General features: G+C 28.5%; 1 long non-coding RNA gene across 2 annotated transcripts; it reads left to right on the forward strand.

Annotated features, from left to right (window-relative positions):
- The first annotated feature begins 29,067 nt into the window (after positions 1 to 29,067).
- On the forward strand, positions 29,068 to 37,257 carry LOC111316776 (uncharacterized). 2 transcript variants are annotated; one of them, XR_016333214.1, is made up of 5 exons: positions 29,068 to 29,392; positions 29,530 to 29,628; positions 32,658 to 32,950; positions 35,425 to 35,494; positions 36,779 to 37,257. It is a non-coding gene; the product is annotated as an uncharacterized LOC111316776 (long non-coding RNA). The 2 variants fall into 2 exon arrangements; XR_016333213.1 differs by lacking the exon at positions 36,779 to 37,257 and having other exon boundaries at positions 29,069 to 29,392; positions 35,425 to 35,625.
- Positions 37,258 to 72,089: the final 34,832 nt, after the last annotated feature.

A 72,089-nucleotide genomic window follows, 5' to 3' on the forward strand; every position in this document is an offset into this window, starting at 1 on the left:
TACCCCACATCGGCATCTATTTGTCCTTACGTTTCTTCTATTTGCTAAAGAAACAAACAGGAAAGAATATTTTGGATTCAGTTCCACATATTCCAAAGTTCTAATCGATAGTGTATTCCTCTATTTGTTACCTTATGGCTTGTATGGAATCCGTTGAAAGTCTTGTGAAAAGATAATTTTTAATGAATTTATTTTGGTATAAATAAATTTATTTGCATCCACTTAAAAAAGAGATACATTGATTAAAATTTAAGAACCCTTGTCATTAAAAAAATCCTATTTGATAGAGGTTTTTTATTTCTAATGAATTCATTAAGTTCATATAAATAAATTTATTTATACCGATAAAAAAAATATACTGAGTAAAATTTTCAATCCTAATTGATAGTAGCTACATCAAAAGGTGGTTTACTAAAAGAGGTAGCTAGGCCGCTGGAGAACACGAAACCATAGTTTCAAACTATCCGAAACAATCTCCATTCATAAATGACAAAATCTAACAAAACATCTTTCTTTAATTTGTAAGATGACCTTAAACCAAACTATAGCATTAATACTAAATAATTATGCTTGCAGATGCTTGAATGTTTAGGGGGCTGCTTCCAACAATGAGAGCATGTCGCATGCTCACTACAACAAAGGGAGTGTGGTGTAAGAATAAAAGAGAAGTGAATGCGCATTAAATGGCCATAATACAGACCAGTGGGACTTGCACACAGGCCTATGTATTTCATTGATATCTAGCATAGCTGTAGGCAATTCATGAACCATATTTAAGAGGGAATTGAAAAGTAGAAATTAAACTTTCGGTCCCACAATATATGTATTCATGTTATGTAATAAATTGATAGTTCGAATATATGTATTATATTTTATATAAAAATATGTTTTACCATTTGTATTGATATAAAATATACAAAATAATTTTTTTATTAAATTTTTTTATAATTTTTATTAAAATTTTAAATCATATCATATTCATTTTTTTTCATATCATATTTTAAATTATCAGTTCTAATAATAAGAAGTAGTACCAAGATCTTTAAAGTTGGTTGTCATTATTAGGGGTGAGAAAAAAATTGAAAAAATAAAAAATTGATTTAAAATCATAATGTTCTATTTGGATAAGTTTTTTTCTATTCAATTTGGATTAAATTTGGATATTAAATGTATATTAAGTTCAAACCAAAAAGTGAAAAACAAAAAAATTGAACTAAACTGAATTATATATTTTTATTAGTTTTTATATATTTTTTAAATTTTTATAAAATAAAATAATTATTTTATACCTAAATCTATTTAAATATATAAAAAATAATATTAAATAATATATATAGATCTCGTTATCATAAAATGTAGGTAGATCTTAAATTGTCATCAACATAAAGAAAACAGAAGTATACATTTGACAAGAATTCTAATAACAATCATGGCCATTCCTTCCAAGTCACATTGGAAGTGACAATTTTACAATCAAGGGATTTGTCTTAAATGAAAGTAGAAATGATGCTAAAAAAAAAAAAAACAATTGTGCAGGAAACCTTTTTTAGAATCTATTGAGTGTTAAAGTGTTGTTATTTCATATTTAGTAAATATCTCATTTTTTTTATAATCTTATATTCATGTTTAACATGATATCAAAGCTAAGATTTCCTTTTGTTGCCTTTTTCAAATCTATCACTTGATAGGTTTTTTCTATCTCTACTTACATGTGATGGGGGCCTGTTAAAAATGTGTTATCCTACATCCAATAAATATATAATTTCTTGTAATCTTCTATTGAAGTTGAATATCTTCATTTACTGTCAATTGATTTTAAATTTGATGTTTAACATTGAGAAGCACAACCAAAGGGCTACACACCTTTGTTTACTAAATAAAAAGATGATAGAAAGGGAAAACTATTATACCTATATAGGATCAGCTAGAGCTAAAGTACTAATAAGAAATCATTTACTAAATTGACAACAAGGAAAGCTAACAATTCTTTGGAAAAACAATGGGCAATTGGAAACCTAATCACCAAATGATTATAGGAAATTACTTTTTATTATGTATTCTAACCTGTTATTGCTCCTTAGTACCTATGACTCTCAGTTTACTTCCTATAAACTTTGTGTATGTAATCATGATTGTTTGCAAGAAGAAAAGACAATATCATTGCAATATTCAGTCCACTATTTCATACTCTTCCAATCAAGGAATACATGACATGAATTGTTCAACTCAATCTAATTATAGCCACATTTGCTAATCTAGACTTAACTTATGTTGGTTATGAAACGGGTTAATATTTTGAATAGCTTTTGAGTTATAGTAAAATGTTCAATCTACTCTTTAAATTTAAAAAGTTTTTAATATGATACATTAATTATGAATCTGTTGATAATATGACATTTAAAAAATTATTTGTTAATCATGTATTATCATTTGAAACTAACTACATTAGAACTAAGTATCATACTACCTTAAAATTTTTTTAAATTTAAGTATTACATTAAATATTTTACTATAATTTATGAACCACTTAAGCTAAAATTGCACTCATGGTGAGGTAAGGTGCATTTAACACCTAAAAAGCCAACTATAACATCCTAATGCTACAAATGTGAGGTACTATTAAAATAATTCAACCATGCCACACTCTTCTTTTCTCACTAGACATTTACATCCCATTTATTACTCTATATACTCCACTTCTAAATACACCATAAATTCAAAACTCAATTTCCTATTTCTACTAAATACACCCCACCCCTCACTTTTTATTTTTCATTTCTACCCTTTCTCTCTTTACTTTTCGAAAATAAATGAAATCGAGCTTTTCGAAAAGCTTTTCAAATATTCATTTTCGAGAATCTTTAGGATTCTTGGAAATCAATTTTCAAGAAGTCTTAAAGCTTATCGGATATCCATTTTCGAGAAACCTTAAAGCTTTTTTAATACCATTTTTGAAAAGCCTTAAGTTTTCTTGAAAATTCATTTCGAACAAGCCTTAAAACTTCTCAGATATTCATTTCTAAAATGCTCAATTTCACTTTTGAAAATCTATTTATGAGATTTACATTGTATTCAAAAAAAAAAAAAAAAGGATTGGTTGTATAAGTTACTGAGGGTATTTTTGTCATTTATTAAAGGTAAAATTTGGTATTTACTATATGGATATTTTTTTGAAGAAAATTTAAGGGGTGTATAGAGAAGATTTTGTAGTGCATTTAGAACACCTATGTGGAGATTTATTTTTCTCATCACACCCTTATCTTCCAACTTTGTACTCATTTTTCTTTTTTTTTTTCATTTTTACCCTTAAGGATATAATATAATGACAAAAATGTTCCTATCCATTGACATTTCTTTTTGTAATTTTTTTTCATTTTACCTTTCTATTAAAAAATTTTAAATAACTTTGCTAATGTAAAACAATAAAAAAATTTTATTATAATAAATAAATAGATATCTTCATAATTAAGTAATTAATTAAAATAAATTAAAATAAATTTAAGTAAATTTATTATATTTAAATTTTAATTTAATGTTCTTTGTGGTAATGTCTTTTCTCTATAAAATTTGTCTTACTATTACTGCTACATTTGCATTCAAACGTCACTACAAGAAAAGTCACTTTTGTTGGTATTTATGAGTGTCGGTAAAAGACCACAAATGTATCAGTGTTATTATTGCTAGCAGTTCTTTGACTGCCAGCTAGGTGGATGCTAGTAAAAACTTTTCAATGGTCAAGCCACTAGTGCCAGAATAGTGTGTGTTTTTATTAATACAACTTTTCTCGACACTTTAAACTGCCTTTACAAATAAAAAATCCTTTAATGGCATTTTAAAGTGCCAGTACAAGTTGTTATTTTATTTAAAATTTTTCATAGTTATTGACTGAATTATAGTGACATTTAAAATCATCTTTAAAAGCTTGTTTCAATTTTTTTTATAATTTTTCTTTTCCAAGTTACAATTTATTTTAAATTTAGATATTTCAAATTCCAATAAATTTACTCCTATAGAGTACAACAAATTGAATTTTTAGCTAGCCGTTCAAAAATTTTTAAGCATCATTTTTCATAAAATAAATTTATAGTTTCTAATATGATTTTATTTACGCAAATAGCAAAACTAATAAAGAGAGTAACACCAATCAAAGTTAACAAAAAGAATAATCTAACAAGAAAGTAACATATCATCTAAACATAATTCTAAAATAATAACAATGAAAAATATCCTAATTCATTTGCTCAGCTCTTAGAGCAACATCACCTTAGAACACATGCAATGCTATGTGCATATCCGCTAATAAATTAATCTGCAAAAAGAAAATATACAGCCAAATTTATTAAGTCAATGTAATGAGGAATCTAATTATTAAGAAAGAACATAGGCAAACAAATAACTTTAAGTTTGGTATAGAAGGGTCAAGCATTTGAACGTTGCTAGAATTTTCAATAAGGATAATATTTTGCAGCTGAATGCAGCTAGATGGAATCACATCACAAAAACTAAAGTGATAATTACACAAAAACTCAGGGAAATCATGCAATAGCATAAGCTAAATGTCAAGGTGATTTAAAGGAGAAACCCTATATTCTCATCTTAATCTTTAAGGAACAAAATTTTCATTTTTGCACCACAAATGTAGTAAAAGTAGGATTCAAAAGTAAAAAAAAACATATGTTTATTTTTCAATCATATGTGGTGTCCTAAAATAGGAAGGAATACTAAACAAAGGGGATATTGGTGTCATACAATTCTCACCATTAGGTTTTGCTTATAAGATTGGCCTTGTTGCTGTCACCATGGCTGAAAGAGCATCAGTGACTATGGAAGCCATAATGTGTTCATGATAATGTTTCCTTTAATGCACTTTGTATCCATTTGGCATGAAGCTTCCAACCACAAGCTAACAAAAGAAAATGGAACTATATTACTCTATGTGTATATTTTAAATTTAGTGAAAATAGATTCATTGAAATATGATGATATATGCTTAAATCTACATTTAAGGGAGAAAAGCCTTTCAACATGTTATGGCAAATAGTGCTTGACTAAACTATTATAGATTAGTCAACAAATGAATGAGATGACTATATACTCATGAATATACTAACAAAGAGCAAAGGACTTACCTGTATAGGGCTAACAACCATCAACATACCAACAAGCCCACTACCTATTACACGACCACCTAGTCATGCCAATAAAACATTCAACCCACCAATTTTACTTTTTACACCACTAATGCCCTGACTATAAAAAAACCAGTTAAGGATAATATCTTAATGCGACCTTGCAAAGCAATTTAAAAGTCAACTATTGTAAGGATAAAAGAGGTTTTAACATTATATGTAAAGACACAAATAAAGAAAAAAATTAGATTTGAAAATTAGAAACATTAAGATAGCATGTGGGTAAAATAATGTCTAAAAACCAATTAAGAAACAACATGAAATATAGCTTTAGGACCAGTCAACCCATCTAAACTTTGAATTATATAAATATATATATATATTCTCACCATACTTAAATTAATTGCTAATATATGCCAATCTTTACTAATAATATAACATCACTTCATTCAAAAAAATAGTATTTAATAGTTGACAGTTTAGGATGAAATTCAATGCAAGCAATCTTCTATAAAGATTTGTTTTTGCTTTTCAGACATGTAGTTACTAACTAACTAAGCATATGTGTTATCTTAGCTTTTAGAGCTTATGTCAAACATATGTAATGAAAGCAAGTTTAAATTATTCACCTTGTTTTTACATAGGGATGGTCATTAATATGAAGATGGTGATTATGATCCTATTGTATACTAAAAACAGGGGATAGCAAATTAAACAAAATAAGAACTAAAATTATCTTAAAATAAACAAACTTCATTTACTGAAATCCATAAAGGCATTTATACAAGCATTACGTAGACATAGTAATTAACATAGAAAAAAAACAATTGATGCCTAAAAAATAGTAAAGCCAGAAACTACACACAAGATCTACACACAAATTCAAATGTTTTCTCTATTTTGTACATTCCATTACAATATATATAGCTAGAGCTATATATAAAATAATTACTAAATGTTCTACACAAATCAAGATTTCAATGAAATTGCAAAAAGAAAATTAAAATTCATACATAAAATCAAATAAAATTAAAAGCCTATTTCATTTTCTTCGATTTTTCTTCAATGATTTAATTAAACAACTAATTGCATTTCATTAGTCATAGCTTTATTCCCATTCTTCTCTTACAACAAAACATTGGAATAACATTTAACTTGATGATTTATGAATTAATAAATGATAACAATGATGATGATTATAAAACACAAGCAAAATTTAAAAGGAAAACAAAATTAAGTGTGAATTTTCACCCTTGTTTGGTAGTAAAGAAAAGTGTGAATTTTTTACTTTTTTTGGTAATCAAGAAAACCTAAGAAAATATAATTTGAACAATCCATGAAATCAGCTTATTTACTAATCCTTTCCTCTATCTCGCATGTTAATTATGCACACTTTCTTGGCAGGTGAACAACGAGGTTGATCAGAGAAAATTAAGATTTCATCTCTGACCCATTTAGAGAGAAAAGAGAAAGGAGAAAAAAAAAAAGAAAGGATTATTTTTTTGCCGAACAGAATTAGTGTGGTTGACTAAAGAAGAGAATTCAAAGAGATTTTTCAACAAAGAATTTAGAGAGACTATGTTTGTGTCAAGTGTAATTTGTTGCTTTTAAAAGTAATCTAATCCAAATGGTTTACAAATTGACGAAAATAATTTGTTTTTAAAAAACTAGCACAGGTGATAGTATTAACCACAGAGTTATAAAATGTCATAAAAAAATAATTGTCTTGTTCTAAGTATATTTTTACCAATAATTTAATTTCATCATTGTAATAATTAATCCCATATCTATCTCTATTTTTAATCTCACCAAAATCAATTTTAACCCTATCGAAATGGATCATAAATTGTGAAAGTTTAGTAACTATTACTTGAAATGGTTTAAAGATCTGATTCACCGTTACATTGAGAAATTTCGAGTCCGGTGATAATTTTTAGACATTTTAGGTGCCAATGTAAATATTTTATTTTATCTTAGTCTACCAAAAAAATGAAAAGAAAAAAAGTTTTTGAGTTCAAATTTACATATGCTAAAAGCAATAACAAGAGGTAACAAAAAGCTAAGTTGTAAACAATTAATGGTTACCCATATAATTTCCAAAAGATATAGTTTGAAGTCAATTTTACTTGCAATCCAACTTTGATCAACACATATGATTTTAAGGTAAACATTTCAATAAGAATTTTTTTTAGCCAATTAAATATTTCAACAAGAAGTTAACAAATAAGTATGGCTACCATAAAATCATGACAGAAGCAGTTGCCTAATAAAACTTTCCCCAATGAAGCTAGTTATAAAAATTTTATTTGATTTTATAGATAAAAAAAGAAATTAATAAATGAAGGTACATTATTTCCATAAGCCTATTAACTAAAATGTTTACAAAGTACACAGAGATTAAGTAGTTGAAAAGGAAAGTGTACTTATAGCCATAACCTTTATCAGAATCTTTCAAGTCTTCTAATCTAGAGCAACCAAGCTAAATGGGCATTACACATATTTCTAATTACATAGGTTAGAGACCTGATGAATAGTTATTTATAGACTCTTGCCATTAAAGAGATAGTTACCATTTATACCACAAACACTATAAAAATAGTGATGTCCTATATCATATTTTAAAAGGATAAAGTTAATCTTTTCAAATAGATATTAGATATATTTCAAATTCAAATTAATTTAAAAGATAAATATCTAACATTTTTCCATTTGATTCGAACATTTGCACCTTGATACTTACAACATGCTATTCTAAAATTTCATGCTTAAATGAAAAGATAAATCACAGGAATCATAACGGTAGATCTTTTTTAAATGAGTATTACCTTCCATGTATTATAAATAAATCTCTTTTTTTGAATAAACCATATATGTGGTACATTATACTTTATGAATAAGTCGTAACTACTTATTCTAGACCCTTATAAAATATTCGTCATTCTCAAATAGATATATACATAAAAAAAACTTAAAAGAGAAGATAATTTAATCATTTAGAGTTTCAAAATACATCAAGTTAAATAATAATATAATGAATTAAGTCCCATTTGCATTGCATGATCCTTAAACAACTTTAGGGTATACTTTCATCAAAGGGTCTACGATCATCAATTCAGTACTAATGTTCAATAAGCACCTCGTTTGCTTTAACACACTTTTTCAAGGCTAAGTACTTTATATTAATGCGTTTACTTTGACTTTCATTCCTATTATTCTTAGCTAAGAATACAGTAGCTGAATTGTCACAATAAATCCTTAATGGATTAGTGATTGAATCTATAATTTGAAGCCTCGAGATGAAACTTTTAATCTAAATAACCTATGATGTAACATTAAAATAAGAAATAAACTCTACTTCTATAGTAGAAGTAGCAACTAAAGATTGCTTTACATTTCTCTAAAATATAGCTTTTTCAATGAGCATAAAAATGTATCCAAGTGTTGATTTATGAGAATCAACATAACCAACAAAGTTAAAATTCGAGTATCTGTTGACCTCTAAATCATCTATACGTTTGTATGTAAGCATATGATTTTTGGTTAATAAAGATACCTCATAACTCTCTTTGTATCTCTTCAATGGTCTAAACTAGGACTACTTTGATATCTTATTAACACTCAAACAACATAAGCCATGTTAGGTCTTGTGCAAATCTAAACATACACGAGGCTTTTAATAGTTGAAGCATAAGGAATGTTTTTAACCTGTTCCTTTTGAAATTGTTCTTTGAACATTGGTTTAAGCCAAACTTGTCACCTTTTACGATGGGCACTACAAATGGTGAACAATATTTCATCCAAAATCTCTAAAAATTTTATTGATATAGGCTTCTTGAGAGAAACTCAATACACATTAAGATTTATCTCTATGTATCTTATTGCCAATGACATAAGATGCCTCACTTATATTCTTCATATCAAAATGTTGATAGAGAAATTATTTCACCTCATGTAAAAAACTCATATCATTAATTGTAAGCAGAATATCATCAACATACAAAATTAGAAAGATGATATTGCTTCTACTGACCTTGTGGTATATACATTGATCCATAATATTCTTGATAAAACCAAATGAGGAGATATCATCATGAAATTTCAAGTACCATTGACTAGAAGCTTACTTTAGTCCATAAATAGATTGCTTGAGCTTACAAACCAAATGATTTCCATCACTAGAGAAAAACCCTCAAGTTGCTTTATACAAACCTCTTCCTCTAAATCATCATTGAGAAAGGTTATTTTCACATCCATCTGATGTAATTCTAAGTTAAAATGGGTAACTAATGCCATGATGATACAAAAAAAATCTTTTTAGAAAAAAAAATCTCTTTATAATTGACTCGTTCTTTTTGTGTAAATCATTTTGCAATGAGTCATACTTTATATTTTTCAATGTTGCCTAAAAAGTCCTTATTGGTTTTAAAGACTCATTTATAGTCAATGGCCTTTACCTAGTTGGGCAACTTAACTAGATTTTAAACTTGATTTTTTGCCTTAAAATCCATTTTATCTTTCATAGCATCATAACACAAGTTAGAATCACTACTATCCATAGCTTGTGAAAATGTTTCAAGGTCATTTTTCGCACGAATATCACAATCAGATTCTTGTAAGTACAAAGCATAATCATTAGATATTGTTGACTTTTTCGTTCTAGTTAATCTTTTTAATATCGTATCAACATGCTCTTATTAAGTTTGTGGCTCAATAAGATTCACCTCTTGTGAAAATTTATGCTCTATAGAAACCCCTTCTTGTAAAAGTTGTTGCTCTGTAAGAGCCACCTTTTATGAAAGTTGTTGCTCAATGGGATCAACTTGAATATCTCCAATAAGATGTGAAACTTCAACACGTGGTGTTTCAATGTCCATCCAATCTTGATGGATGTCATTTATAATAACCAATTTGTTACTTGATATGAGAGTTGTATCAAAATCATGACCATTCTCAAAATCTTATGCTTGAGATTGAACACTCCCACTAATCACATCATTCTTAAAAAATTTAGCATTTCTTGATTCAATAATTCTAATGGTATAGGTTGAACAACAAAATCTATACCTTTTAGACATTTTAGCATATCTAATAAAATATGCACTAATAATCTTAAAATTCAACTTCCTCTCTTGTGGGTTATAAACCCTAACTCCAACTAGGTAACCTCAAACACATATATGTCTACAACTTGGTTTCCAACCTTTCCATAACACAAATGGCATTGCCTTGATTGGAACTCAATTCAATATATATACTGTAGTTTTAAAGGTATCCCTCCATAATTATATAGGAAGTTTAAAGATGCTAACCATACTCCACACCATGTGCATTAGAGTTCTATTCCTTTTTTCTACAGCACCATTTTGTGATGGTGTGCTAATCAAGGTGTACAAGCCTACAATACCTTGCTTGTCTAGTTTTTGTGTACCTATTATATATTCTTCACCTTGATCTAATATCATGATTTTGATTTCTTTACCATATTGCTTCTCTACTTTTGTTTTATAGCTTTTAAAAGCATCCAAAGTTTCATCTTATTTATGAATCAAATAGAAATACATATATCGTAAATAATCATCAATTAACAAGATGAAGTATTTATGACTATTCAAGCTCATATCAAGGTAACAAATATCAATATGTATGGTCTTTAGTATGTTAAAACTCTTCCTAGCATATTTCTTGATTTTGTTGGTTTGTTTTCCTTTAATGTAGTCATCACATAAATCAAAATCTGTAAAGTCAAGAGTATTAAGTACCCTATCATTTACTAGCCCTTTAATTTTCTCAAAGGAAATATGTCCCAATCTTTGATACCACAATATGGAGGATTTTTTATCCATAACACAATGCTTAATAATAATATTATCATGTAAAGTAATAAAACTATAAAGGACATTATGATTTTTAAATGAATTTCAAATAAATCATCAATCATTGTACCATTACCAATAATAACTAAATTTTGTAATAAATCAAAAAATGTTCCAGAAAACTTAAAGGCAAAGCCCAAAGGTACAAACCTCAAAACAAAAATAAAATTTCTTGAAAAACCAGGAATGTAAAAAGTTTATTTTAAATCTAAAACAAGACCAATCTTTAATAATAATTTACAAGTTTATACGGCTTCCACATGCAAATGAATCCGATTGTCTGAATAGATGCTATGTTCACTTTCCATTGGTTTCTTTTGGTTTAGAAAATCCTACATAATATTAAAAATATGGATTTAGAATTAGAGTTAATCCACCCAGTGTTATAAGAAACATCAACCATATTAGATTCATAATACACTAAAGATGCGAAATTACTTTTCTTTTCTAGCTAAACTTGCTTTTAGGAAATTCCTTCCTCATGTGTCTCTTTTTCTTTTATAGATGAAACCTTGGGATCCTTTTTCTCAATATGGGTAGGTATTTTTCCTTTTCCCTTCAACTTATTGGCTTGTTACTTTCCTTTGTCTTGAGTCACCATATGTGCACTTTCATTCATCTCTTAGGTCAATCTACCTTCCTCTTAAACACACATAGTCAAAAGTTTATTAATTGATCAATTTTCTTTATACATGTTATAGAAAATTTTGAAAAGTCCATACTATGGAGGGAAAGAGTTCAAAATGAAATGCATTAGAAAAGTCTCAGAAATCTTAATCTTTAATGACTTTAGTTGAGTAGCTATTCTCTCATTTGCACTATATACTTGAGCACATCTTTGGTGCCAATTAGCTTTATTGATGACAATTTCCTTATCAAGGTATTGGCCAATGCCTTATTTGAAAACTCAAACTGCTCATTAATAGCGTTCACTAATTTCTTGACTTTCTTGCACTCAAATTACTTATCAATAGTCATAATGTGATATTTTAATAACACCATACTCAAGCAATTAAATCACTCCCAACGTTTTCTTATAGCAATGTCAATTAGGGTTTTAACATCTATAAGTGCTACTGGCTCATCTTTATGAATAGCATAGTCAAGGTCCATGCCCCTCAAATGAAGAAAAATTTCTCCTTCTAAGTTTATAATTGTCACCATTCTAATAGAGAATATCATGTTTTTTTTTGTTAAAAACAATCAAAGGTTGAACAATTGCAATTACAAAAAAATTAAATATGCTTACAATAATTTATTAATTGAGGCACAACACATAACAATATGTTATGTTTACCAATACAAAACATATTTAAATATATATATGAATTGGGAATCATTAAAATCTACCCATGGACAAAGTATTCAACACACTATTGATCCATAATACTATATGATGAAATTAGTAATTACTAACATTTCTTAATACTTCCCTATGGCAAATTAATACTAGTTATCCATAATGGCAAATTAATACTATTTATCCATAATGACAAATTAATCGATAATACTAACATTATCATGGGAAGTAATGGCAAATTAATCCATAATACTAACATTATCATGTGAAGTCATAATACCATTGATCCATAATACTATATTGATCCGTAATGGCAAATTAAGAAATAAATAAGTTTTATTTCATCCTAATTAATCATAGAACTCTAATAACTTCCTTTAGGAGGTAATGTTACGGCATTATTGTGATAAATTAGAATTGATGTCACTCACACTAGAATGTAATCAAAATAAATGCTTAATACATATATTATTATAATTAAGGATGCTATGGCTATTCCTCAATTATTTTAATACATATGATTACATGACATCATCATAATGGATTTAAATTTGAACAAATAAACTCTTCATAATTTGTGCTATTTATATATCTTAATTTTACTTTAAATATTATTTTATTAATAAAAAATATTTTATTTAATTTTAATTAAAAATTAAAATATTAGTATTAAAAGTTTTTAATACTTTAATATTAAATATTTCTATTCTTTTAATTAAGTCAAACTTTGGATATGATTGTTTAAGTTCAAATTTAATTTAATCTAACCTAAAATAATATTTATTAATAAAAAAGTAATTTTACTTTATTTTAATTAAAAATATCAAAATATTAAAATACTAATATTAATATTTAAGGTTTGTTATTATTTAATTTTAAATATTTGCATTTTGCATATTATTAAACATAAATATTTTTAATATTTCAATAATAAATAGTATTATATTATTATTTTAATAATCAATAATTAGTTCTTATATAGTAAATAATTTTTATTATTTTAATAACTAATATTGTTTAATATAATAACATTCTTTTAATAATATGGCTTTTTTAATTTTTAGTTTTTTTAATTGAAAATATATTATTTTTATATTTTATCAACAAATGTATTTATATTACTATTTTAATAATAAATATAAATCAATAATACATTTGTTATAATTTAATAATAAATACTTTCAACATAAAATATAACTATTTTAACAGTAAATATTTTTAAAATTTAAATAATAAATAATAATATTATAAATATTATTATACTAATAGAAATAATATTTAAAGAAAAGTAATGTTATTTTAAACATTTTAAAATATTAAGATAAATAATAATTAAATAATTAATTATTAATTATTATTACAATAATAAATTATTTTAATATTTTAATAATAAATAATTTGAAATATTTTAATAGTTATTTTAATATCATTTGAATGGAAACCACTTATTTGTGTAGCCTATTTATTATTATTGTAGGTTTATTATGTCCAAAAACAATATTAACTATTTTGTACACCAAAAACCATTTTATTTACATAAAATCGTACAATTTATATTATCATAGATTTAACTTGTAACTTTTGCAAGGCTATCTAATGAGTAAAAATAATATATAAGCTATTTATTATATTTTAAGTTTGTAGAATATTATTATAATGATTTTATTGTGTTGTATTTTTTTAATTATTAATTGTTATTTTTATATTTATGACATTTTATTTTTATTATTATTATTATTATTATTATTATTATTATTATTATTATTATTATTATTATTATTATTATTATTATAGGTTGTAAACACTTAATTTTATCCAGATTAATTTGTGTTTATTCAATTCTATGCTTGATTTAAACATTTTGGTTTGGGCTAACTTAAGTATTTTAATTGGATACATATGATGAAGCTCGATTCAGCTTTGTTTTGGGTTAATCATTTTTGGATATTTTTGCATGGACTCCAGTCTAATTTAATTTCGTTATTGAGTTAATTTTGAATTAAGATTTAAAAGCTTGATTAAAAGATTCAAAGTCTAAGTGTGAGTCCAAACTCAATTTTTAAGATCCAATCCAATTCCATTCGACTTCAAGCCCAATTAAAGTCATTTGGGCTTGAAAAACCCAATAAAAGCCCAAAGTTTAATTAAAAGCCCAATTTCATTAAAATTAATTAAACTAACATAAAAGACAAAAAAAAAAAGAAGGTTGACTACTAAGGGAGCCTTCCCTCCTCAAACACACGTTAGAATTTCCCATTTTCAACTCACCACTTTTTTCCCTTCATTTTTCACTTGTAGTAACATAACACCAATTGATATAAGACCCATTACCCTAAAATCAACAGGCAATAGTCTAAAATGTTTAATTACTTTTCATACCTAAATTAAATAGTAATAGACATGTAAAAGAGGATAATCTTGATTCTGTTAATAAAATGGAGGGAAGTTTACACAAATTCGGTAAGGGGATAGAGACACTAAAAAATCAACAAAAAAACCAAATAAACTAAAAAAAATACACACAAAGAAAAAAAAAATCATCCCTAGGAATGGGGAACACAGTATCAAAATATCAACCAAATGAAAGAAACCAAAAAATAAAAAATAAAAAGGAAAAGAGGTTTATGTTTGAACATTTGAAGATAGATCTAGGGACTTGGAGGTTCTTTTTCAAGAAAAAAAGGTTAAAGGAAAGAAAATAGGGCCAAGAATAATTTTTTGATGATTTTTGGCCAATTTTCAATCATTGGTGATAGTGGCTAGCAACCAGCAACTACAGCAGTGACATAATGGGGATAGTGGCCATCATCTTTTTTCTAACGTGTGGTTGAGACAATTTTTTGGGAACTTTTGAAGCTTTTTTTTTTTTTTTTTGAAGAAAAGAATGAAATGAACTAGAAAAAATTTGATCCTTTTATAGTTAAAAAAAAGAAGACAAAATGACATTATTTCATTAGGGAGATCTATACATGTACCATTCGCCTAACCCAATACCAATGCACCCGACCCGGTTCTCAACTCCCTTCACTAGCCTTGACTAGTTCAATTGAATCATCCTTGAGCTACCAAAAAATAAATTTGAATAGGACAAACCTTCTGAACCACTAGAAAACTACTCTAGACCACTAAAAAAAATCATTGGCTGGTCCAGCTCAATTTTTTTGCATTTATTTATTTATTTTAGTTTTTTTTATTACTTTAACTTTTTTAGGTTATTTTTTCATTTGCTTATGTATGTTTAAATTTTCAAGTTTAGTAAAAAAAATATTTATTACTTTTAAAAAAATGAAAATAAAATTTAAACTTTTTTAGGTTATTTTAAATTCCACCATTTTTTAAAAAATAAAAACATAAATAAAAAAATAAAAAATGAGAAAAATGAAAAATTTATTTGATGATAAGATTTTAAGGAAATTCGTATAGTGATTCTTATGAAATCTCTAAATTAGAAGATTTTTTTAAAAATACTACTAGCGTATTACAAAATTTATAAAAAAATTTTAATACAATAAAAACTTTTCATTTTTCTTTTTTAACAAAAAAGAATATAAAAATGTGAAAAACAAAAAAAAAATAATAAATAAATTTTTCTCAAAAAGGGGCAAATAATTTATAGAAAAAATAATAAATGAAGATAATATATAAACCTACAAATAAAATATGCATGCCAATATTTTATTATTTGCATTGCATGTAAATTATTAAATCATGAAAAAAAATAGATGTGGGCTTTCGATTATAAGATTTTAAGGTAATCTGAATAATGATGCCTAAAAATATCTAGGTAAAAAGATTTTTTTTAAATACTACTAATGTATTTAAGTATTTATAAAAAATTTTCAATACAGTAAAGAATTCCCTTTTCTTCTAGACAAATTTTTTTAAAAAAGAATAACCAAAATTTTTTTCAAAATAGGGTAAATAAAATATGTGTATTAATATTTTATTATTTGCATTGCATGTATGCCATTAATTTTTGAAAAATAAACACGAACTTTTGAGGGTGAAACTTTAAGATAATTCGAGTAGTGATGTCTAAGAAATTTTTAGGTAAGAAAATTTTTTTCGATGATACCATTGCACTAAGACGTTTTAAGAGTTCTTTATATAAAAAAGTTCTAACTTATTTTTCTCTTATAAAATAGAAAAATAAATAAAATAATAACAAAAAAGGCCAAAAATGGTAACTAATAAAAGAAGTCAAGGAAATTATTAATAAATACTAAACTTAAGACCATTTTTCTTGGGATTAAAAGATAATACATAATTAAATGGTATTATTTTTAATGAGAATTGTGGGAGTACTAATCCTTCCTTACGTATAATCGACTCTCAAACCCAAACTATTTCACATATTAGAAAATTTTTTAATAAATTTTAATAAATTTTTAGATTTTATTAAAAATGTAAGTTTTAATAGGTGACCAATCATACCTAACTAAAAAAAACTAGTGGCGACTGCTTATTTTTTAGCAAGATTCATCTAGCAATTCCCAAAACCATTACGACAGCTTATGACTCTACTAGGGATGCTTTTTTAGAGTTAGGCCAAAATTAATTATGTGTTATCATTAATTTTGATTTAATGGTCTTAACTAGTATTTAACTTTAATTTCCTTGATTTTGAATTTTGTTCTTTTTAAATACAATAATAATAATAATAATAATAATAATAATAATAATAATAAACAAATTACTTGCATTTCATTTTGTCATTCATTCATTTTTTTTATTATTTTATGTGAAATTCTTCTTAATAAATTGTAAAGCATTTAGGATAAAGGTTGGATGTTATGTACCCCATTCACACAAGCACATCAATCTTATGCATAAGCTCTATGTTAGAGCTTCGTCCCTTTTAAGAAGGAATAAAGTACCTATGCTCTCATAAGGTGACAACCTTTACAATGACAAACAAAATTTTTCTACTTAAATTAAACATTTTCCATTTGTGGCTTATAAAAGGTGAGGATCAGGGTGCCTTATTAGTCTATAATGGATAATAATGTGAGGAACAATTTGAGAACTTTTAGACATATAAATCATAAAACCAGCATATAATGAACCTTAAAGGACCAATCTTAGGTAAAGCCTTGTTGACCCTATTTGTAAAAATTACCTGAATTAGGACACTTAGGAAGCACTTTGGTATAATCTATGCTTAGAAGGAATAATAATACAAAGAAAAGAAAATTTTGAAAAAAGAAAAAAAAAATTTTGATGTTGAATGTTATTGTACCTTTCGTATTTCATTTGATCCCTTTTACATTCATTTTTATCATTTTTCATATGAGGAAATAATAAGGTTGTACATACACTTCATTTCATGTAGAAATATTTGAATGATTGTGTCAATTGCATTTATAAACCATCTATTGCATTTCACATTAACATATCTTATCATACATATGGTATGTTAATACATTTCGCGTAAATATGTTTCATTATTCATATACATACCATTATTGATGTCGTGTGTCACTATGTTTCATGCATATGCATTCATAAATAATATGATTCGAAACTTGCATTATGCACACAATGCATTTCATGTAAACACATCATCTTTCATAAAACAAGACATTGCACTTCATGCATATATATATTCACATGGATTCCAATGAATAAATCTTATATTTTATATAAATGTCTTATCACTCATATACTTGGACATTACATTTCCTTTGTATATGTTTAGAAATGGTATGATTACCATCATACTCGCATTGTAAATACACTATATTTCATGTAAATATGTCTGGTTATTTGGTGTCCATATATAGATAAATAATATGATTCTAGTCAAACTTGAATAGTACATGCATTACATTTCAAGGAAGCATGTATCATCTTATTGCACACACATTCACAAATTTATCATGGAAATGGGTGCCATTCACACATTTTGTAACTATTCTCTCATGACATCCCATCATTTGGAATAAAAGGTGCTCATTGTAGGTGAAAGCAAGAAAAAAATCTTAAAGTTCTTACGAGAAAAGATCATGATAATAGAAATCTAGATGGAACAAAAGTTGTCTTCTAGTTTACTTTATTTTCATTTAAGTTTGGCGAGGGCTTTGAAATGTTGAATATCGAAAAAGATTGAACACCTTAAAGTGTATAAGTCTAAAATCAAAATTAACACTATGGAAATGAAAGGTGTAGTTGTTGATCATAGATGATTTTTGGTCTCTTTAATTTTGTACATAATTTTGTATTGTTGTTTCTTCAAAAGGAATAGGTTTTAATTTTAGGACTTTGTAAATGATAATATATTGACTTCTTAGATTGGATTTGTAAATATTGTTTTATATGTTTTCTAACTCTTGTTTGAAAAAAATTTTAAAAAAAATGATTTGCAATTGTATGAGAATAAAGCTTCAAAGCAGTTTTAAGATCATGAAGGAAAACTAGGATAAAAAAAGAAGCAAAAATTTTTAAAAATTGGGCTTTTACAAATAAATAAATAAAACAAAACAAAAAGAGAAGAAATCCATGTTTTTATATAAAAAGTAACAAGAGTCTTAAAAGTATTGGCTATTACTATCAGAAATAAACTCATTCAATAACTTTACATGTTTTTCCAAGCACTCTCATGTTCTAAGCCACTCATAGGATTTTGCTCATCAACCATAACCTTTTAAGGAGGGCATGAACATGAGTTCTTGATCATACTATGGGCAATAATCTTTTTTTAGGTAATGAACAATAAGACAATCAATTTGAAAAAAGAATAAAAAAGTTTTCTTGGATTTTTAAAAATCCAAGCAAACATGACATTTTTTTTAGAATCCAAATGTTGGTAATTTGATGTGTTAAGACTATGCTATAATTTCAAATGTGACAAAACCAAATTACCCAAATTTCTTCAAATGACCTCAAACACATCAAGGCCCTAATTCTTACCCTACCTTGTTCCATGTTGGGGCATACTAACCCAAAAAACAAATTTAACTCATTTCCCTTAATTAATTTATGCCATAACCTTTCTTTTTTATCAATGACACGAACAATTTGAGACCCTAAGTGAGTTCATCAACATGATTATCATTATTGTATAAGCTTTCATTTGAAGTGGCATTAAAAATGGGTTATCTTTCATGCATAGTATTTTTGGTGAAGCATATTAATATATTAGTTATAGGGCATGTAAAAAAAAATAAAAAATAAATAAAACATGGTTTGACATTATACACTTGAGAAATTTGAATAAATCCAAACAAAAACTTGAAAATTTTGAAAAAATAAAGAGAGTCAAAATAAATAAAAATAAAAAGAAAAAACTATAAAACTCAAAAGCAAAAGAAAAATTGGGAAAACCAAAGAAAAAAAAGAAAATTTTTTAAAAGCTTTTCTTTTAACCCAGTTTCCTAAAAAGGATTACTCTTCAATTTATATAATTATGTTTAAGATGATAAACGGTAATCTTTCATCATCTTTTCACATACATGAAATTCATTAAAAATGGGTTATCTTTCATGCATAGTATTTTTGGTGAAGCATATTAATATATTAGTTATAGGGCATGTAAAAAAAAATAAAAAATAAATAAAACATGGTTTGACATTATACACTTGAGAAATTTGAATAAATCCAAACAAAAACTTGAAAATTTTGAAAAAATAAAGAGAGTCAAAATAAATAAAAAGAAAAAGAAAAAACTATAAAACTCAAAAGCAAAAGAAAAATTGGGAAAACCAAAGAAAAAAAAGAAAATTTTTTAAAAGCTTTTCTTTTAACCCAGTTTCCTAAAAAGGATTACTCTTCAATTTATATAATTATGTTTATGATGATAAATGGTAATCTTTCATCATCCTTTCACATACATGAAATTATCTACTTACTTCTCCTTTGAGCTTAATGAATTCTTTTTAAATGAGCCATGATTAAAGATCACCTTTTATATTGAGGAACAAAAGAAGGACATATTAAAAAATTATACACGATGAAGTCTTACTTCAAGTAAAGGAACCACATATGTCGAGGGGCAAAAGACCATTAAAATGAGTTCCTAAAATGTTTTGAACTCATTAAATCAAGAATGGATGTGTGCAAAGAAAAATAAAGAGAAGAAAAGGCAAGGAAAAGATAAAGTAAAAGAAAAAGAAAAAAATAAAAGAATGATTGAATGAAAAATGATAAAAATAAAAAGACAGATGTCCCGAAGGGAATCTTGTATATGATATGAAATTATCCTTGGTTTATTACCCTTAAACACATTTTGGGCTTATTTATCCTTTCCTTTTGAACTTTGAACTTGGCCTATGTTACATGCTCTGAAAAGTTCATTTTGATCAAATATGAATGCTTAAATTGAAAAGTATTCTTTTATGAAATCACCATATAAGCTATGAGTCTTTGTCTTTTTTCACTGTTTAACTACCTATTTGAACTATTAACCCAATTTGGATGAAACTTGGATTATTAAGTGCATGTTGAAACAATCAAGAGAAAATAAAAAATAAATGAGGGAATAATGTAGCTCTAGGGTGAAAACTCCAAAAGGGGTAGTTTAGAGCAAATTTAAAAATTATGAGGTTAATTCTAAGCATAGAAAGTAAAAAAAAAAAAAAAAAAACTAGTATGAAACAACGCATAAGTTTGAAAGATTCAAACAGGTTGATGCCTTGAAATCCATTAAAAAGATTAATTTCAAATTTTAAGCCTTCTTTTTTCGTTCCTAAATAACCATTCACAATCTTGAACTTATCAAGTTAGTCTCGATAACAAGAGTGTCAAACATATTTGGTTTTCAAAGGATTCATACTTTTTTGAAAAAATTGATGTTTCATTTGTGAGTCTAGATAGAAAAGTATAGTCTTTTTTGTTTCCTTCAAGTGGTGAAACCTTCTTGAATGAATTGAAACCTTGATATGTTGAGCCATTCAATCTATTATTGCTTCATTTTTAATAGGGAATACCAATTTTCAAGAGATTCCAAAGTCACATTTGTTTGGATATTTAATAGTCTTTGACTATGAAGTTTAATTATGTAGGGCAACTTACCAATCATCTTGAAAAATGTTGAATAACTAGTCACGCATTTTTTGTGAAAAATAGGGAAACTCTGTTATGAAAACTTTTAGATTGGTTTGGATTCAAGAAAGAAAATATTTTTCATTGAAGAATTAAGAAAAAGGAAAAAAAGATTTTTTTAAAAGAAACATAGTGGTTTGTCTTCCTGATTTAGTAATCAAATCCAAAATGCATGTTGCATATTGTATGAAAATGAAAATTAAAAGGAAAACCTGTTGAAAGATGAAAAGAAAATCAAGAAAGCTTGTTTGAAAAGCAAAGAAAGCAAAAATTGATGAGGAAACAAAATGAAAACAAGTGAAAGAATAAGAGAAGGGTAAGTTGAAATCCTTTTAGAAAAGAAGTTGAAGACTTAATTTGATAGGCAATGGGGAATAAGCATAAATAAGAAAAAAAATTTTTAGGAAAATGGTAGTTTTAGCATCCACATCTTTTAATGCACAAATGTGTCACTATTTTAAATATTGGTGTTTGCATCCATACTAGGGCATATTTATCATGAAATTTTTTGCATGGGCATTGGCATTTTTTAAATTGAATTTTGTAATTACAAGAAGCATTTGCATCATTGAAAAACAATTAAAATTGCAAATTTGCATTCCATATATGAAAATTGGTGTTTGTATTTATGAGAGGCATTTTCATCATGTAAAGAATATTTACTGGTAAAAATTTTGTAATTAGATCTTTGTTGGATACATTTGTGTCATGAAAAATGAAAGTTGCATTTGCATCATTGTAAGGGCATCTACATGAAAAAAATATTGACATCTACATCATAGGGATAAATATTGCATCCATATCTTTGTCAAGTACATTCGTATCATGAAAAGTCATTTGCATTGCAATCATTAGAAAAAAATTTCTCATCTATGATCATTTGCATTGGTGTAGAGACATTCACATTTTTACCATTTATTTTAAGATTATACACTTACATCATATTGCATTTGTCAATTTTGCAAACATTGAATAAATAAGAAATGTAGATATTCTTTTGAGTTTTGGAAAAAATAAAAAAAAAAAGAAATTATAAGAAAAAAGTCTATCAAGAAAAAAAAAAGATAAAGAAAGTCTATCAAGAGAAAAATAAAAAAAAAGTAAAAAAAAAAAAGTTTATCATAAAAAAGATAAGAAAGAAATAAGAAAAAGAGAAAATAATTTGACAAGAGACTAAAATGTCAAAAAGGTTTAAAAAGTTGAAAGAAAAAGGATTTGTAAAAAGTGGATGGGTTGTTGAAAAAATGAATGCAAAAGATGAAATACGATACAAGATAAGATTTAAGCTTAATTTAGCAAGCACTGATGAGACCCAAGCCCAAATTAGCTGGCACAAAAAATTTTTAAGCCTAAATTAGCTAGCATCCAAAATTTTAAACCCAGTTTAGCTGGTACGTTAAACCTATATTAGCTGACATTCAAATTTTAAGCTCATTTAGATGACACTTCAAGCTTAGATTAGCTGGCACCAACAAGATTTAAGCCTAATTCAGCTAGTACCTAGATTTTAAGCCCAATAAAATTAGCTCCAATTAAGAAAAATGTTATGATCAAGTTTTTTTCAAAATTACTCGATGGTGATATTTGAGTTTTCTTTGATAGCAATATCCAAATACATTTGCATATTTTTCTCGGTGGTGATATTCGAGTTCCCTTTGGTGGTGATATTCGAAGTCATTTGCATCTTTATTCGGTGGTGATATATGAGTATTCATGTTTGCATATCATTAAAGTTTAATCAGGGATGATATCCAAGTAATCATATTTGAATATTATTTGCTTATTCACTCATTGCTAATATCTGAGTTTCTTTTGGTGGTGATTTCAAAATTCAAAAAATCTTTAAAATTGATTTTTTTTAAGAAACAGATTTTCATAAAAAGATTTGTTAGTCTTCATGGTAGAATGTTTAAATTTTAAAGTTTCAAAGCTTCTTTTTAAATAAGCATTTGTATATGTCAAATTTTGTAAGATCTTTGGACATGATTCGTAAATCTTTCAAGTTGAATCTATTTTAGTGCCCAAATTAGTAAGATCTTCGGACATCGGTTTTAAGTCCTCTAAGCAGGATTCATAAGTCGTTCGAGTTGATCTATTTTAGTATCGAGATTAATAAAACTTTCAAGCGTAGTCTTTAAGTTTTTTGGGTAAAATTTGTAAGTTTTTTTAACTGAATTTATTTTAGTGTTGAGATTTATAAGATCTCTAAACGTAATCTTTTAGTCCTCCAAGCAGGATTTATTAGTCTTTCGAGCTAAATCTATTTTAGTATCCAAATTTGTAAGACCTTTGGACATAATCTCCAAGTTATTGTGTTATGTTTTTAAAAGTTGTGGAGCCTCTAATAAAAAGAGCTTTTAAATTTACTTTCGAGCATTGTCTTTAAGTTTTTTGGGTAAAATTTGTAAGTTTTTCGAGCTAAATTTATTTTAGTGTTAAGATTTATAAGTTCTCTGAGCGTAATCTTTAAGTCTTCTAGGCAGGATTCATTAGTCTTTCTAGCTAAATCTATTTTAGTATCTAGATTTATAAGACCTTCGGACATAATCTCAAAGTTATAGTGTTATATTTTTAAAAGTTATGGAGCCTATAATAAAAAAAGCTTTTAAATTTATTTTCAAAAGTTGTGAAGCTTTTAATAAGAAGAGTTTTTCAAGAATAAAAAAAAAATCAATCCAAAAAATAAAAAATAAACAAAAAACTGAAAATAAACAAAGTTTGAAAAAAAAAAATTTTTAATTATCGAATCATTGACTCCAGACAAAATAGTTGTCTATGTATTTACCCTATTCTTGATTCTTAGTGTGCAAAAAGGAACAACTGCAGACACCTAATTTTTGTATAGGTCAATTTGAGTTTGTTCAATTATATGCTAAACTTTAACATTTCAATTTGGGCTAACTTAAGCATTTTAATTGGATTTATCTAATCAAGCTCAATGCAAGATTGTTTCGAGTTGATCATTTCTAGATACTTTTGCATGGACTCGAGTCTAATTTAATTTCGTTATTGGGTCAATTTTGAATTAAGATTTGAATGTTCGATTAAAAGATTCCAAGTTTAACTATGAGTCCAAACTCAATTTTTAAGGCCCAATCCAATTCCATTATACTTAAAGCCTAATTCAAGTCATTTGGGCTTGAAAAACCCAATGAAAGCCTAAAGCATAGTTAAAAGCCCAATTTCATTAAAATTAATTAAATTAACACAAAAATGAAAAAAAACAAAAAAACAAAAAGGGTCAATTGCCATAGCAACCTTCCCTTCCTAAATGCACGTCAGAACTTCATCCCCATACCCATTTTTAGCTTACCATATTTTTTCCTTTCATTTTTTTACCTGTAGTAACTTAACACTAATTAATATCAACTCGTTACCCCAAAATCAACATATAACAGTCCAAGATTTTCAATTACTTTTCAAACCCAAATTAAATTATAACAAACATGTGAAAAAGGATAATCTTGGTTTTATAAATAAAAAAGAAAGAAATTAGCACAGAACTGAAAAGGGTGATAGAGACACAAAAGGATTTAGGCATGAAAGAAGGGGGAACCAAAAATTTTTTTCAAAGCTCCAACTTCCCTTACCATACCCCATGGTCGATCAATTTCCTACCATCCCAAATGATCATTATGATCTCCACCCTTCCTATTTTCAACCGAATCATACCCAAAAAGCCTCAAGCATTCCCATTCAGCAACCATTCATTATCAACCAAACTACCTAAAATAAATTTTGATCGATAAAAGAATAATCAAGCTTCTAACAGCCCTTGCCAACCTCATCCACTATTCGCCAACGATCACCACAACCTTGACAAAGGCCAACTACGAAATATCAAATGACCTTTCACCATAACCCACAAACCTTGACCACTAACCCAACCAAAAAGCTCCATCTCTTAACCCATTCTGCCTACAACTAAAAACCACCAAAAAACCTAAAAAAAAAAACACACATACACAGAGATACATGCACCCATTTGGCCTCCCTAAAAGCCACCATGTTAACACAAAAAAAAACTCAAAAATCAACCAAATAAACCAAAAAAATACACAAAAAAACCATCCCTTGGAATGGGAAACACTGCATTAAAACATCAACCAATAGAAAGAAATTAGAGAAAAAAAAAGAAAAGGCTTTATGGCTAAATATTTAAGGGTAGATCTAGGTACTTAAAGGTTGTTTTTCAAGAAAATAAGGTTAGAAGAGGGAAGATGGGGTCAAGAGTAATTTTTTGGTATTTTTAGCCAATTTTCGATCACTAGCGATGGTGATGGCATGACGAGGACAGTGGCAGTTGGCCTTTGTCTGGATTCTAGTTAAGAGAATTTTTTAAAGAGTTCTGTTTTTCTTTTTTTTTTTTAAGAAAAGAATGAAATGAACTAAAAAAGTTAATCTTTTTATATCTAGAAAAAAGAAGACAAAACGACATCATTTTGGTGGGGAGATCTACATGTGTACCCTTCATTTGACTCTATACCTACACACTCAACCCGATTCCTAATTCCCTTAACCATTCTTGATCGTTCAATTGAACCACCCTTAAACTGCTAAAAAATTGATTTAAACTTGACAAACCACCTGAACTGCCAGAAAATTGCTCTAAATCGCTAAAAAACTATCCAGACCAAACCAACCCGCTTCAGACCATTGACCGACCTAGTTAAGTTTTTTTTGTATTTTTGTATTTTTATTACTTTTTTATTATTTTAACTTTTTAGGTTATTTTTTCATTTATTTATATATGTTTAAAATTTTAATTTTCAAAAATAAATATTTATTACTTTTTAAAAAATGAAAATAAAATTTAAACTTTTTTAAGTAATTTTAAATTCACCATTTCTTTAAAAATAAATAAATAAATAAAAATAATAAAAAATGAGAAAAATAAAATTTTTATCCGATGATAAAGTTCTAAGAAAATTTATGTAGTGATTTCTATAAAATTTCTACGTAAAAAATTTTTTTTAAATACCACCAATTTATTGGAGTATTTATAAAAAATTTTCAATACAAAAAATTATTTTCACTTCTCTTCTATAACAAAAAAGAATACGAAAGGTGAAAAACAAATAAACAAATAATAAACAAAATTTTCTCAAAAAGAGGCAAATAATTTATAAAAAAAATAATAAATGAAGATAAAATATAAACCTACAAATAAAATATGCATGCCAATATTTTATTATTTGCATTGCATGTAAATTATTAAACCATGAAAAAATAGATGCAACCTTCAAATGATGAGATTTTAAAGTAATTTGGGTAATGATATCTAAGAATCTTTAGGTGAAAAGATTTTTTTTTTAAATACTGCTAGCATATTGGAGTATTTATAAAATAATTTTAATATAATAAAGACTTCCCTTTTCTTTTAAAAAAATTTTAAAAAGGTAATAAACAAATTTTTCTCATAAAGAGGGTAAATAAAATATGTGTATTAATATTTCATTATTTTTATTGCATGCATGCCATTATTTTTTGAAAAATAAACACAAGCCTCTACAGATTGGATTTTCAAGTAATCCAAGTAATGATGTTTAAGAAATATTTAGGTACGAAAAATTATTTCAATGTTACCAATGCTAAGGATGTTTTAAAAGTTTTTTCAATAGGAAAGTTATAATTTACTTTTCTCTAATAAAATAGAACACTAAAGAAAATAATAACAAAACAAAAAAGAAGAAAAAACCAAAAATGGCAACTAATTAAAGAAGTAGGGAAATTATTCATAAATACCAAAATTAATACATTTTTGTTGGGATTAAATGATATTACATAATTAATTTGTATCGTTTTTAAAAGGTACTATAAGGATGTTAATCATTCTTCATGCGTGATTGACTCCTTACCTAAAATGTTTCGCAAATGCTAAAATTATCTTTTTATTAAATTTTAATTAATTTTAAAAGTTTATTAAAAATGTATGTTTTAATAAGTGGTTAATTGTACCTAACCAAAAAATATTAATAGCAACTTTTTATTTTTTTACCAAGATTCATTTAACGGTCCCCAAAATTATTACGACAAATAAGTATAAAAATATTATTTTAATAATTATGTCAAGAACATTATTTTGATGAAAATATTGATTTTTCAAAAAAAAATCTAAACACTAAAATATATTTTTCACAAAATCATCCAAACAACAAAAATAAAAAAATTTTCAAAAAATAAGTTCATTTTTCAAAATATGCTTTCAAAACACTATATTTCAATAAAAAAATGAAGCCTAAATTCCTATTCCTTTCAAAATTTTCAAAAATTAATTTACTTTAGTTACTAATAAAATCAAAGGGTTAGTTGCTTGCAATTGATGCCAAAATAAAGGAATATATCAGCCGAATGGGCTTTAAATAAAAGTAGTTTGTGTATGATCTCTGTAGGGCGACAAATATTACTTTACTCAAAGCCAAGTTAAAATGGCATTTGTTTAACTTGCAATCATGTACGTTAAGAAATAAGAACATTCCAGTCGAGGGGTATAGGCTCAATTAACACATGCCTCCAATTAAATAAAACACTAAGAAATAAAAAGAATAACAACGATAATAAATAAATGAATTAATAAACATGAAAAAAAAATCAAATTAAATAATAATTAAAACTTCTAAATTAGAGTTTAGGATAATATTTTATTAATGACTAATTCAACTGTCGAAATGTCTCAAGTAGAGTTGTTAAACTATCATATTATGTAAGTCCAAAAACTTGATTGTTAAATTATCACTACTAATTTTTTTATTAGGTTTGAATGATTATCTAATTAAATTTATCATTTTTATAAAAATTATAAACTTAATTAAGGTTCTTTAAAAAAAAAAGTTTTGATATATATAATAGAATAAGATTTAAGAGTCAATCACACGTAAAAAAATATTAATACTTCACAATAATCATCCTAAAATGATATCAATTAATCTTATATTTTTTTAAAATTATCTTAATTAAAATGGTCATTTACACTTAATTTCCTTTGTTGTATTACTTCTATTTTATTTAATTGATTATTTAAAATACAAAATGGTCTCAAGTCTTTGCGGTATTTTGGTATAATTTAAAAAAAATTTCCATCTTAAAAATATTTAAAAAATCACTTATTTTCTTGAAAAGTTCAATTGTCATATTAATTTAATATTTTATTAAAAAATATTTATTTTTATTTTTGCTTGTACCAAACATTTATTTTTATTTTTTTTCTTTTAACTATCTTTGTCTTTATTTTTCAAATAAAATTTCTTCAATTATTTAATAAATATTTTGTTAAAAAGTAAATAAAAAATCTTTTTGTTGAAGTATTTCTAAAGTCTTTCCAATACTTGTGGTAGGATTTTCAAAAAATTCTTCATTTAAGAATTAAAAGAAAATCACGTGATTTTCTTTTAATTTCATCATTAAAAAATTTTCACTTACAATTTATTAAATTTACAAGAAACAAGTAATGATACAATTATACAAAAAAATTAAATTAAAAAATTTATATTTTTGAACCATATATTTTAGTTATCTTTTTTATTATCAAATAATTAAAATATTTTTCTAGTCTAAGAATTTAAATTTGCATATGCATCCATCTTTACAATAAATTTTAATCATTCCAACCTAACTGTGACCACCAACTAAGATGTCCACATGTCAGTTTGTCCTTCTCTTTTTCATTTTACTTTTATAGATTAATTTTTTAACAATATTTTTTACTCACGTTTTGGTTTTTTGTTTTTTTTTTCATTTTTATGCTCCAACCTTCTCATCTAGTATCCTTTTATCTAAAATTCTTCCCTCTCCCAAGCCTTCTCCCCCTCTCTAAAAATCTTTGTTCTATCTTTAACCTTCTTCACCTCTCTCTAAAAATTTCCCTTGTCTGTCTAAACTTCACCCCTCTCTCTAAAAACAAAAAGGGTTTTAGTTAAAGAAAGGGGGTATATGATGCTTCGGACTTCAAGAAAAAAGGAAGTGGGAGGAAGCCTAAAAAGAAAAGTTATGGGTGAAAATGAGGGGAAAATGAGAAGAAACGATGTAGCTTGTTGAATCAGGACATGGCAAAGGTTCTTTTTTTCTTTTTTTCTTTCTTACTTTTTGATCAATTTTTTTTTTTTAGATTTAACATGTTTGATAACACTTGCAATTATGCTTCCAAAAAGTTGTCTAATTTTTTAATTTTTTATTTATGATTTTGCTTTAGTCTACCCGTTAAAGGTAGTTCAGGGAGCTCAAATATCGGATACCCGACTCGCTTGAGGCTGTTATAGACGATGCTGACATTAACCTCCAATTGCTTGATGTGAGTGTTTTTACTTTTAATTGTTTTCTTAAATTTTTATATGGTATTTCGATTAGGAAAAAAAGATATGAAAACAGGCTATTTATTTATTAAAATTATGCACATATAAATATATATATCAAATTTTGTAAAAAAAAAAAAAAAAAAGGCTCATTGCGTATTCACGTGCCATCCACTTTTGTTCATTGGCTGTTCCTCTGTTTGAAAAGAAAGAGGAGTTGGTGGAGGCCATTACTTTGAAAAGAAAGGGTAGTTGGTGGGAAAAATTAATAAACATTAAAGAAGACTGAGAGAGGTAGGCAGAGAAAGAGTGATCAGGAAACTCATGTTATCACCTACATTAAGAAGGTCGATTATCTTTCTTCTTGTTTCCCTTTTTTAAATTATTAGTATTTTCCTCATTTTCATATGGATATTTTCTTATTTGAAGTTAATATTTAAGGATTTATTTAGAACCTTATTACTAAAGAAAATACAACCTCTTTCATACCTTGAACGATGCAAAGGATTCAAAATTGAAATACAAGTATGAACAAGGATTTTTGAGAAAACTATTGGGAAGATAGCTGATAAGTTAAAGCATGGATCAATTATGTATTGTTGATTGCACATAACAATTGTGATTGGCAGAAATTAGAAACTTTTTGTTAAAGTTATGTTTTGCCTTTCTATCAGATCATTTTCCTTTAGTTTAATATAAAATTTTAAAATGTCTTTTCCTTGCAAAAGTTTTAATACGTATGATACTCAAGTTGCTATTGACATATGGTTAGTATCATACAATTGGTAATATTTTCAACTTTCGTATTCTTGTCTGTATTGGTGAGTTATAAGACCTTATTCGTTTCTATACAATGATGATTCGTTTAACTTTATGCATATATGCTTATTTTGTTAGATGTGTTTTCTAGGAGCTATGTTTAGTAAAGCAGTTCATTTAGTATATGATAAGAACTAGCATTGCATCAATGAGAAACTTTCTGTAACATATATAATCATTCAAACGCAATGCAAAAAAATTGATGAAACATTTTTGACAAAGCTTCCATTGGCCTCAAACGTAGGCAAGGAGATGTAATAGCTAAGCTTGCTTCCTACTTTCTACCTTCTACTTTCATCACTTTAGTTGAAATGATTAAAATTCAAGTATTTTTTACATTTTTGGTGTTGCATTAATTTGGAATATGCAACTCTTTAATTATTTTGTGTTGAACCAATTGCTTATATCACATGGTAAATATGCCCCAATAAATGCACATTTAGTGATCAGTGTACCTGTCTAAGAAAAGTATGTCATAACTAAATCAGAGAACTAACACATCAATGATCAAGTTTATTTTTTCTTCTATTTTTCAATGTTATATGTGATTTGGGAAGCTCTGCAAGCGCAGGCCGTTCAAGTAATAATAGGAGATAAAAAGCCTAGATGTCAATCCCACAAAGATTAGTTAAAGACATTCCTAAGCTAAGTACCTGTTATCCCCATTCCCTTCTAAAGTTGGTTCGATCAAAGAATCAACATGAGAATTAAGCTATTTTAAAAGAATAAAATTAAACAAAGCCATGCATTATGTAAACTAAGTAAAATAACTAAATCTAAGAAATTAGTCAAAACACCTTGAAACTTAAAGAGAACGGCAGCCTAACTAAGAATAAAATGGAATTGAAGTGAAAATTAAAAGTTGAAAATGCAATTCAAAGCAAAAAAGAAAAAAAACTGAGAGTAAGAAGGTAACTATGAACAAAAATTGCATGACAAGCTAACATCAAATTTTAAATGAGAATAAAAAAAAAACTGCAAATTATAAAGAAAAAAATAGAAATCGTAGATCATTTTCAAATCTAGAAAAACTGGTTTTTAAAATAAAGTTCTAAATCTAACTCATGTAAAACTAGATGAATATGATCTAAATATTGAAAAGCATGAAAAAGACTACAAGAAAATCTAATTGAATATTAAAAGCTAAGAAGAAAGTGTTAAGTTTTGATGAAAAATAGCAAGACCAAAACTGCTCGGAAATCGTGAACACTAAACTTCAACTTATGATATGGATCTAAAATGTGCAAAATAAGTTGAAAATGAGCTGGAAATTGGAAAAACAGTTTAAGAATAAGATGAGAAACTACAGAGAATATCAAAAACCGAAGAGAAATGGCATGAAGTAATCAAGTTCATCCAAACAGAAGTGGCGCCAAAGCAGAGTTTTGAATGAATCACAAGAGAAAAATGTAGATCTAGAATTTTCTAATGAATATGAGCTTAAAGTAAGCTAAAGCAAGATAAAACAACAAGTTTACTACAAATTTCAACAAAAAAATTTGCATCAAAATAAAGGAAAAAGCTCAACCAGCTAAGAATCCAAACAGGGTGCAAAAATGCAAAAAACTGAATATGCAAGACAAATGTGGTCCAAACAGCAATCAAATGTAAAGAAATAAACTGAATCAAGTAAGAATCAATAAGTAAACAAGTAAAACTAAGGATTTAGAGTGAAAAGAAGGCAAACAACTCGCCAAGGAGAGAGCAGTTCCACTCCAAAATTAATTGATCACATCTGACCTACACTTGTCACCTGTATGCAGATGAATCTTCCAAGCTTGATCTGGTACACTGGTACAAGTTTGAGGCTTAATTTTTAATATCTTGTAGCTAATCGAATTAGGAAACTATGAAAGAAATTTGAGCAAAAACAAGTAAGATTGGAGTGAGATATCATCAAAAAACCGCAGGTAGGTTAGAACTGGTAGATTAAAAAACAAATTTAAGTATCAACGAAAAATCAGTAGATTTGAGCTAGCAAATAATAAAACTTGCAAGTTTCATTGCCAAAATCATAAAGAAAACTGAAAAATATTTGAGGAAATGTAAAAGTGCAATCAAAATCAATAGAAAAACATGAAGATCAAGGGCTGTTTGGTTGCTAAGAAAGTAAAATGCAGTAAAGGAAAATGCAAAAATTAAAGATCAAGAAAAATAAAATCCTAAGCTAAAGTCTCTCTAAAATGGCTGACTCTACTCTTATTTATAGGCAGGTCAGTGATGAATGGAACCCTAAAAAAATCTCTCCAAAATATCTACAATGAGGTGAGCTTCGAGAGACTTTTTTTCTCCTTGCTTCTGCACTTGGTGCATGGCTGTTTGGCTTTAAAACTCTTCACTGGTTTGCAATCTTCTTTTCATGCATTTTTGCCACACCAAAAAGTCCTCTTTATAGCCAATGGGATCTCTCCAAAGTGCCAGCTCATATGCTTCTTAAAATCTCCTTCAAGTCTTCAAAAGATGGCACCAAAGTGCATTGGTTACATGGCTAACTTCCAACATGTAAGCTTGCATCCTTGTTCCATCCTTTTGGCGTTAAATGCATCCATTTGTTCTTTAATTTTTCTGCCAAAATTCAAGTCACACAAGGGAAAATTTATGCATTATAATGCTTGAAAGAAAAAAATTCTAAAAATTTACCACATAAAAATTAACTTCCCACTCATTAATGTACACATTACCTGTCTAGCATGTATTAAGATCCTAGAAAGGTACTAATGCATAATTGAGCTAAGGAAGATAATTCTAAATGAAAATTATAAGAATTGGGACTTGAAATATGGTTTCATGAAGTTCATTTGAGTTCAAGAAGTTATAAAAGAAAAGGGTAAGAAGAACTCCCTTAATAGGCAATGAAGCCCAATTACACTAGTTGTGACCTTTACTAGCATTTACCACCATAAATCCTCCAAAATTTGTCCAAATTGTCCAAAATTCCTCATTTTTTCTATTATCATGTACACATGAGACAATTATGCATTTAGGAGTATTTTTGCCACAATTCTCAAGGAACAAGCCAAAATATAAGCAAAATTGCACTAAAAATGAGCATGAAAAAGCTAAAATTTTAGTGCAATCAGTAGCTAAATTTTCTGACCAAATACTTTGATATTGTGATAATTAAGTATAATGCATGTGGTGGGATTAAAGGGTTAAAATTAGTAGCTAAAGTAGTGTATAATTTAATCAGAATGATTAGCAGCCAAAGTTTATCATTTTGTTATTAAACTCATTTTAAAATCTGCGAAACTGCTATGTTAGTTAATAAAAGGGTTCAGTCTTTCTATGGATGTGTATGTTTCTTATTGACATGGTCCTATATATTCTAATTGTGCTCAAAATAATGTGGTAAGTCAATTGGCATGTCCTTAGTTCTTACAAGAATGAAGAAAAAAGGAAAACATGTTTTCTTCTTTTCTTTATATCATAGATGCTAAATGTAAACTTTTATTTTAGATTTTGATGTTAACGTTATTTTTATTTTTGCCTTATGACATGTGAATTGATATTTGTGTAAACTAAATTAACATTTATATAATTTCCTAGTGAAAAACAAATTTTTTATTTATTTATTTTTATTGCATGTATTCTTGCTTTGGATTGTTCATTGGTTTTAAGATTGCATCATTTGCATTTTTCTATGTTTAAGTTAGTAGATTGATTTTGGTATTATTCCCTTTTTTGTAGGGATTGTTAAAGGTATTGTGTCATATAATTTTAAGATCAATTTTTTATTGATTTTTATTGTTTATTCTTATTTCTTTTGAATTAGATGTTTGTTGGTGTTTTTTAGATTACGGTTAAGTATTGATGTTGACTTTTATGTTTGTAGATTTGAGTTGCATTTATGTTTTAAATTTTTCTTTTTTTAGTTCTCTATAATTGGTTTTTTTGTGTTTACATTATGGATGATATTAGTTAGGCAAAGGAGAATAAGATTAAAAAGGTTAGAAAATTAATGTCTAATAGATTAAGAAGGCATAATGGTTTCATTATTTAGTGTCTGAGTTTCTGTTGATTAAAAATGGAATTTGAGGGTTGAAAGATCGAATGTCAATATAAATAAAAGAAGATGTCAAGGTTTATATGATGGTTCCATAGAGAGATCATTGTCTAATAGGAATAATTTAGAGAATAGATTGACAAATTGTGATGTATATGATGGGGACCAACATTATATGTTGTTGCATTCAACTCTTGGTATTAATGGTGAAGTAGGGACTATTTTAATCCAAGCTTCTAGGTTTATTTTCTAGAAACTTTGCTCACTCATATTCCAAAGAATAGGTCTGAGTTTGAGGCCAATGCTGTAGCAAATTGTAGTAGTTTAGTTAGGATTTCAAGCAGTCTGACCACTGCATCTGAGTTCTCTACTAATGCTGTTATTGGAGCAGTTGTTGTAGTAAAGCCTTACTATCAGGAATCTTATGGTAATTCCTTTTAACTCTATTTTTTTATTATTAAATAAATAATATAGTAAATTTATGATTTCATTAGTGACTTTTATTCTTTTATTTTTTATTCATAAATATAGTATTCCTGTATTAGAAATTGGCATAACAGTTCCCCTTCCTCTAGAATGGAAGTTAATACTGCATTGAGGGCTTGCCTAATTTGCTGCAAAATATCTTACTTTTTCATTCCAAGCATCATTTAGTAATGCACTCCAAAAGAAAAATAGGAAATCATAGATAGCTAGAAGGCAAAATTGAGGTAATGTCCTACAATTTCAATGTTCCTTATACTTTTTACTTATGTCCATACATTATGATTTTATTTAAGTTCTCAAAGGTTATATATAGTTGAAGGATTGTTTAGATTATCTGTAATATTTGTTTTAGTGTGTATATCTTTTTATGGTTTGATGAGCATAAGTCATTTTAGAGAATGCCGAATTCCAGATTTGTAAATTCTCAATGCAACTTTGCTTTTCTAATTAATAAATTCATTTTTATATTTTTTTTTGCACCTTGCAGATCAATAAATTGCAAGCATTTCAACTTTGGAGATGGGAACTCTCCTTTTAGGAGTGGTTGTTTTTAAAAGGTAAGTTGATTGTCTATTTATTCTTCAAGCCATTGTAAAATGCAAATATTTCTTTTTTTAGTATTTGTAAATATACTTATTTTCAGATCTTATCAATTATAAGCTGTTTAGATGTGGACATTGTGTTACAATTCTCTGTTTCCCTATTTGTGCATTCTCGTCTTTTTTGTTGATTTTTCATCCTTTTGTCTACTTGTGTTATTATGGCTGCTCAGTTTTTAATAGTTTCTTAGCCCAATCTCAACAAAGATATCAGACAGTTTGGACTTTTATTTAAAGAGGTTGGTTTAGCAAGTAAAAGGTTGGTTTGGACTTTTGACAACTACAAGCTTCGATCTTAATTTTCTTGAGTATAAGTCTTACTAATAGAGGGTGAGAGGAAGATGAGGCAACACTAAGTGTAAGGAAATGATAATTAGCAAAGTGTAATTATTTTGCATAATATATATAGATATATATATATATATATGCCATAGTGTAGAAAATCATATATTCCATAATTATCACATGAGATTTTAATTGCATTGCATAATATGAATGCTATAATGCAGAAAAATATGCCCATGTTTAGAAACTTTTGAAAATTCTAAGATATTGAATAACACAACTTACAAGGTTTAAATAAAGTCAACTAATTGATCATGTCTATTATTGCACTTGGTTTTACGTTTTAATGCATTTTGAATAAAAAAATGTTAACACGTCTATTATTGCACTTGGCTTTACATTTTGATACTTGATAGTGGCACTTATTAATTGAACTATTTTGGATTTTAGGTGGATATGGGAAATAACAAATTTATTCTGCAAATGATGTCTGTTTCTTTCTCTCACAATCAATAATGAAATCAATCTTGATTGTTGCTTTTCTTGCCATCTTTTTAGAATGACATGCACAAAGAAGAACTTTCCTATCATTCACGTATTTTATGGTGTTTTCTGAGCTTAACTAACTCGTTTGCAATTTAAAAAAAAAATAAAAAAATAAAGGGATTTAAATCTATCTAGAAGGGAAAAGTGAGGGAGGGGAGTTACCATTTCTGTTACAGTAATAATACTAAGGCAACATACTTAAATGGCATAAGGCTACAAACATAGAAATGTGTCCTACTTGGCATGATTTTACTGACTCCATAACTACAAAAGAGCAGAAGGCAAGCAGATTATTTGTTTCCTTTGACCTCTTTGGCTTTGATATACTGTTGAAAAATCTTAAGAGTCTTTATTTTGGGTGATCCTCTGAGATTTTGGTTTTGTGATTCTCTGCAACTTTATTCACAATAGGCAGACTTGTAACTACTTTGGAAATATTCCCTTCCTGGCCAATGAGATTTCAACAAACCCAAGAAGGTTTCTTATCTTTTCTTTTTTTTTTCAATTGTTTGACTATGTCTTCCAATGTATGAGTAGTACCAGATTTCCAGCTAATTTCATTCCTCTCAATTTAGTGCTTTATTTGTAGTACTTTTAACTGTAATTTGGTTGCATTTGCTCGACATAATGATGCCGATGGTAGGATAAAAATTATTTTATACCATGTTTGGTATTTATTGAAGTAATGAATATATAACCATTATTAGATAATTATGTTTGTAGTTTGGAACTTCTTATTGGATTTTGTTATCAATTTTTTCCTAATTGTTTTACATGTTTAATTTGAACCATTTTGGTCCAAAGGTGATTGGTGAAAATGATAATAAATTTGTTCCTAAAGTTATGATATTTACAATGAAGCTGAGAGCAGATCCAACTTTTTTTTACAATCAAGCATGACCATAAAATGAGAATTGAAATTGCTTTTCTTACAATGAAGCTAAAAGCAGATCCAGCTGTGTTTTCCATACATGCACATGTAATAACTCTACAGATGGCATATTATCCCTTAGAACAGAGGATAGATATGATAGTTTTACCATCTAGCAACATGCATATCATGGAATACTTAACATGAACTAAAGCTTATTTATTCTGCCAAATTTTCTTTTACTTAGTGAACTTCGTCTGCTTAGGAGGAAGGTTTCTTGTAGATTTTCAAGTTTCAAAAACTGCAAAAGAGGATGCTAAACTTATGGACAATTAGATCATTTTGTCTTTTATCAATTTAGGTGTTAAACATTATTAGTGACTTGGTTTCAACAGCTAAAGAAAACAATTCTAAATTTCCATTTGCTTTACTAGATTTTTCTTAAATTATAGGTAAAGAACTATAAACAAAATCGAAGAAGAAATCAGCTTAACTGCTAATCATTATTATCGACTTAATTTTAATATATAACCCAATTTTTCTTTAGAGAAATAATAGACCTTAGCCATTGTTTTGTTCTTGACCTTTTGATTTGAACTCTAATAAACACAAAGTGTACATGAATTATTTCTTTCAGACATTTAGCTCTTATGCTACTTTAATGTCTTAGGATTTAAAACTCTGATGGCATTGCTTTTTTTATTTTGTCAAAAACTTTTATAAGCAGACTAAACAAAAACTAGATAGAGTTGGGATGATGATCTAATGATCATCAAATTCAAAAAGAAAAGTAAACTCTTTAAACAGTGCAGATTTTTAGACCCACCCAGGAACTATCACTGGTTTATGGTAATCTTCAAACAGCTTAATTATCAGGTGGACTTGAAGAAATCCAAATATATTGTGATTGTGCTGGTTTGCCAAATGTTGAACCATTAAAGTTAAAAATTCTCCAAAGAATTTAATTTGTCCTATGTTTTGGGCTTTACATTTCCTATGCTTTTGAGGATGGGAATCTCAATTTTATGAGAATCCACCTTTGGAAGTAGGTGAACTATTTGGGTTAAACCCAAGGTTCACCTCGATCAAATCTGATTGGATTTACAAGGGATTTCTGCTTTATACTACATTCTATGGCCATTTTCAGCACCAGTGATTCTTAATGCATGCTTTGAACGTTGAAACACAAGTAAAGTTGGGAGTATTGACTCACGGAAAATCCTTCCTTAATACTATTGGTTGGGCATTCGGATTTTGTGGTTCTAGACATGTTATCATAATGTTATTGGTTGGGCATTCAGATGTATAGTGTATAAAAAACTTATGGAATTTTAATTCTATGAATGGACAGTCAAATGTCTTACATTGGAAGCCTCTCCAATTGATCTTTTCATGATTTAAATCGATTTTCTTGATACGAAACATTTTCTAAACTATTTTATAGCTTTTTGAACTCTAATTTCTCATTTAAATTGATTAACACATTGAGTTTAACCAATTATCTTTCATTCTTTCACTATATTTTGAAAATATTTCAACATGGTATTTTAAAGACAAAACCAAGCATTATATCTTTTATCCATAAATTAAAACAGAATTTTAATTTTCGATATTATTATTGTATACTTCTGCATTTGGTAGCTTGAATTTAGTTTTAACTTTATATATATAATAATAATAATAAAATTCATGAAAATAAACTAAAACACAAACAGTCAAGCTAGATAATTTTCATGTCGGAATCAATACAAGTCAGTTTGTTTCACGTTTAAATTGTTCAAAATTCCAAAATTGAGAAGTTCCCAATTGGATTTGCTACCTCCACAAACATGAAACTCATAACCATTAGTAATAGTGACAAAAGGAAATTAAACAGAATACATCCAAACAGCTTTCCTTGTGAAACATGAATACCTAACAGCTTAGATCTAGCCAAATAAAAGATATAATAATTAAAATACATGGACAGCTCAAGGCATGAAATAAGAAAGAAATTTTTAACTCAAACTTTAGTCAGTTCATTCATGCACTCTTAAAATATAGCATCCAATGAATTGAAAATTTAAGAGCATTTAATTTTTTTATTTTCAAGTTGCAGCTTTTTTTATACTAAAAGAAAATTTAAATACACCAAACATGTGGAAAATGTCTTTAAAATGGCCGGAAAGACAATAGAAGCAAAGCTCCCATGGCAGTTCTCTACGGAACACATTCTTCTGTTCATATGACCAAGTGCAAGTGTGCTAGAAGCCAATAGATGAATAGCCCTTATCTCGGATTGGAGATGCTAACGGGGCGGGAATAGAAGTGCGGAACCTATCTACCGCCTGAGTCTATCTCCTGTCAACTATGCACCCCAGACAGAGACTACGAACAGAGTAGTACTTTTGGAATCATTGCGTGAACATAACATTATAATTCCCGAGGGATCGACCACTATTCTAACGGGAATGCTAGGGACACTCAGTTCTACGCACCCGCTCCAACACTCGAGCAATTTAAAAGTCCACGTCATCCTACAAATTAAAACTCAAACCTGTCACTTTGCCGCAGGTAAAAGCACCTTGTATTTTTAAGAATCTTTCGAAAAATAACCATTACTCTTAAGAATTTTTTTTAAAAAATTGTATGTTCGATAATTATTTTAAATTTTGATTAATTTAAAATTAAATTGAATCAGAAGATAAATTTTTTTAAATTTATTTTTTTTAATCATAATATTTATAACTGAAATTTTAATTAAAAAAAATTAAACTCTTTATCACTCAAATCATGATTATTCTTAAGAATTTATCTTAAAGACTAAACTGCTCTTCATATACACTAGTTGTTTTCCATTTTTCTTGGCCCAGTCATATATACAGTTCACTAAGGTAGACAGGTAGTGAACTGGTTAATTTTCTAGAGTATACCATTTTTTTGCACTATGACTTTAAACTAAGTCTATTTTATTTTAATTTTATTTTAATTAGTTTACAATCTAAAATTTTTAGAAATCTAAATCTAGTGCATTTATATATAATTTTTTGTTGAATATTTTTTGTTTAGCTAGATAAAATATTTTTGAATAAGAAATCAACTAAAGTAATATGAATATAAAATAAGAAAGTTGAAATAATAATTAAAATTATAAAGTATTTTGACATTGTCAAAGCTAGTTTAGCTTTTAACTTAATGTTAATATTAAAATATTGAAAAATTATCTAATACATTGATAATAGAGTATTTTAGATTTCATAAGCGAAGTTAGTAGGATGATACATATCATTCAAATATATTAAAAAATAAAAAAAACATTAATTAAAAAAAGAATATGTATTAGTTTCTTAACCCTATTTGTAAAATTAAAAAAACTTTATTAATAGTGTATCGAATACAATTTATAAAATATTAAGCTATGTCTCTTTATTGGTATTTTAATTTAAATTTTTTAGTCAAACTTTTTAAGTTTGACTTTTGTTTATAAAGTAATATTAATTAAAATTTTACAATATAATATATTTTTAATTTTTAATTTTTTAAATATATACTTATGACATATCTAAAAATAAAAATTTGACTAAATAAGATTAAACTAGGATAATATTTATGAGACAGACAAAAAAATCATGAATAATTTCGAAAATATATTTTTACCTTAAATTTTTTTTATTATTGTATATTATACACATAAATAATACATTATATAAACAAATTGATATATAAACAGATATATCTTTAAAAATTATAAAAAACTCTAATCAGGTTTATATTGAAATCATATATATAAATATGAAAAAATTAAAGATAAATTAATATTTAAATTTTACACCAAAATAACATATAAATATGAAAAAAGTAAAAGTGAATTGTTTAAATAATATATTTTTATACAAAATGGTTTAAGTGATGGGAGGCAATCTCATTTTAGTGTTAGAGCATGCTTCAAATCTCAATAACAACTTGCGTTAAATTTACAAATCGATCACCAAGAGATTTTTAATTGAAAATTAAATCTAAATCTTACAAGTGAACAAGGTGGATCCATGGCCTAAGGTAGAGTTTCCATAAACCCTACAAAATTTTGAAGATAACAAATTTTGAAGGAAAATTTTCTCATGTACACTTTTTAATCGATAGAATTAATAAATTTGTTAGTAGTTCTTTAGTAAATATCGTAAACTTAGAGTGATTCGCATATTAAAATTTTTATTTTTGGTTAAAAGATTATTTAGTTTGATATATGAAAAAAAAAATTGATAGTATTAACAATGATGCGATTTTATTTTTTTAAGATATGAGATCTCTTTGTCCATATTTATGATAATATATCAATACATTATTTAAATTTTTTATTCATAATTTGTATATATTATAAGTTGATATCTCTAAAAAAAAATCTTAAATCTATTCCTGTTAGCGAACTATTTAATCCTTATAACGCAATTACTCAATTAAATAAAAAATGAATTTATAATGAATTTTGCATAAAATGAAAAGGAGATATGCCAATAAAAATTACATACGATAAAAGGAAAAAAAAATTATATATATATATATGTTGTCTCTAAATACAAGAAGAAAAAATTTCTCTTTATTTATCCTACACAGCTACCTTTTACATGGTTTTGTCTTTATACTATATTATATTTTCATTGACACAAGGGTAAATATTATTTGGCAAGTTAACAACGTGCTATACAAAGTTTCCGGTTGTAACTTAAAACAGTACCATAACGTGACTTTTTGAGAGAACGGGTGCTGACAAAGGTGAGTGCATTTGGCATTCCCCCATTCCCCCTATTCCAAATACAGTTAAACGGGGAACTGTTGTTCATTGGAGCGCAGAGGTTGTTTCCATCAGTGAAGTCAGAGTGTGGGACTGAGCCTTCCTAACCAAAAAAAGAAAAAAGTTATTAGTTTCGTTTGGAAAATACCAACGCAAATATCTATTGACTTTCTCTCCGTCCTATTTCTATTTTTGAAGTCACAAATTTTATGGGAAGTTGTTTAGACGAAATTTGTAAAAAAATTTTAAATAATTTAATAAAAAATTTAAATTGATAAATTAATAAAATGTAATATAAAAATTAATAATATATAAAAAATTATTCAAAATATTATTTATAATTTAAATTTAATTGATACTTATTACATAATAAAAATTTTGTTAATATTTTTATTAAAAATATCTATTTAATAATATATTAAAATTTTTTTAAATTTTTATATTTAATTTATATGATGAGATTTTTAAATTTTTAATAAAAAATTTTACGAATTTTAGATATCAAGCTTTATGTAAAATTTTCTCGTTTCTTAAATAAAGATAGAAAAGGTTGGAGAGAATGACTTCCAACAATTCTATCCTTTCCAAAGATGCGAAAGAGGCCCCAACCCCCCCACCCCCCCCCCCCCCCCACCCCCCCGCCCCCCCAAAACAAGGACAAAGCCCACCAACCCTCTTTTGCCCCTTTAATGAGAGACCCTCGCCTCGGTTCCCATTCATTTGTGGGTCGAGATCCCAGGGCCTTCTTTTTTTTTTCCAAGTAGTGATTTCGAGAATCAACCAACCGACAATTAGCCCAGGTGACTCACAGCCTCCCCCTCGCCCAAATGAAATGGGATGAATCAAATCAATAAGCTTTTTGATTGATTCAGAGCGCAGCGAAGCCAAATTCAATCAAGGCAAAGGGGGGCTTACTTTTCGTGACGCCGAGTCATCCTATTTAAATTTAGCTATGCTAATGGAACAGGACAAGTTTCAGATGATATGGACCCCCAAGAGATGAGCGAGAACCTCCAATTGCTTAGGTTTCGCACTCTGTTCCCGCTTGGTGGACGAGATCTTCTCCCCTTTTAGCTTCCACACACCCTTGCTCTCTGTCACCGAAGAGGAAAGAAGAATCTTCCAAGCAGACAGAGATCTGAATTTCCATCAGATTCATTCCTAAGCTTGCTGATGAGTTGTTAATTTAGATTGTCCATGCGCGATACACACATGCAAATTTACTCATGAATGCAGTGCGTGTCGCGCATGGACGACCAAAATTTAACAGCCATTGTTTCGCTCTAGCTGACAATCCATGGGGTACGCTGCCCTTGTTCCCTAATCCTATATATACAAAGGAATTTGCTGAATTGATTTTCATATTCATTAATCATTTATGGAACTTTAAACGTGCATTTCTTGCGACTTCGACATCCATGGGTCAATTCAACATCTAAAGAAGTGCAAAATAGTGACAATGGTTGTACGAGTTTTTTTTTTTTTTTTTTGTCATATGCATACACAAAATATATCTTCTTAAAAAATCCTTAGTCATTAAGCAAAAAAGTTGAGACATTATACTTTTGTGGCTTGTTAATCTTCATTTGGCAACCCAAAAGGATTAGTCTAATTGCTAAAGAAGGGAACTCTTTTTTTTCTTGCTAACTATGGTTTAATTCATACGAGGAGCACTTCAATAGAAATCTTAAATGCATTAAGTCGATATCCCTTAAAATTGTTCGAAATGAAGACTTGACCGTAAACAAAATTTAAGGATACATCTAATCGTATTAAAAAAAAAAAAAGACATTATGACGTCTAATGTTCACACATTCTTTTCATTTTCAGCAAGAGAAGAGACAATTGATTTATTTATTATTTTTCTTCCTTGTAGATAAGAAATTCTTCTGCCATCAATCTTTATTTTTCATTTTCTTCGTTACTGAAATGTTTATAATTTATTTATTAATTATGTTTTTTAAAGACAATGCGGTTGTCAATAATGGTTTAGCTTGCTGTAAAGAGTATTGAATTTTTAATTTTAGTAACATATAATTTTAAATATGAAATATATTTTTCATTTTATGTCCTTATAGGAACTTTGGGAAAGAAAAGTATGCATTTCTGATTGAAAGTGTTATACAATTGACTCGCATCAGGACATTCACATGGAGAAAGTGAGGCTTTGTAATCTAAAGACAAAAATTTAAAGCTTAAAGCATGGGAAGAAATCAACTTCGCATTTCAAACACTTTGATTTGTCATGACATCTGCAATTGATTTCACTGCCCAATTATGACGTGCAGTTATTGCTTCGTCTTATAGAAATAAGAAAGGATTAAAGGAATAAATAACAATTTTTTAAAGTAAATTTCATTAAAATTTTCAACAAAAGTTTAAATTAAAAATTGAAATATGTAAGTGATAAAATTCAATAAATAGATTATATGCACAAGTTACGGGCCGAGACTTAATTTTCAGACTTATACATCTTTAAAATTCAAATATGCATTCATTCGACGTTATACTCAAATCTTAAAATTGTGTAAATCTGAAAGTTGAGTTTCGGCCTGCAATATTTACACATACAAAAAATAATAATTATATATAATTAACTCTTAAACAAAAACTTAAGATGAGTTTCTCAATGTTTATAAACTTTGGAGTTCATTCGATTGCCATTTCATTTAATTGTATTAATTAATTAATTTAAATTTAAATTTAAATTTTTATTCAATCATTTTTAATAAAATATTTTATGAACTTTTTTTAAAGAACTTGACTCATATAATTAATAATTATATAAAAACATAAAATTGTAAATATTTCGGATGTTGTGTTATTTTATTATTATATATGAGAATTGGACAAATCTGAGAATCTCGACTTAGGTAAAAATGTTCATTAATTTAAGTACCCATCTAACTTAATTAATAATTTATATTCTGATTTCAGAAGAATTAATTAAAATAACAGTTATGATTGTTAATGGGTCATCACTAACATGAGCCTCAAGTGGCATTTTCACTTTCATCTTATGAATTTATAATGTGATATAATAAATATTATTTTAGTTTAATTTTTCATAATTTTTTAATTTGATTTTATTTTATTCTAAATATATTATTAATTAAAATATATTCAAATGGAATTCATTTTTTTTTTTAATTAAGGTGTCTTTTAAGTTTTTTTCTCTTTTTGATTTTCGTCAGTTTAAAAAAAAAAAAAAAAACCAAAGAAAAAGAATGCACGATTTGAAACTTTAAAGGAGGGAATTTGATCCCCTCAACATGAGATTGATCCCATGAATCTTCAGCTTCCCTAAAACAAATTTTCTTCGATCAAGGGATCAATCCCTTGTTTCAGCAAATCAACCGGTACCAATCAATTATTGAAGAAAATAACAGCTAGTTTTTTCTACCAAATCAATCAAAGGACTTTAAACTTTAATCTATTTTAAGGTTAAAATTATATAAAAAAAAAACCTTTGAACTTTATAATTTTATTTAGATAAGTTTTATTACATTTAAATAAACCTTTGACATTTAATTTGCATCCAAATAAGCCTTTAACATTTAGTTTATATTCAAATAAACCTTTTACTTTTAATTTACACCTAAATATGAGTTTAACGTAAATTAATATTTCATTTGAAACAATAGATTATTTCGATAAAATCAAAATATAAATGCTCATTTAATTACAATAAAAGTATAAAGACTTATTTTTTAAAAAATGAAATAAATCAAGAGTTTTATTTTTTTGTAATATTTTAGCTTTATTTTAACTATAAAAGAGGAATGCTTAATATATAAATGACCTTTAAACTATAATGAAATATTTAACGTGGTATTTGTAAGAAATTTCAAGCTCTAACCATTGACATTTTATGTTAAGTTATGTGCTTAAATTTCATATATTTCTTACATTGTTAATTTTTCATTCATATAACTGTTTGTTGGCCTTCCTACATGATATCCTTGTATGTTTACTTATGATGTTCAGGTCATGAAATAGGCTTTTGCTATATTAAAGAAACTAACATTAGTAATATTTGAGGTATCTCATACATGTAAATATAACAAAGATTACTTCGTCTATTGTAAATTGATTTTTGATTTAATGCTTATCTTAAAATTTGACACAAGGTTACAATAGGTTAGCTTAAATGCCCATTCCAAAATTTATCATGTTAAAATTTAGGACAAGCATTGAATAAAAATTAATTGACAATAAATGAAAAAAATCCTTGTTTTGCAAGCATAAGATGCATACTCAAACTTAACTGATATTGAAAATTTTTTATTATCTATTTATTAAAAAATTTAGAATGTTGCTTGCCCATCTCAGTATCCTATTTCTACTATATCTAATAATTTAAAATTTTTTGTAAAAGTTATATTATAGTTTAACAAAAATAAAAAAAATATATTTTATATTTTTTATGTTGATACGAATTATGATAAATAATTTTTGTGTGAAACAAGATATTAAAACACAAATTGCCAAATCTAATTCTACCATCCCACACCATGGTGCCATGTTAGAAGAAAAGCTTACATCGTTTTTTTTTTCTTATTTACTTGGGTTTTTATTTATTTTTATTTTGATTTCTCTGAAAATTTTGCTTGTTTTCCATTAATAGTTGTAGACATCTAATTTTATTCAGGTACATTCTAACCAATTATGATGCTTTCAAAATCAGGTCTAGTTCATATCCAATATTATTTTAAGATTTACGAATTTTTTTAAATTAAAATTTGGGTTAAGATAGCCAAAATGCCCTATGATCAAATATGGTCAAATAAGGTCTAACTTTGTCAAACTTAGTTAAATTTGGTAGAACTCAGGTCAACTCTTGAAATTCACAATTGAGTGGGACAAGACTTGAGATTAATAAAATTATGATTTGGATTCTTGAAAATCTAGATTACACCTCATACGGATAAAATTACCAAAATACACTTTAAAGGTATTTTCATGAGCTTTTAAAGTCAGTTTTTTGTAAAAGACTTTAGATCATGTGTTATTATTATTCCATGAATTTTTATGCATTGAAAACCTTCTATGGTAAAGTATTGTAAAGTTTAAGAAGAAACCATGTATGTTGAAGGCAAGTGTCCAAAAAAAGATTTTTAATAGTTTTGAATCCATTTAAAGAAAAAAAAGAAAGTGAAAAAATGAAAAAATAAGACAATGGAAAGAAAATGGAAGAAAGTAGAAAAAAATGAAAAGTAAAAAGGAAGGAAAAAAGAACAGAAAGAAAAAAAAATGATTGAGTGGAAAGTATAAAAAAATGAAAGGATAAATGCCCCAAAATCATTTCTTCGAATGAGAAACAATGATCCTTAGTTTAATCACCCTTAAACACTTATTTCGGGCCTACCTATCTTTTTATTTGAAAACCTCGAACCTTGGCTTACATTCATCCTTAGAAAAATTCATATTGGATCAAGTATAGATGTTTAAATTAAAGAGCTTCTCTTTGAGGAACAACCATAAAACCTATGAATCATTTTTGTCTTTCTTCATTACCTAATTACCTGTTTAGAGTTTAAATTCTTAAGTGTATGGTGTAATAATCAAAAAGAAGGAAAAAAAAAAAAGATAAATGTTGCTCTAGGGTGAAAACCCTACAAAAAGATAATCTAAAGCAAACCTTAAAGGCTTTAAAGTCACTCGTGATACTAATTGAGATATATACTAACTAAAAGTAACCTAGACCCTTTTAAAAATCCAAAAATATCAAGGTCCCAAAAGTTTAAAATCCATAAAAGATATTGATTTTGAAAATTTAAGCCTTTTTCTATTCTAAAATGACCTTTCAAAATCTTAAGTTCGTTTTGGCTAGCTAAGATATTTATCAAAATGCCACATTTGAAGACTAAAAAAAAGTGTCATAATTTTTTTGTTTTCAAAAAATTCATACTTTTTAGATGATCATGTTTTCGTTTGTGAGCCTAGTGGGAAGAGTATACATTTATTTTGTTTCTTTCAAGCTGTAAAGCTCTTTTGAATGAATCAAGCCCTTGATATGCTAAATCGCCCAATCTATTTACAAATGAAATAATTACCTTTTTCGATTTTAGTAGGAAACACAAATTTTTACAAGACTCTAAAGTAGCATTTGTTCAATTATTTCATTATCTTTGGTTATGAAATTTAATTATGCGGGGTAATTTTGAAAATTTTTTGAATAACTAGTTAAGCACTTTTTGTAGTGAATAAAGAAATCATTTAGACAAATTTTGATTTAAAAAAAAATGTTTTCCTTTTGAATAATAAACATTTTGAAGAAAAAAATTAGATTCTTTCATGCACTCAAAGAGCAAGAGTAACATAGTTGTTTGTCTTCTTACATGATGCAAGGCTTAAAATTGAAAATAATTGTACACATAGGGTATGTTTGAAAAAATAAAGGCTCATTTAGTTATAATAAAAGTATAAAGACTTATTTTTTAAAAAATGAAATAAATCAAGAGTTTTTTTTTTATTTATTGTTTTAGCTTTATTTTAACTATAAAAGAGGAAGGCTTAATCAATAAATGGTCTTAAATTATAATGAAATATTTAATGTGATATTTGAATTTAAAAAATTTTTAATATAATATTTGAACAATAAATATGTTAATTAATATGATACTCACCCCTAACGTAATTAACTTCAAATGATTATATGTGATGGGCAAACAATTCTTGAAATAACATATTAATTAACAGTTAATAATATCACATTAGAGATTTTTAAAATTCAAATATTACATAAAATATTTTAGCATAATTAAAAAACTATACATAATGTTAACTGTAAGAGGAATTCTGACATATTTGTGAAGTAAGAGAATAGGAATAAAAAGCAATATTTTAATTTTTAAAAAATTAAAAAATTTTGAACTTTAATTCTTCTTCATTTGTATAATATTTTTATCATTCTCTTTCTTTATACTTAATTGGTAAACACTCAATTTTTGGGATGTCAATTTACTTGCAAAACTATTTGTATCTTCTTGAGTTGATTGTGAGCAAGTTGGCAAACAGAGCAATCAATTTTTAATCGTGTCACTTGGTCATTTCATTTTCAAGAAAATTCAGATCATTTTCATATGTGAATCATTTTGGATTTAAGTTATATTAGGATTGATTTAATTCAGGTTTAAGTCCAGTTTTAACAAACAAAATTAAATTATTCAAAGTTACATTTTTACCAACTTTTAGCATATTTTTATTTTTTAATTTTGATGTATAGTTTAAAAAAAAAGAAAAAAACTTTATGGTGTATAATTGTACAAATTTAATTTAGTTATAATGGCAAAAAAAGAATATTTTTCAATCTTTTCCATTTATAATTGAAAAAGGATACTTGTATTTAAGAAAGATAATCTCCAAAGGTTTATGAAAACATATAAAAGAAAGAATTTTAAATGATAATTTTTTTATTGAGCAATAAATGGTCCCTAAACTTTGTCCAATATATTCTTTCCTTGAGTTAGGCCAAACATGTTTACCTATGTTAATAAATTCATGAAAAATTATTTTTCTGTTAATAGATTCAAAATTAATTAGTAAATTACTAATTATGTTATACTTATTATTTTTATTAGTTAATATTTTAAAATATAAAAATGTATTTAATTTAAGTTATTTGAGTCGTTTTCGATTAATTTTTTAGGTCATTAAGTTCAAATCAATTTAAATTTAAATTAACTCGAATAATTTTTGGTTCAAATTTTTGAATTTCAATCGGTTTAAAATTTTGTTATTAACATTTTTTAATCAAATAGGATTGGGTCCAATTGGAGTTTAGAAAGGTTTGACGAGTTTTTTGGGTTTGACAACTCTAATTGTGTGTTGTAAAGCTTATGTCTAATCATCAAAAATGCATTTGTAATTTGTTTTGGGTACTAATATGCATTTGTAAATTTATTGATATAGTGAATTTGATTTTTTTTTTTTTTTTAAGAATAAATTCAACTTCATTAATCAACTACTGGGATAATACATTTGTTTTTGATAACATCATCTATGATGGGAGGGAAATCTTCCACCCAGTAAGCATCCCTCTCTAAACCTAAAGCAAGCTTGGCTAGCTTATGTGCTGCCTTGTTCATCTGACACCTTACCTGAGTAACCTCAAATGATTGAAAATCTTGTCTCATCATTCGTGCCTTATCCAGGATATTGCCTACTGTGGACAGATCCTTAGTTTGCTTTTTAAGTTTGGAGATGACCTCAGCTGCATCTCTTTCCAATATTATCTCCGTGAAGCCTAGTTCCTTGGCAAAGAGAATGCCAGCCACTAAGTATGCTTTGATCACCACAGCTTGTATAATTCCTGTTATTCATTTTGAAGTAGCCTCTAAGACTTCCTCTCTGTCATTTCGTGCCACTATCCCAATACCTCCAATTGCCTCTATGAGATGTAAGGCCCCATCAAAATTAAATTTGATAATATTGGTGGGTGGCACTTTCCAGATTCTGGTGATTTCCAGCTATCTATATGTCTGGTCCTGTCTCCCTTTAACTTCATACAGATAGCGAAGAGCAAAATTTATAGTTTCTTGAGCAGTTCTGAGTACCTTATTGTTTATCAGCTCGTTTCTGCTATGCCAGATAACCCAGCAGATCACAAGACCTTTTTCGAAACTTTCACTGGTCATGGAGTTGGCTAAGCTAGAAAGCCATCCTTTGTCTTCTGCATATAAGTTAGTCGTCCAACATCTATTCGCTTCAGCAAAGAGCAATATGTCCTTTGCTTTTTGACAATCCCTTAAAGTGTGTATCACCGTCTCTTCATGGATTCCACACCAAGGGTAGATCTTGGTATCGATATCACGCTTCTATAAATTACTCAAAACTGGTAAAATACCATAATTTAGCCTATTAGGAATAAGACCCAAATCCCATAAAAGATTTGATTGAGATTGGCTAGATATTATTTTATGGATAAAAAGACTTACAAAAGAAGAATTATATGAGGAAGAGGATTCTTAATAGATAAGTTTGACTTGTAGAAGAAAAATTCTATGAAGAAAGGGATTCTTAATAGGCAATTTTGTATACTTATAACTAGATGGAGCATCTCCAAAGTTAGGTATGAGAAAAAAATATAAGAGAGTTGTAAGATTTTATGGGATAGATACCCCATAGGAGTACTGGAGATTTACATCTTATGGGTGTGTATGTTTGTGAGTGGACTAAATGAGACTAAAAGAGTCCACATAGGTATGGTACATGAGAGTAGACTAGAGGTGATTGAGAGGGTCTACATGGGTATATATGAATGGGTATATATGGGTATGTGTTTATTTGTGTTGAAAGGGTGCACATGGATATGTGTTTGTTTGGGTTAAGAATACTATATAGGACTAGAAGAGATTAAAAGAGTCTATGGGTATTGACTATTGAGTAGTTGATATGTTTTGATGTATGTTTGTAATTCTCTACAACTAGTGGATCTTGTTTCTCATCCGTAGGCGTAAGTCAGTTGGACTGAATCACTTTAAATTGTTGTTTCTTGTATGTTTGATTCATTATTTGATTTTGCTTTTACTAGTGTGATTGGATTGAGGCCTTTTGGCCTAACAAGTGGTATCAGGCTGTGGTGATTCCCAACAAGTGATGTCAGAGCTATAGTGATTCCTAACAAGTGGTATCATAGCATAGTTTGATACATGATAAGAGGCAAGCTTAGAGGAACTCAATTCAATAAAAGAGTTTGAGTTCAAGTTTTAAAGATTGAGGACTGATTTGCATAAAACGTAAAGGCATACAAGAAAAAATTATTATGAGACTTCCATTACAAGTGAAGCTAAGCATGTCTCGTATGAAGACAGATGATTTGATGAAATTTAAGTCAAGATGAAGATTGTTAGGAATAATGACTTAAATCCAATAAGAGATTTGATTGGGATTGGCTTGACATTGCTTGATGGATAAGAAGATTTATAGAAGAATAATTCTAGGAGGAAGATGATTCTTAATAGGCAAGTTTGGCTTACAGAAGAATAATTTTAGGAGGAAAGAGATTTTTAATAGATAAGTTTATAAGCTTATAAATAGATAGAGTCTCTCCAAGATTAGGTATGAGAAAAAGATGTAAGAAACTTACAAGATTTTTGGAGATAGATATCCCATAAGAGTATTGGAGATTTACATCTTATAGGTATGTATGTTTGTGAGTGGACTACAAGAGATTGAGAAGGTCCATATAGTTATGGTATATAAGAGTGGACTAGAAGTGATTGAGAAGGTCTACATAGGTATGATGGATAGATACATATGGGTATGTGTTTATTTGTGTTGAAAAAGTGCACATAGGTATAGATTTATTTAGGTTGAGAATACTCCATAGGACTAAAAGAGATTGAGAGGGTCTATGGGTATTAACTATTGAGTAGTTGATATGTTTTAATGTATATTTGTAATTCTCTATAACTAATGGATTTTATTTCTTATCCGTGGACATAGGTCAGTTGGACCGAATCAAATTAAATTGTTGTCTCATGTATTTGATCATTATTTGATTTCGCTTCTTTTGGTGTGATTAGATTGAGGCATTTTAGCCTAACAAGTGATATCAGAGCTGTGGTGATTCTCAACAAGTGATATTAGAGCTATAGTGATTCTTAACATAGCCTCCATGCAAAAACATTAATTTTCGATGGTATTTTCATTTTCTAAATTTTGCTCCAATTTTTCCATCATTTCCATCCTGTGCACTATCTGCATGTGGTTTCTGTGTTTGGGCCCTCCCCTATTTTTGCATAACAGCATGGTAAGCACTCTTGATACTATATTCTTTTGTACATTCCCAGTTTTATACCAAATCATCTGTGTGTTCAAAGTAGCCTAGTGGAATGCTGTAGATTAGTTTAGCAATATCTTTATAAAATGTTTGTTGGATCAACTACCTCTTCGATAGCCTACTTTGCCTCTCTATTAAATCCTTTAAAAATGCATCTTATGATAGTATATCTTGTTAAAATGAGTATGTTAATACTTGGTCATTAGGCAGCCACCTATCATGCCAAATTTGAATTTTCGCACCATTCCCAACTCTCTATCTTAATCCATCTTGAAATGTTTCTCTAGCAGTCCAAATACTTATCCATGTGAGAGAAGGTCGAGACCTCAAAAGTGCTTCTAAGAAATCTACCTCGAGAAATATTTCACTTTTAATACTTTATAAACCATTGACTTTTATTCTTAAATAGCTTCCTACCTTGCTTTCCCAAAAGGACTAAGTTGAAACACTCAAAATTTTTGAAAACCCATGCCTTATTCATTCTTGGATCAGCAAACCTTAGTCCACTTTAACTAGTATAACCCTTTCTTATCTTTCTTTAAGCTCCACCAATAAGTGCTTATAATGCTATTAGCTTTTTCACAAAAGCTTTCTGGAAGGAGAAAGCAATTCATTGCATATATTGGCATAGCCTATAATATAGACTTAATAAATTATTCTTTCCCTCCTTACGAGAGACACATCTTGCTCCAATGTCAAATCTATATCTTTAGCCTATTGATTAACTCCCTAAAAGATCTTTTTTTTGTTTTTTTTAATCATCGAAGGAAACATCTGATTATTTTTTGGTCTCGTATAATGTTGCGTAAGTTATATTCATACAAATAATTATTTCAACCTTATCCGAATTTAAGATGATGCGTAATTTGAGTATATCATTCTTATAATTTTATAGTTATCATTGGCAGCTTATTATGATTGATAGCAATTCCTTTACGCCATACTTATTTAATTTTGCTCAACCAATGGCAAAGCCTAAACCCAATATTCATAATTTTATAAAAAGATATTACATGTTATTATATTATCTTTTGTTTTCTCATAATTACTTTTTTTTGTATTAAGTACTTCTTTCCTATTCAATTTAGGGGAATATCTACAATTGATAAAAAAGCAAAGATAAATTGGATGTCATTACTGGTAAATGTGAAATTTATTTTTTTATATTGAGTTTGTTTAGATAAATATTTTCTAAACCCATTAAATTTATTTTTTAGGTACCTCGTTAATTAGGATATACTGAATGTGGATATTATGTTATTCGTTTTATGAGGGAGAGTTAGTATTAATTTATGACCACATCATTCAAGGTTAGTATTAATTTCATATAATCGTAATATCTTTAAAAAAAAATAAATTATGTTCCCGTTTATTAATATTTACTTTTGATTTTTTTTATAATTGGAGAGTAAAAAAAGCTTCACGAAAGATGAACTTGAATAAATTTGTAAATAGTGGTATGAATATGTGTTATCGTTCACTACACCTTCAGGTTAGAGATTGTTGGTTGGGTGTAAATATATGCATTTCATTTTTTATAATATTTTTAATATGCCATGTTGAATGGATAATTTAGTTTCTAGATTGGGATATTGGTTTAATATTATTAGTGTCATAATGTCTAGATCCGGGGATCTATCGCTAGACATTGACTTGAAAAAGTCACCACCAATCTTTTTTATCTAGGTGCGATTGGTCACCTAAAGAATCTTTCTTTTTAAGGAACACCTAAGTTTAAGGGTCCCTAAAAGAATAGGTTCAGGTCTACTAACCAGAACAGGGTTCGGGAGTTCGATTACGTGTGAGGAAGGTTATAACACTCTCATAACGTCCATCAAAAGATGGTACCGGCATAATTTTGTGTTATTCAATAAGCCTTAAAATTTTACCAAGTAATTAACTATTGGAAATTATTCTCAATTGACTCTAATACTTTTAGCAAAAAATTGAAAAAATTTCCTCTCCTCAAGAGTGCAAGAAAACTACTGTTTCACTTGTAGAGGCTCCATTATCGGATTATTTAAAAAAAAATAAAAAAAAATGACTGGTTTTGTATAGGAAAAATTGATACTTTCAACTTTTCCTAAAAAAAAAAAACTTTTTTTTTGAAAATTTATTTTTAAGGAAAATTGATACTTTCAACTTTTCCTCAAAAAAACCTTTTTTGAAAATTTATTCTTAAGAAAAATTGATACTTTCAACTTTTCTCTAAAAATATTTTTTTTTGAAATTTTTAATTTTGAGAAAAATTGATACTTTCAACTTTTCCTAAAAAAAAAAACTTTTTTTGAAAATTTATCCTTAAGAAAAATTGATACTTTTAACTTTTTCTAAAAAATATATATATTTTCATTTTATTTAAAAAATGAAAAATAAATAAAAGAATAAAAAATGAAAATAAATAAAAATAGAAAAAAAATTAAACAATCTCAATATAATAATAATAAATAAATAAAATAATTAAAAAAATTAAAAAAATGAAAAAAAAACCTGGGAACAGCTCGGCTTGCGGCTCGGTTCAGCTCGGCTCAAGGAAGAAAAACTTCTCGGAGACGCGACTCCGGGTGTTGGCTCGGCTCGACTAACGGCTCGAAAAGGCGGGTCACGTGCTGGTCGAAAGCGAGTCGACGCTCAGGTCGGGTCGGATCTCAGCAAAATACGCGGATCCTCTGGGTTACTTAACGTAGAAAAGGCTTTGTTTTGGGAGGGTATATAAGGCTGATTCCTTCATTTTTTTAACAGACTGAGCCTCCCCTCTCTCTCTCTTCCTTCTTTTTCTCTCCCTTCTTTTTCTCTCCCTTCTCTCTAAAATTCTTGAAGAACTTTGGTTGAATATCACCGGATTCTAAAAAATTCATTCGAATATGGGTTTTAGTTGAAACTTCACCAGAAAGTTAGTCGATTTCTGAAAATCCTCATCGAAAACTGGGCAGCTGGTCGAAAACTTCAAACTTGGTCGGAATACTTACCGAAAAATTTAACGTCATCAAAAAATTCAACTGAAATTTGGAAATTTTCCAAAAATTTCCAAAAAAAATACAAAAAAAAAATCTCCAAAAGTTTCCCATCGATTCCTAAAGCTATTCTAACGCCTCTAAACCCTTTTTCAGCTTTCAAATCTCTTCTATATGCCTTTTTCTCTCAGTTAGTAACTTTTTTCTGTCCCTTTTCCTTTGATCCGAGGGTCCTTTTATAGGGATTGATTAGAAGAGTTTCTGATCAATCCCAACTCCTCTTTGGATTGGGATTCAATTATTGAATCCAATATGGACTCTAATTAAACCCCAATCACGGTAGAATTCTCTAAATTTCAGCCAAAAAAGAAAAAACAAAATAAAAAATATTAATAGATAATTTAAAAAAATAATCAAATAAATAATAATATTAACAGATAACTAAAAATAAATACTAGATAAATTATAATATATAATCAGATAAATATATATATAAATATTAACAAAAAAGAAAGAAAAAAAATAGTAATTATAATAATAAGGATATATATATTAAATAGTAATAATAAATAAATAATAAGTATATAAGATAAAAATAAAAGAAATATATATATATAATAATAATAAAATACAAATTAAAAAAAAATGGGCTTACCCATTTGGACCAGGCCTAATTGATCTGGGCCTAGACCAAATTGGGTGTCTACAGTTACCCCTCTTTGAACATTTTCTGTGAAACAGAAATTACGCAAAGACGTAGACACCCAATCAAGACTCAACTCGATATTTTTATTTTTTAAGATTTGATCAAACTTCTCTAAACAGAGGTTCAATGACTTCGAAAAACATAAACAAAGCTCCTCTAATCAGAGGCTCAACGACTTTGAAAATGAATAAAGCTCCTCTATTCAGAGGCTCAACGATTTTGAAAAATAAATAAAGCTCCTCTAATCAGAGGCTCAACGACTTTGGAAAATAAACAAAGCTCCTCTAAACAGAGGTAATTTTTTTTGCTTTTTTTATTTTTTTGTTTTTTTTTGTTTTTGTTTTTTTGTTTTTGCTTTCTTTTTAATTTAATCAAAGCTTCTTTAAGCAAAGGCTCAACGACTTTAAAAAATAAATAAAGCTCATCTAATTAGACACTCAACGACTTTGAAAAAGTAAATGGCTCCTCTAATCAGAGGCTCAACAACTTTGGAAAATAAATGGCTCCTCTAATCAGAGGCTCAACGACTTTAGAAAATAAATGGCTCCTTGATAATCATGTCCAGAGGAGTTGAAAATCGTGTTTGAAGGAATTTCAGGAGATTATGCCCAATGGTCTTATAAATCAACCCTGATACTAAAAGACATCCTATTTCAAGGATTAGAAACTTACCTGACAAGTTTCTTCTCAAATTTAAAAATATCTTCACATCTGTCTTCTTTATGTGAGATATTGAAACACCTCTACTTCTTGAATTTATACACTATACTTTCTTGAAAGTAGTATATGCTATGCAATGCATATGAATTTCAATGCATGCTATGCAAATGTTGGCCAATTAATTCCTATTTAATGTATGGTACTCAAGTTTCTCAAGCTCTTTTCTTGGGCATCAAGCCCTTTTGATTCTTCAAAGATCCAATTACACTATTCTTCTAAGATCGAGCTAGTGTAGCTCCCAATCATCTCTTCCACTCACATTTTTTTTGTAAGCAATCTTTTTCCAAATTCAATGTCCTTATCAAGAACTGAACATCTCAATCCTGCCTTTATCACTCTTGACTTATTCAATGTAATACAAAAATATTTCATGCCATTATTCATTCATCAATCATTATTTAAAACTCAAAAAGTAAGAATGCATTTGCACATTTCTTCTATTGTAGGGTATTAAGAAGAAAAGAATAAGAATGATTGAGAAACAGTCACCAGAAACAGATACAAAGAGTGAAATAGAATGTCTCTTATTAGCAAAATGTTGGCCAATTTCGGTCAAGAAAGAATTACAAGGATAAGTATGGGGGCAAAGCCCAAAATAAACAATCAGATAATCATGATAACACATCTCAAGATTTTTTCTGAAAACCCAACCCTTTGATGTATTTAACAACTTGGAACTCTTTCGAATTTGCTAGTCTCTATGTCAGTGACTTTCAAATTCGATGCTATATTCTCCTTATCTAAGCTACTTTTTTAAGTTTTTAACTTAGACAAACCCCCTATGACTCAAACGCCCTTTTAGGGTTTTCGCCCTGAAAACTCTTTTTTCATTCACTTTTTTTTCTTTTTTCATTTTTTTTTCTTTTTTCATTTTTTTTCTTTTTCATTTTTTTTCATTTTCATTATTTTCTTTTTTTTAAGCATAGTATTTCTTCACAGCATCAGAATTTATAGGATAGGGTAAATCATTTTCATCCATCTCAATCAGTATCAGCGCTCCATCCGAAAAAACTTATTTCACCACATACGGTCATTCCCAATTCAGAGTCCATTTTTTTTTACTATCGTGTTGAATTGAGAGGATTCTCTTCAAGACCAACTCTCTTTTTCGAAAGCAACGAGACCGAATCTTCTTATCATGAGCTCTCATCATTCTTCTTTGATATAGCTGACCATGGCACAATGCAGTCAATCTCTTTTCTTCTATGAAATTTAACTATTCATAGCGTTCTCAAATCCATTCAGCTTCTTTCAACTCAACTTCTTTTAGAATCCTCAAAAAAAAGATCTCTACTTCCACTGGTAGTACAACTTTCATCTCGTAAACTAAAAAAAATAAGGTTACCTAAGTAGAGGTGTGAACTGACGTCCGATATGCATGTAATGCAAATGGCAACTTCTCATGCCAATCTTTATAAGTCTCGATCATTTTCTCCAAAATTCTTTTTATGTTCTTATTGGCTGCCTCAACTGCCCCATTCATTTTCGGAAGGTATAGTGCCGAGTTATGATGCTTGATCTTGTATTGAGCACATATTTCTTGTATCATCTTACTATTTAAATTTTTGACATTATCTGAAATAATTCTCTTCGAAAGCCCATATCTACAAATGATCTCTCTTTTTATAAACTTGTAAACCACAGATCGTATCACACTTGCATATGACACTGCCTCTACCCATTTTGTGAAGTAATCTATCATCATAAAAATAAATCTGTGCCCGTTAGAAGCCTTTGGGGTGATTGGACCAATGACATCCATGTCCCACATTGAGAATGGCCATGGTGGTGCCATAACATGTAAAGCAGATGGTGAAGTATGGATCTTATCAGCATATATCTGGCATTTATGGTATTTACAAGCATAGTCAATGCAATCATTCTCCATCGTCAACCAGTAATATCCTACTCTCATGATCTGTCTCGCCATTATATGTCCACTGGTATGTACCCTACATATTCCATCATGCACCTCTTCAATGATTTTTCTTGCTTCAGACTTACTTACACACTTCAATAATACTTGATCCCGGCTTCTTTTGTACAAAACATCCCTATCTAGGAAAAAGCTCATAGCCAATCTTTGGATGACCTTTTTATCATTTTTTGTTACTTGAACTGGGTACTGTTGATCCTTAATATACTGTAGGATGTCATAATACTAGGGCTTTCCATCTTCTTTTTCTTTTACATTAGAGCAATAAGCTGGTATATCCTTAACATCTAGCTTGATGGGCTGAATGTCAATATTGTCATTAATTCGAATCATTGCAGCCAGAGTAGCCAATGCATCTGCAATCAAATTTTCTTCTCGAAGTAAATGATCAAACTGGATATCTTCAAATTGTTTCATCAACTCTAGAATGTGCTTATGATATGGAACGAGTTTTGAATCTCTTGTCTCTCATTCTCCTTTCAATTGATATATAACTAGAGTTGAGTTTTAAAACACCTTTAATGCTTTCACTCTTCTATCTATAGCAGCTTGCAAGCCCATGACACATGCCTCATATTCAGCAATATTATTTGTGCAGTTAAAATTTAACCTTGCTGTTACAGGGCAGTATTGTTCTTTTGGAGAGATCAAAATTATCTCAATTTCATGACCCAAAGCATTGGCGACTCCATCAAAATACATTCTTTAACATTTTTCTTCATGCTCCCCTTTCTCTAATTAAGAAATAGTCATTAGATCTTCATCAAAAAATTTTAACTTCATTGGCTCATACTAAAAAACTTCATTGGCTCATACTTTTTAGTAGCACGATCAGCAAGAAACTCTGCTATAACACCTCATTTTATTACTTTTTGGCTCACATATATAATATCATTTTTCGAGAGCATTACTTGCCATCTAGCAATTCTTCCAGACAAAGAAAGCTTCTCGAAGATATATTTAATTGGATCCAATTTTGTTATGAGTCATGTGATATGATAAAGCATATACTGTCTGAATCTTTTTGTAGTCCATGCTTATGCACAACACATCTTCTCTAATGAGAAATACTTGAATTCATATTCTGTGAACTTTTTACTCAGATAGTAAATAGCTTTCTCTTTTCGACTAAACTCATCTTCTTACCCCAGCACACAATCCATTGAATTTTCACATACTGTTAAGTATAAAATTAAAAATTTTCCTGAAACAGGTGGCACCAACACTAGAGGGTTCGACAAGTATTACTTAATTTTATCAAACGCCTCTTGACATTCCTCATTCCATTTTTCAGGATTATTTTTACGAAGAAGCTTAAATATGGGATCACATTTGTAAGTAAGCTGAGAGATAAACCAAAAAATGTAATTCAATCTTTCCAGAAAACTTCAAACTTCTTTTGGCGTGCTGGGAGGTGACAAATTCTGAATGGCCCGTATCTTATCTGGATCGACTTCAATTCCTCTTTCACTGACCACAAAGCCCAATAACTTTCTTGACTTTACTTTAAAAGTGCACTTGGTTGGGTTTAATTTGAGCTGGAATCTTTTCAACCTCTCAAATAACTTTTTGAGGTTGGTGACATGATCTTCATCCTCATAAGACTTTACAATCATATCATCTATATATACCTCTATCTCTTTGTGCATCATGTCATGAAAAAGTGTTGTCATGGCCCTTTGATATGTTGCCCTAGTATTCTTTAACTCAAAAGGCATAACCTTGTAACAAAAAGTTCCCCACATAGTTACGAAAGTAGTCTTTTTCATATCATCTGTAGTCATTTTTATCTGATTATACCCTGAAAAACCATCCATAAAAGAAAAAATTGAATGCCTAGCTATGTTATCTACTAGTGTGTCGATATGAGGTAAAGGAAAGTTATCTTTTGGACTAGCCTTATTCAAATCACGATAGTCTACACATATTCGTACCTTTTCATCTTTTTTAAAAATTGGTACTATATTGGCTACCCACTCTGGATACTTAACCACTTATAGGAAACCTGCATCAAATTATTTTTTCACCTCTTTTTTGATCTTTAGTACCATTTCAGGCTTCATCCGTCTCAGTTTCTATTGAACTGGCTTACATTCTGGCTTTAAGGGTAATTTATGCTCCACTATCTCCGTGCTTAGCCCTGACATATCCTGGTAAGACCAAGCAAATACATCTATAAATTCTCGAAGTAAGTCTGTCAATCGTTGTCTATCTCTTGATTAAAGTGAAGTGCCCATTCTAACCTCTTTCTTATTCTCTTCATCTCTCAAATTCACTAAGTCAACTATCTCTTGAGAAGGCTCAATTGGCTTATTTTCTTGTTCAATCAATCTCAATAGGTCCGGAGGCATAACATATTTTTCAGAATTCTCTTCATTGTCAAGTTCATCAGTGTTAATTGAATTTTCAAAGCTAACCTCTTGATTGTTATCATGATTATCTTCATGTTCATTTAAAGACCTGAAATTGAATGAAATGGGATGTGTTGACAAGATGTGCTTGAAAAGATGAAAATAATGAAGACACAAGAAGAAATGAATGAAAATGCATCATTCCTATTTTTTATTAAAAATAATAAAAGATAAAATAGCCCAAACAAGAAAGATCACCCCAATGCCTTGGGCAATAGCTATTGGGATGTTACAATTACATTGTATTGGTCTCAAAAATCACAGGCATGTCGATGGCACTCCAATTATTCAGCTTATAATTTGATGGACAAAGGCGAACCCACTCCTCTTGATTAAGCCCCACTTCATCTTCAATAACATTAATGGTTAACTGGGTAAAAATATTTTTCATATTTTTTTTCGTATCTGGGTACATGAATCTTCCAGGTATGAAAGTTTCATACAAGTGTGGGATAACCATCAGTCTTACTGTCTTTCCTGATGGCCTTCTTTTGACCTCCCATTCTACCATTTCATAGCCTAAGCCTATCCTGTCACTATTGTCTATCACCGTCGGGGGTTCTTTTATTCCTTGTAAGTTCTTGCCCAGCCCTAGTCCTAGATACCAGCCCTTATTGATGACTTAGCTCATCACTATCCTTGAAAATGGTTGATTTTTAAAATCTTTCACCTGTAAAATTAACCAATTCAAAAGATCGATATGAGCATTCTAATGTTTTTTCGGTAGCCTCTACATATGGAGTATTCAATGGTTGGCTCACTAGCATGTCTTCCTCTTCAACTACCACTACTAATTGACCTTCTACATTAAATTTGATCTTTTGATGCAAAGTAGAGGGCACAGCTCCTACCATATGAATCCACGACCTTCCTAATAGACAGCTGTAGGATTGAAAGATATCCATCACTTGAAACTTAACATTAAAAGTGCATGGCCTAATTTGCAAGGGTATCTCAATATCCCCTAAAACTTTTTTTTTATCCCTTCAAAGGCTCTCACAATCATTTGACTGTCCTTCATATGAAAGTAGTCAATGGGTAGCCTCGCCAAAGTTGACATAAGCATGACATTAATAGCAGAGCCATTATTGATAAGGACCTTAGCTATGATATGGCTCTTACACTTGACTGTGATATGCAGAGTCTTGGCATTTCTTTTTTCCTCCAAGAGAATCTCATCATCGCTAAATGAAATGTGATTTGGCATGACTAGATTTTCAGCCAAGTGGTTCACATATTCAACAGATACATTATGTGCCAAGTATATCTGATTCAACACTTTCAGTAGGACATTTCGGTGTGGCTCTGAGTTCAATAATAATGATAGTAATGAGATTCAAGTTGGCATTTTATTTAACTGTTCAATAACTGAATACTCACTATGTTTTACCAGCTCAAGAATTCACAAACCTCTCTTTCTGTTATCGACTTCGGATAATCTTCTTTAGGTTCTACTTCAAGATTATTTCATCTTTTTCTTTTTTTAACCTTGTCTCTTTTAGCCTTCTCTAATATTTTTAGAGTGTAGCACCTTCCATTTCGGGTAATGCCTCATATACTAGTTATGTTGGAAGCGTCAGCTTTGGAGACATCCTCTTTTTACCCTTGAACTACAGTGTCACAATCATATCTCTAAGGTACAGCCTTATCATCCTTGTACGAAAAAGAAGTTGAGACTTTAAAAGTTATTGGCCTGGGGATGAGTTTGTCTATGATTGATTTTGACTTGTTCTCACACTGAATTGTCACTGGCTTTAGAAACAGTTTTACAGGCTTATCCGTCATAGACACTTCAACACTTTTTAAGTCTTCTCTTCCTTCATAGACTTCCATCTGATATGAATCCAAGAGTTTTTATACCTCTTGGTGAAACTACTCACAAGTTTCAATAGAGTGGCCTATTACCTCACTATGATACTTACAACTAGTACCAACTATATATGCTTCATGGTAGCTATGTGGACTTACTAGTTGTATCGTGTTAGCTTTCCATAGAACATCGAATAGTTGGCTGAGAGGTGTCTTAATATCTAACACTTTTTTCTTCACATGGCGCTCATGTTCTTCACTTATAGCATTCACATTATGATTCAGTAAAGGATTGCCATTAACATTCGGTGCAGTCACCTCTCATGTATCAAAGTAAATCATTCCATCTTTGATCAACCGCTGCACTTTATATTTCAAGACGGTGTAATTTTTGGTGGAATGACCAGCGATCCCATAATGGTAGTCACAGTGGGCTGTGAGATCGTACCACTTAGGGTAAGATGGCTTGAGGGGTTCTAGCTTGCAAGGAGCAATCAAATAACTGTTGTAAAGCTCCTTATATAGTTCTGTATAAGTCATTGGGATCGGGTCAAACATAGGTTTCTCACGAGTAGTTCGTTGCTCACGTGAACCTCCAATAGGGTTAGTTGGGTGAGTTTGGGGTCTTAGGGTAGGCTGAGTATTAGGATTGTATATGGTATTTTAAGGCCTAAGAGGGGTTTGATATGTTTAGAGATAAGGTGACTGTACAAATGGTTGGTATGGGTAAAGGGAAGTGTTATTTATAGTAGGGTAATATGACAGGTATCCTGGTGGTGAGTAGGGTTGATAGCCCTCAAATTGTTGTCTATCAAAGCTCACAGCCTGAGCTTCAGTCTCTTTCTTCTTCGGGACTTTCTTGCTGGATGCTTCATTTCTTTTCAGCTTGCCATTCTTGATGGCATTTTCAATAATTTCTTCCAAAATTACCATATCAACAAAGTTTTTTATTGCATTCCCTATATCTTTTCATAATATGGAATTTCAAAGTGCTAACAAACAGTACTGTGGTTTCTTTCTCAGTCAGTAAAGGTTGTACCTGTGAAGCTATATCCCTCCATCTCTGGGTGTATTCTTTAAAAGACTCATTTGCCTTTTTTTTTAGGTTCTATAAAGACAAACGATCAGAAGCCAAATTGATAATATGTCGATATTGACTGATAAAGTCATGAGCCATATCGCTCCAAAAATGAATGTGGGTCTTATCCAACTGAACATACTACCTGACAGTAGAGCCTGTAAGGCTATCTTAGAAAATATGCATCAAGAGTTTTTCATCATGAGCATGGGCTACCATTTTTCGGTAATATATGGTGATGTGGGTTTTGGGGCACTTCACACCATCATATTTTTTAAATTTTGATACTTTGAACTTATGAAAAATAACCACATCAGGGACTAAGCAAAGCCCAGCAGCATCAACTGAATTATAGAAACTAAATCCTTCCACAGCCCGTAGCCTTTGTTCTAGCATACTAATCTTAGAGCTTTCTTAAGTTTCCACTCTTATCTTTTCTTTCTCCTTCTCTTTCAAATCATCTAGATCAAGAATTGGTTCTACTATTTTTTCAGTGAAGACAGGTTTTACATAGCTAGTATAATGCCCTGAGTTAGAAGCTGACGGTATTCTAGGATATGTTGGATATGTAAAGTGTTACGGTGGAACCTCTTGAGCAGATTGAGCTTAAGGGGGGCTAAAACTTAGAGGATACAAAGGGTCAGCCACTTCTTACAATGAGGGAACTTGTTGGCTTGTATTTTTTTCAACTCTTTTTTCCTTATTTAGCTTATTGAGAGCATCCAAAATTTTACTCAACTCACTTTCAATCTTCTCCTGTGCTTTTTCTATCTTTTCAAATCTATGAGAATTTTTTTGCTCCATTTGTCTGGCTCTGGATCTTGTGTTGTATCGATGGGCAGGTTTCTCGTTAGATGAAGCTATTCTTGAACCTTGAGTATCATGTCTTAGAATTAGTAAATTTGTATGACTATCATATGGTTACTTTATAAATGAGAATGCAATGAATGAAAAATGCATGTATGCAAAGAACATTTACCTTAAAACAGTATTCAACTAGAAGATTTCATTTATTTCAAAAAATTTTTATCTACAATGAGTTTATCATCCTAGAATTATAACCATAAAATTATTTGATCTGTTCATACTGGGCCTTGGCTTCTTTAATGAAATTTAACAAATGCTGTCCATGTTCTCCTACTGGGGTCACCACTTGTTTCAATGCCTTTACCTCTTCCACCATCTCTTTTGCCTTGCATACCCCTATATAGATTTGGGTCGTTAGGTGCTCAATGTATTTCTGTCTTCTTAAGTTCTCTCTCTTACCACACCAGACTTGGTATGATAATTCTCTATATTCCCTAATCAATGCAGCAATGTGATCTCTTTATTCATTCAACTTTTATCTTAGCTTGCTCAAGTAACTGTTTAGCATGTTATTTTCTGTCTGTACTTTAGTACCTTCTTCTTCCAATTTAGTATACTCTTACTTTAATCTTGTATTTTCCTTAGTCAGCTCGATAATGGTTATCTCTTTGGCTCTTTCTCTCACACATAACCTTTTATGCTCTTGGTTTAGCTTTGTTAGGTCTTCAATAGCTGTATCACGTTCTCTAGCAATCTTGTGAACTTTAACTTCATGACTTTTGGCTCTATTTTTTCATTGATCTTTTTTTTCTTGAAGCTTCTAGATTTCTTGCTTTAACTTACCCTTTTCAGACTCAAATTTTTTTATTGCAAGCTCTAATTCTGATGGTGTCTCTTCAAGTTTTTCTTCTGTTGGTGGTTGAGAGATTTCATAAGTGAATACCATTTTTTATCTTCTTTTTGTTCTCCAAACCAAGTACCCCGAGGTAACTTTATCAGTAAATGGTCCAGGACTCATTCTTCGAGGATTTTTCCATGCTTTAATTATCTCATTTATCCTTTGAAATACTTTAGGCTCACTGTAAGAGAAATCTAACTGATGAAGCCCATAAGTCATAGGAATGAATTGTTTTCCCCTAAATTACCTTCTCACTAGGAGTGGTGAATAATTTGTCGCTCTCTATAAACCCAAAAGTGGGACCATTATACTATCCCCACATTGATACAACATAGGCTCACGATTCATCCATGGGGCTAACCATCTCACCTTGATGCCGATCAACCTTTGTAGGAAAGTTATCCATTCTTTTTTAGACTTTCGTTTTGACCACCCACTTTCATAGAATTTTTTTATCGAAGCACGATTACGGATATAAAGCTTCGAGAAAGCATCATTTCCCTGTTTTAAATGGCTTTTCATTTATAAGTACAATAACTGTATGCAACCTATAAAATGTCATCTATTTCGACGACAGTAATTCAAAGATCTGACAGTCTTTGCTAATATTACCATTGAAAAATTACAGTCATTGATCACACTCTCGATGAAGTCAACCACCGCTATTTCAATATAACCCAAAACTTTTGGGAAGATCACCATTTCGTAGATGGCTAAGACGAATATATTCGACCCTCGTTCTTCATTGACATGTTGCAATAGAAACTCATGAAAAAACTTTCAAGGTAGGTAAACCTGTTCTTATTTCTTCTTTGTATAAGAATCCATAACTTCCTTGTTTATCCTCATGAGTTGAGTTAGACCTTTACGAAATCCTGACTTATGTTTTTTGACATATATCTTGTCAAGAGCCTTGAGGTGCAAACCTAGTAAAATTGAATATTCTTCGATGGTGAGAGTCATATTAGCTTTATTAAAGATAAAATACTTGTATACAAGATCCCAGAATTGTACTGCAGCTCTGATTAGTTGATCATAAACAACTACAACTAGAAGGTGTGCTATATGACCGTGTCTCTGGCAAAACTGCTTTTGTCTTAACGGACTCATCTTCCTCCAAATATCAACCAAATCTTTTAGATTATTCTGTTTGAGGAGGATAGATATTTCTTGAGATAGAGTAGAATCATACCCGATTGGCAAGCAATCTTCCATCTTCAGTTAAATCTTTTCTGACTGGGCCCTTACTTCGTTGGGTGTCTCACAAGGTGCTAATATGGATGAAAAATAAACTAGTCGTTCAGTGGAGTCCATGAAAAAAATTTGTTGAAGACCGTCTTTCAAGCAAATGTTCTTTATGCAATTTTATGATATGCGTATGAACCAATGCAAAAGAATGAGAAAAAGGTTAGTATACCCAAAAAGAAAAAAGAATAAATAATTAAGTAAATTAAAACATCACACAGAAAAAGAAGAATGAACTCTATGCTTCTGGTCAATTTTAAAAGAGAAAAATGATGGCTCTATCTATAGATTAAGCACTCTTAAGGTTCACTATTTAAAGTCAAAGTCTAAAGGTTCTCAAATTGCTCCTTACATCTTTGTCCATCACAGACTAGTAAGGCACCCTAATCCTCACCCATTACAGGCTACGAGCGGAAAAGATTCAATTTGAGTGAGAGTATTTTGCTAGCCACTGCGAAGGTATTAGACCTCACGAAAGCAATAGGTACTTTACTCTCTCCTAAAGGGACGGAGCTCGGGTATAGAGCTCATGTTATGCACATGCATATGAATGACATAATTAACAAAGTAAATAAATAAGAATGAATAATAACACATATATACAAAAAGGTTTAATTTTATTAGGCTTTTGGTAACACAAATTATTTGTTGGCCTGACTCTTAGAGTCCCCAGTGGAGTCACCAAGTTGTCATAAAGTCTAGATCCGGGGATCTATCGCTAAACATTGACTTGAAGGAGTCGCCACCAATCTTTTTTTATCTAGGTGTGATTGGCTACCTAAAGAATCTGTCTTTTTAAGGAACACCTAAGTTTAAGGGTCCTTAAAAGAATAGGTTCAGATCTACTAATCAGAACAGGGTTTGAGAGTTCGATTACGTGTGAGGAAGGTTATAGCACCCTCACAACGCCCATCAAAAGATGGTACCAGCATAATTTTATGTTATCCAATAAGCCTTAAAATTTTACCAAGTAATTAACTATTGAAAATTATTCTCAATTGACTCTAATACTTTTAGCAAAAAATTGAGAAAATTTCCTCACCTCAAGAGTATGCAAGAAAACTATTGTTTCACTTGCAGAGGCTCCATCGTCGGATTATTTAAAAAAAAATAAAAAAATGACTGCTTTTCTGCAGGAAAAATTGATACTTTCAACTTTTCCCCAAAATATTTTTTGGAAACTTTAATTTCGAGAAAAATTAATACTTTCAACTTTTTCTCAAAAAAACCTTTTTTGAAAATTTATTCTTAAGAAAAATTGATACTTTCAACTTTTTCCTAAAAATATTTTTTTTGGAATTTTTAATTTTGAGAAAAATTGATACTTTCAACTTTTCCTCAAAAAAAAACTTTTTTTTGAAAATTTATCCTTAAGGAAAATTGATACTTTCAACTTTTTCTCAAAAATATTTTTTTTATTTTATTTAAAAAAATGAAAAAAAAAATAAAAAATAAAAAAAATTAAACAATTCCAATATAATAATAATAAATAAATAAATAAAAATAATAAAAAGAAACAAAAAAAACCTGAGAACAGCTCGACTTGCGGCTCGGTTCGGCTCAGCTCAAGGAAGAAAAATGGCTCAGAGACGCGGCTTGGGGTGTCGGCTCGGCTCGACTAACGGCTCGAAAAGGTAGGTCACGCGTAGCTCGAAAGCGGATCGACGTTCGGGTTGGGTCGGATCTCGGTAAAACGCGCGGATCCTCTAGGTTACTTAACGTAGAAACGACGTTATTTTAAAAGGGTATATAAGGCTGATTTCTTCGTTTCTTCAGCAGATCGAGCCTCCCCTCTCTCTCTCTTCCTTCCTTTTCTCTCCCTTCTCTCTAAAATTCTCGAAGAACTCCAATTGAATATTCATCGAATTTTGAAAAATTCGTTGGAATCTAGGTTTTCACCGGAACTTCACTAGAAAGTTAGTCGATTTCTAAAAATTCTCACTGAAAACTAGGCAGCTGGCCGAAAACTTCAAACATGGTCGGAATGCTTGTCAAAAAATTCAACCTCGTCGAAAAATTCAACCGAAATCTGGAAATTTTCTAAAAATTTCCAGAAAAAATACAGAGAAAAAAAAATCTCCAAAAGTTTCCCACCGATTCCTAAAGCTATTTTAACGCCTCTAAACCCTTTTTCAGCTTTCAAATCTTTTCTGTCTACCTTTTTCTCTCAGCCAGTAACTTTTTTCTCTCCCTTTTCCTTTGATCCGAGGATCATTTTATAGGGATTGATCAGAAGAGTTTCTGATCAATCCCAACTCCTCTTTGGATTGGGATTCAATCATTGAATCCAATATGGACTCTGATTGAACCCCAATCACGGTAGAATTCTTCAAATTTTAGCCAAAAAAAAAAAGCAAAATAAAAAATATTAATAGATAATTTAAAAAGAAAATAATCAGATAAATAATAATATTAACAGATAACTAAAAATAAATACTAGATAAATTATAATATATAATCAGATAAATATATATATAAATATTAACAGAAAAGAAAGAAAAAAAAAGAAAAAAAAATAAAAAAATAGTAATTATAATAATAAGGATATATATATATATTAAATAGTAATAATAAATAAATAAACAATAAGTACATAAGATAAAAATTAAAGAAAAAAAATATATATAAAATAATAATAATAAAAATAAAATACAAAATAAATTATAAATTATAAAATATAAAATAGAAAAAATGGCCTTACCCATTTGGACTAGGCCCAATTGATCCGGGCCTGGACCAAATTGGGTGTCTACAATTAGTATATGTTTGTTTTATATAAATTGGCAGCTTATATAAATACACATATATTGAGTAGATTATTTGAAAAAAGTATATTTATATGGCAACGTTATTAGTTATAAATTCATATGTGTGACGAATTTATTGCAATATTATAATGTTTGTAATTTAAATTTCAAAATATAATTTGTAGTATCATATATATGTATTTGATTCACACATGTATGAATCTGAAATAAATAAAACCATGTTTTTGTAAGAAAATGCCTTGAATAATTTTTAGGATTAGTCAAGGCGTTTATGACAAAAAATACCTTAAATAACTACTTCAATTTTTATGAAGAGATTATTGAATGTATTTTTAGCTAGAAAACATATTGAATAATCTCTTACAAAATATTGAATTGGGTTATTGAAGGTTTTTCTAGCTAAAAATACTTTTTATAATTCATGGATTATTTAAGGTGTTTTTGTCTAGAAAAAACCTTGAATATTCCTTTACAAAATATTGAATGCGTTCTTTTAATCATTTTTTAAATTCATTCTTTTTTCTTAAAATTTGGAATACAAACTGCTAATATAGTGAACAATAAATATTATTTTATAAAAAAAACTTTTACAAATAACATAGAAATATATATATATATATGAATATAAATACTACTATTTATGTAGATTATTTATAATTTGACTTTTGATCTAGAATGATTTTAAAATTTTATGAAACTATATTAAAACTGAAATATTAATTGAAACCAAATTAGTATAATATTAAAATTTTAAAAAATTTTAGTCTAATATTTAATTATAAATTTATTAATTAATATAATACTTACAAATTTTATTTTAAACTTATTATCATTTAAAATTAGTTAAGTTATAAATTTTATTTATTAATAATTATAGTTTTTATCAAATTATAGTTTTTGAAAATTTTTATTAGAAGAAAATATTATGAATTAATATTTTTTAAAAAAGAAATTATGAATAAATATTTTTGAGCTTATACTTACTATTATTATAACTGCAAGTATGTAACATATTTATATTGACAGACATTTATATACCGTCAGAAGAAGTTTACTTATATTGACGGATTTCTAAAGTGTTAGTGTAGGCACTACCTATACTGACAGTAACTAAAAATTCGTTAGTATAAATACTTTTTACTTACATAATTTGATCATAAGTATATATAAGTGTCAATATATAACATACTTATACTGACAGATAGTTATATATCATTAAAAAAAATTTATCTATATCGACAATTATATAAAATGTTAGTAAAGGTGTGGTATCTTTTGACAATATTAAAAAACTATCAGTAAAAATCTTTTTTATTGACACAATTTGACCATCGGTATAACTAAGCATCAATATATAAAAAAATTTTTGTAGTGATTTTTTTATGTTTATATGGCATTGTACTAATTAATACATAGCCTTTTCATTTGTAATTAGTTTTTATTAAAGGCATTTAGCAATACTTGATACTATAAGTGGCCATATGTCATTTATCTTTTCATTAGTGTTGTAAGAGCAAATCCCTTTGTTATAGAAGTGGCACCACTTTCACTATATAGGTGAATTCCATCATAAATGCTCTTGTATATAACAATTCAATAAATTTATTTACATGTTATGGGTTCATTGAAAGCATTAACTTAACCTCTCTCCCTAATCATAAGAGTTCAAGCACTTAACGTACTTGGGATGTACAATTTTTAGTAATGTTTGTAGTTACATTCAAATGATGTACTTGGAATCCTTAAAACATAAGACTTAGGATCCATTTGGTAGCCATGAAAATGTTTTCTAGAAGTCATTTTCCATGTTTTCCTATGTTTAGAGTGGCAAAAATATTATGGTAAATAGAAAATATTTTCAAGTCAACAAAAAATTAAAGCAAAACATGTGAAAATTGGCTTTCATTTGTCTCCAATGGAAGACAACTTCCACAAGTTTTCTCCTAACAAGCCCACTAATCTCCA

This window comes from Durio zibethinus, chromosome 24, assembly GCF_047325235.1.
Source record: "Durio zibethinus cultivar Kanyao isolate XHJ-2024 chromosome 24, ASM4732523v1, whole genome shotgun sequence".
Lineage (NCBI taxonomy): Eukaryota > Viridiplantae > Streptophyta > Magnoliopsida > Malvales > Malvaceae > Durio > Durio zibethinus.